Source organism: Mastigoproctus giganteus, chromosome 8, assembly GCF_048544385.1.
Source record: "Mastigoproctus giganteus isolate SK-2022 chromosome 8, ASM4854438v1, whole genome shotgun sequence".
Lineage (NCBI taxonomy): Eukaryota > Metazoa > Arthropoda > Arachnida > Uropygi > Thelyphonidae > Mastigoproctus > Mastigoproctus giganteus.
The window spans coordinates 9,231,714-9,303,802 of NC_143582.1; positions in this window are offsets into that span (position 1 = coordinate 9,231,714).

A 72,089-nucleotide genomic window follows, 5' to 3' on the forward strand; every position below is an offset into this window, starting at 1 on the left:
TTAAAAATCAAGAATTTATAGTCTGTGTAAGGATTCGGGATGTGGTTATTATCAGTGGGATTTCTTGCTGCTTTATCTGCACTCCCATTTCCTGGTATTCCAATGTGCCCCGGGAATCCAACAAAATGTGACAGTCTGGCGATTGTTATGATATTGAGATATTTGAGTTCTTATTTGATTTATAAATGGATGTGGAGAGCGGGAATTGCTATGGTGGGCTGCCGCTACACACAAAGAATCTGTATAGATTAGTCTTCGGAGTGAAATCATAAGCAAGTAAGGTCAAACCCATCTTAATGGCATAGAGTTCTGCAGTGAAAACTTTGCATTTTGTGGTAATGAAACAAACTGTTGATGTTGGTAGCACCGCAGCAGCTCCCACTTTTGGAGCCGTCAGTATGAATTTGAAGGTGTCTGCGTTTGCTAAAGAGTGAGCTGCATGTAGTTTCTGAATGGTTTGATTGTTCAGAAAGTGTTTCCCCCAACGTCGGAAGTAGTCATCACATGAAGGTATACACACTTTCCATGGAGGTCGTACAATTTCTATCTTGATGTCAGTTATGGGCTTTAAAAGTTTTGCTAAGAAAGGAAAGTGCACCTTCCATTATATGGTTGCCTAATAAAAATAAATTGGTCAACTGCATATTCCACTGCTGAATCAGTTCTCTTAGACGGATTCCTGTAAGTTTGTTTTCAAGAGGCTTATTTCTGAAAAGGTTTACCCATTGTGGATCATAGAGGTATGATCAGATAGGATGAGATGGAAGGCTATATATATTTTAACCGCATAATTGATGAGCAGCATTTTTTCCTAAGGTGCAGTAGAGGTTCATTGACCTCTAGATATAAGCTTTGGACAGGCGAAGTCCTGAACGCCCCAAGAACAATCCTGAGCGCACTATGTTGTATTGTGTTGAGACAGGCTAACAGAGTCTTTTGGGCAGAGTCATAAACAGGGGCACCATAATCTAATCGAGGTCTGATTAAGGCCGGGTATAGGTGAAGTAGAGTACAGCGATCAGCTCCCCATGTCATAGATGAGATGACTTTAAGTATATTCAGCTTTTTCATACAGACAGTTCGTGTTTGTAATATGTTTCTGGAATTTCAGTTTAGTGTCAAGGGTCATGCCCAAGAATCGGTTATTGCTGGTAATTGGTATCGGTTGATTTCCCAGTGATAATTCAGGTTCTAGATGTAGTTGGCGTTTTTTAAAAAAGAAAATGGCTGCAGTTTTGGTTGCCGACATACGACAACCATTACGTGAAGTCCATGACATTATTTAATTTATTGCAAGCTGCAAATGTCGTTCAATGTAACGCATATTCTGCGAATAGCAAGATATTTCAAGATCATCAGCATAAAGATAGATTTCTGCGTTACACAAAATGTTCGCGCTAAATTGTTCATCCTAAGAGCAATGAATGTAGCTCTGAGTACCGATCCCTGTGGTACACCTTCTCTTGGGATAAGAGCTCGTGAAACAACATTACGATAACTCACTTAAAGTTCTATTTTTAAGGTAACTCTCTATGACCATTGGGAGACAGCCTCTGAGTCCTATGGCATACAGGTCTTGCAGAATACCATAGCGCCAGGTGGTCTCAAAGGCTTTTTTATCATCCAGACATATGGACATGTGTTTTTGTAAAGGGCGGCTCCCAGAACTTTTGTTCATCTCCGCCTCGTATCTCTGTGAAGATCAGTATCGCTACAAACGGGCCAGATGTGTGTGTGACGTAGGTTTGTGTGTTCTGTTATTTTGTTCTGGCCTCTTGGCTACCCAGAAGCATCAGTCACCTGGACAGATGATTCTGGGTACTCGTCCACACCACGGGGAGGTGGGCCAGTACCAATGGAGCACGTACTGTCTCGATACGAGACTCTGAACCACCTGATGTTGCCAAAAGGCGGGCCAGATTTCTCTGGGCGCCCACTCCAGAGAGGAAAAGAAATAATAATCATAATCAAAACATAGCGCCAGGTGGTAGTGGTATCAAAGGCTTTTTCAATATCCAGGCACAACATGACAAGATGTTCTTTTCGAATAAAAGCGTTCCGTATGTTACACTCAACTTTCACCAAAAGATCTAATGTCGGTTTTCGCGGAAGCCGTATTGATTAGAACTGATGACTAATTGGGATTCTATGTACCATACAAGTCTATTGTGTACCATTTTTTTCCAATGTCTTGTCCAAGTAGCTGGTAAGGGATATCGGTCTGTAGTTGCATGGATTCGTCTGACCTTTTCCAGGTTTTGGAAAAGCTAGCACTGTTGAATTACACCATGAGCGAGGATAGCAGCTTTCGGAGAAGACCCGATTCAGAAAAATAAATAGGGAACTTAATGCCTTTTTGTCTAGGTGTTGCAGCATGAGGTATAAAAGACCATCAGGTCCTGATGCCCCATTTGTTGATTTGATGAGAGCATCATGTAGCTCCAACATTGTAAAGGGTTTATCATAAGGGAGTGCTATTCTTGTGCTGAAATTTAATTTCCTTTGCTCAGTCCTTCTATTATGTTTCTGAAAAGATGGTTAATATGCAACTATATCTGAGATTTTTGGAACGTTTCCTGCCAGAGCATTAGATATTTCAACTGGAGATGATAAGTCTTGTCCCACCCATCTCAGTATTGGAGAGGATGCTGGGAGAAATATACCATTCAGTTTTTTTTATTTTATTCCAGGTGATTCTGTTGTTTGTGTTCTTCGTTATAGTAGAGGCAAACTAGATACAAGAATATTTTTTTGCCTTTTTCCTTACGAATCGCGCTTTTGCTTTCAGTTTTTTGAAATTTATAAGGTTCTCAGTAGTTGGGTGTTTACGAAACAGGTTCCATGCTCTGTTTATCTCTTTTTTGGCAGCTTGGCACGCATCACTCCACCAAAGATTGGTATGTTTAAACGAACCAGTACGGATTTTTTGTATGGCCTTATTTGCGGCATTTAGAATCTGAGATGTTATGTGTGGCATCATCGATGGATTGGAATTTGATAATTTCATCATTGAATGAGATACTTGAAACAAATAACTTCCAATCGGCCTTGGAAAATTGCCAATTTAAGCGAGAATTATTTGCCTGAGGGATTCTAGTTGTTTGGATTTCACAAATTATCGGATAATGGTCACTGTTTAGCGGATTGTCCAAAATTGTCCAGCGGATGAATGGATACAATGTTGCAGAGCAGATTGTTAAGTCTATAACTGTAGTTGTTCTAGTGGAGAGATGGATGAGTATCGGCACCAGTATTCAACAGTGTTAGATACGTTTGTCAAGCAACGATTCCAGAACTTTTCCTCGTCTGTCTGTATGTGGAGAGCTCCAGATTGGGTGGTGTGATTTAAAATCTCCAAATAAACAAAATAGAGGAAAGATCTGTAGCAGAAGTACTTCTAGGTCATTATAAGTATATTCTTTGTTTGGTGATAGGTAGATTGAAACGACTGTTAACATGATTCCTAAGGAGACACGTTCTGCTAGTGCTTCTAAGGAAGTTTGCAGAAGAATGTGTTTAGTGAGGACTCTAAGTTTTCTAGAATGGCCACACCTTCACGCACAGTGGTATTGTTATTTCTATTATGCTGATATACAGTATAGTTCTTGATTTTTGGAATTACTTGGGGTGGTAGATTAGTTTCTTGTAAACATATGCTCACCGGCCTATACTGTTGGATTAGGCCATGGATATCACCTATGTTGCTACGCAGACCTCTACAGTTCCACTGTATGATGTGATCCATTATTTGTTTTTAGCAGTTCTGTTTGATTCAGTCTACTTTTTAGGTACACTCTGTTTTTGTCTCTCCAATTTTATTCTTTCTTTTTTCGAGAAGATAGGACTCACTGTGTCCATGTCGTCTTCTGCGTACAGATCTAAGATTGGCTCATCCGGGTTGATATTTTCATTCGTATCCATATTTGTTACATTTTGCCGACTTTTCTGCATTAGGACTGCTGTGTTAGTTTTTATGCTTCTGAGGAAGACTGCAAAGCAGTTGGCGGTACTGTAATTGGTGTGTTGTTAGCACTATCTATCGCATCCTGTTCCTTAGTAGATTGCATTAGCATTAGCAAAGGCACATGATGCAAAAAAGCAAGCTTATATAGCATTAGTCAAAAAAACCCACTTCCACTTCACCCCTCAGATAGTTCGAAATACCTGTCCAGCTGAGCCTAAAATTTATTTAGGCAATCAACTTCTACAGCAAGGGATGGAAGTCTGTTCCACCAACCAACTACTAGCTGGCTAAAAGCAAATTTCCGCACATCTGTCCTACATCTGTCTTTCCTCAATTTCAATCCATGCTCTCTCAGGAGATTATTCTGAGCAAGAGGAAGAATCCCATCAGCATTGGGTGTGTTCAAACCATTCAAGGCTTTATCAATCAGATCACCTCGCAGGTGCCTAGTCTCCAGGCACTGTAATTTGCAAAACTTAAGCCTTTCTTCGTAAGAGCAACCCTTTGTTCCATTCACTAATCTTGTTGCCCTTCTCTCTACTCGTTCCAGCAGCTCTACATCTTGAAATGAGGCCTCCAGCTATGTACACAGTACTCAAGGTGTGGCCTGACCATTGCCTTATACAAGGGAATAATAACCTCCTTCTCCCTGCTAGAAAAATTCCTGCATGTCATTCACAAGAGACCATGAGCTAGTCTTGCTTCTCTGCCTCTTGTTAAGTCACATTCCGCTCTACTTTATATCTTGGGATCTTTTTTCTTGTTTTCCGCAGTTCACAGGACTTTGAATAAGCGGGGTATTGGCCTTGACAGTTTCACAATGTGGTGTTTCAGCATCACATTCCGTTTGTGCGTGGGATTTTGAACCATAGTTAGGGCACACTGTATCCCCTCGACAGACGGTCTGAGAGGTACCAACGTTTGACACTTATGACACCTGATGGGATTAGGAATGTAGGGTCTTATACGACAATTGGGATAGCCGGCTTTAACACTCAATTGTAAATTTGGTGTGCCAAACGTAAGGATGATGTTCCACGTGGGAACAAGCTGACCATGCAAGCCTATGTGATATCTAAAAGACTTACGCATAGAGTTTATAGCAAAGCCAAATCCATAAAAAATAACACATAACTTAATGTTTTGATACTTAATTACGGTAATTATACTCCCAGTCAAAGTTGCTATGCGCTGCATTTTAGGCACTATTTTCAAAAACATGTTAATTCAACATATCATTGGAATTACTAATCAGTTAATTACAAGTAACTTACAAAACAAATATATACAAAATAAACCCAAAATATACTCAAATTGTGTACCATTAGAAAAAGCGATGACAAACATAACAACAAAATCAATTCTTCTACAAACAGATGAAAACACAGCCAAACAGTTCGTCCTAGTCACCAGACTGCAAGTCAAGTTTGGTTCGGGGCAGAGACGTGAATATTTGCTGTCACCTGAGTCTGCAGAAGTCTTCTCATAAACGCTTCTTTTGCAAAAGTCTGCAATGCTCGCAGATTATCAACATCCTGCTCTAACACTGATTCTTGACCAGTGGAAAGATGAGCCGCTGTCCTTAAAATCCGTATAGTTAGGACACGAATCGAGTACATGTTGCCAATCTTCAACCTCTCCACACTGATATAAATCTGTTGTTGACAAACCAATTTTATATAATTTCATGTTAATTGATCCGCGAGTAGTTAGTAAGTTTGAAGCAAACATCCATACTGAACCAGACATTCAACTTTTTGTTCATCAATGTATAGGCCTCGGGGAAGAATTTTCTCATAACACAGCCAACTGATGAAGTGTTCCCTTTATATTTCCAAAGGATTAGAAGAAAATCTTTATTGTACAGTAAAGATACAATAATGTGCCCGCCACAGCCAGGAGGCCAGTATAAAAATTTGTGCAGTATAAAAGATTACATAACAATTAAAAACGTAGCATTAGCCATTCAATAGATATGAGTATGTACATAGTTGTGAGGCAGACAGTGCACCAAGGTATGTACACGTTCATATGTACAAAGCACATATTTAAGCATATTCACACAAGTCAGAATATTTCACAGTGCCAAATTATTGTTCGGTATTGCATTTTCTTGTGAAGACAGTTCGTCGATTTGCCTGCGACGTGCCGTTATGCGCCTCATAGGAGATAGCAGATGGAGATATCAGTATGAGTCGACATCAGGGGCCAAACAAAAGGGGAACAAGTTCGGCCAACGAGCGCCTGTAATTGCGATCAGAAGCGAATTTCTGCAGGTCAACTCCGATCATTAGCAGGGCTTGTGCTATCGGAAGTACTTGTCCAGGTAGGAATCTGTCATTGATCTTCAGCCTGTTCCGTTGTAGCTGAAGAAGAGGGGTGGCTCGTAAGGACGGAAGTGGAACATGCCACTGGCATATATCCCAGAAGTCAGGGGAATTGATTTTTCCAACCAGCATTTTGACTGTGGTCGCAGTTCTCCTCATGCTGATAATTTGAGGCAGCCGCTGGATTTGGAGTTGGTCGGCCATGCTGGTGGTCCTCTGCTGAGGGGGGAGTCGATGCTTGTGGGTTGCCCACTTCAATATCCAGTATTCACTGGCGAAGATGGGCTTCATGAGAGAAGGTACTGCAGATGCCCATATTTCAGAGGCATACAGAAAGGTAGGATACACAATGGTTTCCAGATATCTGATTGTGGTTCTAGCGTCTGTGTTATGAAGAAGATGTTGACGGGCAATCCACCGCATTCGGTTGATCTTGCGTAGAACACATTCGATGTGACAGTTGAACCTAAGGTTTGGGTCGAAGGTTACACCGAGATCTTTGTGTTTAGTAACACTTGGAATAACTGCGCCCTGCAGTGAGGGTTGTATGGATGTGGGACACTTCTTCAGAGAAAAAACCATAATAACGGATTTTTGGGGGTTCAGTTTGAGACCGAAATGGTTGAGATGGCTAGAGAAAGCTGTGATTTTATTACAGATTTCCGATGTGATCACTCCCCTGTCAGCTGATGGTGGTATTTGCGTTAGGAACTTTATATCGTCGGCGTAGGTAATGACATCATCTCTGTTACATACAAACGGAATAAGGAGGGCGGTAAAAAGTAACCCCGATAAAACGCCACCTTGCGGCACACCAGCATTGATGGATCGGGTATAGCAGAGGTTACGATGAGTGAGGTACACTGTTCTGTTCCGGAGGAGCGAGTGCAGAAAAGCGAAAACGTCACCTTTGATCCGAAAGAAATTGGTTAGGAGATTCAGAAGGGCTGAGATGTTGAGGCTATCAAAAGCAGCTTCAATATCGGCATAAACAACCGCCATTTCTGATTTGGCCTCAAATGCATTTAAAATTTCCGTTTGGACTGCCAGAAGGTTGGAGACAGTTGATCTATTAGGGAGAACATAATGGAGTTGTTTTGATGATTGTGGAAGAAGATGGCGTGTTATATGCGGAAGAAGGACTTTTTCCAGTAGCTTTAGGAGCGTGGATGCAGTGGAAATCGGTCTGTAGTGCTTCGGCTGGCTTGGTAGTTGAACTTTAGGTAGTGGGGCAAGACTGTATTTGCTCCAGGATGCAGGAAACACTCTATGAGAGAGGATGGAGTTGAACAAGTAGAGCAGAGGATCAAGGATGTATGGACTGAGGCACTTTACGATGAAATGTGGGACATTATCGATGCCAGCGGTGCATGACGGACGCAGCGAGTTGATGGCTTGACGAAGCTGCTGTCGATCGATTTGAATGGAAAACAGCTCATCATCTGGACTTGAAATGGGGTCTGGTTGGTAATCATATGGTTGTGTGATGTTGTCTTGGAATCTGGCTACATAGTTGATCCATTCAACTGGATTGAAATTGGAATCTGGTTCAGAGTTACGGGTATATGGCACTTTGCCTTTGGATAAGGTCTTGTCAGTGTATTCTTTAATGGCTTGCGATTTCAGTCTGTTAAACAGTGCTCTAGCTTTGGAGTACTGAGTTCGGTCATATGCTGTACCAGACTGTTTCCATTGTTTATGGAGGGACTGTTTGCACTTGAAACTGTAATTTAGCTCCGAAGACCACCAAGCATTAGTTCTAGCGGAGATACTGACCTGTTTAGCTGCTGAGAACATAGTAACAGTGTGCAACCATCTAGTTAATATGTCTAGAGCCAGTTCCGGATCTCCTGATTCGAGAACTTCCCAGGGAATTAATCTTGTTGCATAAAGGCATCTGTTCGGTTGTAGGAAGGTGGGAGAGATGATGATCTTCCTTTTGACGTAGTGGGAGACATTAAAGTTGGGCGTTGGGAGCTGCAATAGGACTACGATGGGTTCATGATCTGATTCAAAGTGAATTTCGGGTTTAATGTCGACGCTACATGAACCAGACGATAATATGAGATCCAGGCGATGAAGACCTCTAGTTGGGCCTTCGTTTATGATCCTGAGGCCACTAGGTGCAATCTTAGCCATAAGTGACTCATGAAGATGTTGGAGATTTGGTGGTAAGTTGAAATCTCCACAGATGAGGTGGATAGCAGATGTGTGAAGCGTATTTATTAGCCAGGATGCAATATCATTGATTGTCTGAGCATCGGGGGTTGGGGGTGTATATATTGCACCGAGATCTAATAAGCAAGAGTTGATCTTGACCGTTACTATCAATGATTCGAATAGATTGGATTTGCTGGAGACTACATGTACGAACTCAAGTCTACTGGCATTTATGATAACAGCAACGCCCCCACCGCAGGTATGAGAGCGGGAGGTGAAGAAAGATTTGTAACCAGCAGCTTGGGCGGAGGCAATTGATTCTTGGTATGAGCTGAGGGTGGATTTCATTGTAGCTGTGGTATTGCAGAGATTGATCAGAGGTTTTGTCATTGGGGTATGTATAGGGCTCATCATCATGTGACCCTGATTCCTGGTTTTGGGGCTTCTGAGAATAGGAATGCCTATCAAACCGTCACGCTTGGGAGCAGTCTTGGTGGGATAGCGCATTAGCCATGACTAGGCGTGGGGTGATATTGGATTTAGGTTCATAGTATGGCCTGAGTAGTGATCCAGACGGCCAGAGAGCAGTCGCTGATATGGAGCTGAAATTCTGTGCATCGCACTCAACTTTGAACGATGTATGCAGGGGTGTTTTCTTAAGAAGTGTGACGGACACAGTAAAGTGCAGCTCATGCATTATGTATGACTCGATATCATCGGGAGTTGTATTTGGGGCCAGTCGGGAAACGAATAGACTTCGTCGAAGACGGACAGTTGGTGGATTCATCGCCTGCAGCCTGGAGGTGGCCGAGGTGCCCATTTTAAATGATCGCCTTCTTTTTAGTACATTTGGGGTTCCCATTTTACCCTCTTCAGGATGGCGAGGCTTACTGCAGTAACTCTGGGCCACAAGTGTACGAGGAGGTGCAGCTACAACTTCCGCCCGGGATGGTTGTAATGTTAGCAGTGGGGGGCCGCAATTGTGGATTTCGGGTTTCTTCGGCATTGTAGGTTGATACACTCGGCTTGAGTACGAGTAAGGCTCGACGATAGTTTCAGGATTGGGTTTCCATTGCAATGTAGTAGATGGCTTCTGTGATTTGTGGAGTGGGACACTAAGTGGTTTATCTGGATTAGCTGATTCTTCCGTAGGATTGGCAGGGTTTCTGGTCTGGTTTTCCTGGCAAGGAAGTTCTTTGGCTATCTGGATCTCGGGGCAATTTAGTGTTTGGCCTGAATTCAGTGCATTAGTGCTGTAGGATAAGTTATTGTGATCCTGATTAGTAGCGCAGGTCTGAGTCGTAGCGCATTTAATAGCTGGACCACCTTCATTACATGTACACAAACTTGGATCTTGAGAAAAGTTATCAGCTATGGCGGATACGTAGTTATTAGTAGTGCAGAGCATACGGTGTTTGATATCTTCAAGTATTGATGTTATAATAATTTCAAGTGATTTACGGTTCTTGAAGAGGCACGTGGAGTGGCTAGGAAACAAAGATTCAGCAAGCGAAAAATCAGTTTGTGTAGACACATTAGTAAACATGATAGAAGGTGGCGAGTTCCTTCTTTGGGGATCTGCATGCATTGTTGGCTGTGCATGCGGGATATTGGCGAAGTCTTCTGTTTGAGTTGCTACAGTGGCGACACTGCGATGGTGGGACTTATCCTTTGCATCTGTTATGTTAGAGAAGCTAGAGTCTTTATCATCAGGGTCAACCGAACAGGTTGCGGCGTTAGTGATATCACACTGGGAAATAAGCCGTTCCACGGATCCGGCCCTTATATCTGGGAAGCAGTCAGTTGGATGAAATGTATCAGCAGCTGAGGTGCTGGAAGTTGGTGATGTATCATTATCATCTGCTAATGGAACTGCGATCGCTTCACCAACTTGATTATCTGTGCAACTGGTAAACTGCACGCAGGACCTAAATTTTTTCGGCTGGTTGTTCTTGCAAGGAACGCAAGTGAAATTCTTGCGACGCGGGGCATTTAATTTATGTAGGGATTTTAGGCCCGAACATGATTCGCAAAGCAAGGCGAAACATAATTTACACGAGACCACTTCACTGACTTCTTTGTTGCAGCGGTTGCAAACGACAGTAGTCGTCTTTAGTTGATTTTTGGTGTTCCTGGTCGGCATTGCAGAATGACGGAAAGCGACAGTAATGATTTTAGTCGTTACCCTACCAGGGCGGAAAAACGAAGGCAAAGCAGAACACTTTTGACAATTGCTCTAAAGGGATTAGGCGGTGTTTGTGATTATTAGTTCATTCCAATTTTTTTACGTTAATGTTTGACATCCGAGTCTAATTGTGATTCCAAAGAGTTCTGAGTAAATTTTACGTTTTAGTCTGTAACCCAATTGTCTACAAATCACGTGTAGATGACTTTCATCAACCGGTGAAATACCACCACTTTGCTTATTGGAGGCTTGAAGAGGTGAAACCCATGTTTAGTCTCTAGAGCAAAGTTTCCGGCATCCTCCTCCCCCCCATGCTTCTCCTTCAACCCATGCACGGTACTAAGTACTATAGGTTTTGATACCTTTCGTGTTTGGGGTTTTCATAAAAAAAAAAAAAAAAGAAGAGGCAGAAATCCCTCCAAGACCTGAAAGTGCGGCTGTTGATACTGTGTGGCAGGTTTTCAGAACACTTAGTATCATAAATCTCTAAAGTGTCATCAATGTAGCTTAAAACTAAAATTTGGCACTTAACAACAGTAAACTTTACTTTGTTCAATTTTTTTTTTTTTTTTTTTTAACTTAATATACATGTTTTATTTCAAAATTTGTTCTGTGAGCCTCTGGTCCTCTGGCTGTGATGGGATTATTGCAATCACTTTGCATATATAGTTGCAATGAAGATGTTCTCTCTGTCTCTCTATTAACCATTTTGTCTGGCATAGAAAATATTGACACAACTTAATGAAGTGTGGATTTAAACGAAGAATTAATGTATAACAAACGTAGAGGTGCGTTCCGAAACTTACTTTGACTTTATCTTTTTTATTATTTTTAGGGATCCTGTAAAGATGGAAAAGTAAGGCATCTTCGGTAAGTAGAACGCAATTGCTGAATAAACCATATCCAGCCTCATTTCAATACCATTATCCCATATACATAGAAGTAATTTTTCATTACGCGCCCCTTCCGCCTCCCTCCAATAGGGACTTCGTGGACATCGTCAGCCGCTTCCTCCACCATATAGCCAGCACTCATGGGTAGCACAGTTGGTTAAAGCTCTGCCTTCCCCACACCGGGTAGAAAAGACTCGAATTCGTGTTTCGGCAATGACGGGAGGAATTTTTCTGGGCCTTTTGCACAATGTGGTTGAGTTAGTCAGTCTCAGGCAAGAATCGCATGGTTCTTTTTTTCTACCGGAAACTTGGGTTTTACACCCAGAAAACAGAAAATTGCTCTCAGAACACACGCCATTTACAGAAAATATACTCATAGGAATGTGGCCCTAGTTGCTGATTGTCCAAAAACCTTATAACAACAACAAAAACTACCATATAGGCAGATGTGGGGAAACAAAGATGGCGCCTGAGGTTTCCCTCATCTGCGCCATTTATATGCTGTGAAGAAAGTGTTGAATGTGTAGTATTGTATTGGGTTCTATTGTGTGTCCTGGAATTTGCCCACAGGGTCCATGGTGAGACCCCACTTTGCCCGCAGGCACCGCTAGGTGGTATCCAGGCTGCCATGTTCTCTGTTTGCCTGAGCTTCCTGAGTGGAAACCAAGCAGAAAAAATAATAATAAAATAAATTTTAAAAAAATTAAAAATAAAATAAAAATAAGAAAGAAGAAGAATGTGGATGGAAGGGGAAGGGGAAGGGGGTACAGTGTACAAAGGAAGCATAGTGGCGTAGTATTTATGGTTGTTTTCAACAGTTGCACTGTATGTACTCTGTGATGGAATGCAGGACCACTGCAAAAGCCAGAAAAGGGTGCAGTGTTTAGTTTATGCAGTATTGCGTTTTGTTCTGTTGTTGTCTCTGGCTGCTTGGCTGCAGGGCCCCTAGTGAGACTTACGTTGTCTGCCACCACCACCACCACTGGGAGGTGAGCCAAACTGCCCATCATACACTTGTTGGACTTTGCCACGGTCGCTTGATCTGTATGGACGGAGACAAAGTAAAATAAAAAAAAAGGGAACAGTGGGGAAGATAGTACAAGTGGTGGGCTAAAAGTAGGCAAAAGGAGAAGGATGAGGAAAGAAGGCAACCTCCAGCGGAAAAGAAGAGGTGGGAAGGGAGCCGTAGGAACCACTCGTGTCTGGGAGCCAACCGAAGTCCAGGGAAGGGAAGACCGCTTGGCTTGCAGAACATGGAAGATCTGAGAAGGTACAATGGGTAAGTGTAAAGTGTGTTCGTTGTCAGAGGCACCAGGGGTTTCCCAACCCCCATCTCCGTGTTGTGTACTCTGTTTGTGTAGCGCGGAACTCTGTGTAGTCCAGAAATTTAAAAAGTGTGTGGGGAGTAGAAAGAAGTGTAGTGTTGTATACTGTTGTTCTTCTGACCATTTAGCCGTTGGGCCCCTATAGGGACCCAGCGTTACCACAGTTTCCCACGAGAAGGAAAGCCAGGTTCCCAGTAGATTTATAAGCACTCTGGAAGGCCCTGCCACCTAATTTCTGAAGATTTCATTGGTAAGGGTCTATGTGGAAAAAAAATTAGGGGGTAAGACGCTACAATTTGAAAGACCGAGAGAGTGTTGTAAAGGCAATTTGAATTTAGGCGTTGTTAAATTTTGACCTTCTGTGGGGCATGCGCTGATGGTTTAGGCAGAGTGGGGAAAAGAGAACTATGAAGACAATAGAGAAGCCGTCCCCAAGGAGTTCAGAGTTCACTTGGCCGGCCCATGCTTCACCAGGAGGAGAAATAGGAGATGGCAGGGTAGGGGAGGAGATAAAGCTATCTCCTCCCCACCTGCCAGGGGAAAGGGATTGAAAGTGGACCGAGTGAGCGAACCCAGTTCAGCTTGCCAGATAGCAGTATGTCATAGTCGGTAGGTTTAACAATTCTTCTCGTCGTTGTTTAAGTTCTTTTCTGGTGACTTTTCTATTTATTCTGTCCATTCAGGTGCTAAAATGGTCCTTGGCTGTTAGGTTGTTAATTCTGCTGGATGTGTTGGCCAATTAAAATGGTGCTAATACTCTGGTGGGTAGTAGCACACATCAGGCAAAATGGGTACAATGGATAATGGCAGGGTGGCATAGTGAAGGTGCCACCTGTGGCACCTTCACTATGGTAAGGTGGCACCTGTTGTTTCCCGCATCTGTACCATCAGTACTCTTGTGATTAATACAGAACCACACAATTTCATTGAGAAGAGGTACCCTGAGTTGCTCGTTAGTGGCTTCCTGTGCGAAGCAATCTGAAAGAATACATACGTGTAATGGAACCCAACACTAAACTACACTTGTGTTGAAAGTGTAGTTTACTGTGGGTTCTCTTGTTTGTACTGGCTTCTTGGACTCAGGCCCCTAGTGGGACTCCACATTGCTCTCCACCACCACTTCGAGGTGAGACAGGCTGTCCACAGTACTGTGGCTGCTCTCCACCAGGGACTGACTGAGGATTACGAAAGGATTACGAAAAAAAAAAACCCATGCGTGAGTGGGACAGCTTAAAGATGGGAGTTTAAGGGGGCGTAGCACCCATCAGGCAAAAGGAAGAATGGGAGTGGAAATAAAAGTGACTGCGCTAGGGTGCACGGGTGTGATCGCCATTTGGAGCCACATTCCACTTGTCAGTCCGGTGATTGTTAGTTAAGTTTGTTCATAAAGTTCGGTCTAGTGGTATTCAGTCCAATGCAGTGAAGATTGTCTTGTTCGGTGCCCACATTACCTATATCCCTGTGGATACGTTCTTAGGCAGAGAGGTCGCAGTAGGTAAAATCTGCGGAATGCTCTTCGAACCATGTTCTGGTCGCCAGGGCTCTGTAGGGAAAAATACTGTCCTGCTAGAAGAGTTCATTGTCCTGTGGGTGCATGATAACTATGCAGGGAAGCAGAGGGTCTGCAATGATCGACACATAACCTGGACCATTCAGATATGCGTCTAGACGTACCAGAGGTTTCAAGGTGTGCCAGTTGAACACGTCACTGACCATTTCCAACCGTACCCTTGCCTGAACATTTCCTTGTTGATATGACGGGTGCATAGCTTCGTGCGGTTTCCGGCAGACGTGCACCCTCCCGTCAGCTAGAAATAACTGGAAATGGAGTCATCGGACCAGGAGACCCGTCTCCAGTCATCCAAGGTCCACTGCCGATGTTCTTTAGTCAAGTTGAAACATAGATTCCTGTGCCGTGGTGTTAGTAATCGCACTCTACTAGTGAGTCGGCGGCTCCCATTACTTATTGTGTGTAATGATCGCTTGATGGCCTTTATGGGGACCATCAGGCGATCATTAACCGTAATGTTCTTTGTGGGGACGTTTCTGCCACTTCCCTCGTTGAAGTCGGCTGTGATTTGTGCCACTGTCGCTCACCGGTTGGCTGAAACAATGCGAGACAGTCGTCGACGGCCACGTTCACCTACCACCTCTTTCCACCCACAGCACTGTCCACGATGATATGTCATTCTGGAAATGGCGTATTCCAGATATACCCTTGATACTGTCGGATGGGGGCAGTGCAAATTCTGTACCAAAACGCGATAGCGTGACCCATGCGTCGAACACCCACTATCATCCCTTATTCAAAGTCGGTTAACTCACGATGTATCCCTACTGACATCGAATTACAGTATACATGAATCCAATGTATCTATATTCCTTCAAAGGGGTGGGTTCGTCCGCTGGTGAGACAGCGTCGCGTTTCCCAAAGATCAGGTATCCCATGAATTCTGACTTTTCAGTTTTCATTTGTTTGTTTTTAGCAACAACTTGAAAATAATTCTGATTATTCCTTCCTTCATTCATTCCGAATTAGTGATGTTCTACTGTATATGGACTCAGTATATACTAATATATCAATCATTATGAATACAAAACCAATTATTGCAGGTGTTCTCGTTTGTCTATACTACTGTTCGTTGGCCATGTTGACCACACCATTTACAGAAGCCTGGCGAAGTACGAGGTGAGAGCAACGTTTAATATTAAATTAAAATATTCGGAGTCTGTGAATTTTTTAAATTACTATGTCGTATATAAATAAATATTTACTCAGCTTTTTCATTTACCTTGTTGAATATCACACAATTTCAACGGCACAACCATCTGTCTTGATCTGTTTCTCACAAAAGCTGTTTCAAACTAGAAGTTAAATGTTAGTAGTCCTGTGGTTATCTCACATCACAACTTTTGATGATGGTCTGTTCTCGAATTCATCCTGTTTATAATGGCAATTCTTAGCGTCCTATTTTTTGGCAATAGGAGAATGCGAAATGGGATGATCTATGAGACTTATTTTCTTCTTTTCCTTCGCTGAGTTACAATTTTAAATCTTCAGATCCAATGCCCAGGTCCTGTCAGTGATATTATTCTAGTAGTCGAGAAATCTTTTATTCCCCATTTCACTTTAAAACCTAGTCATTTATCTAAACCAATAATTGCCCTAAGTGTTCAAGATAAGAATTTTGTATGTCCGAATTGCCCTTTATCCAAATTTCCAGCTTCATTTACTGGCTACAATAAAGTTTGTATACCATTTGTAAAATAGTTATTAATTAATCCAGACTTAATTTTCGCAGTGGCTAAGAGTACAAAACCTTTATCTTGTCGAAATGCTAGTCTAGCATTCTGCTCTATTGGAAAGAATAGTGGCAAGAAACCAGATAGCCATTGGCGCAACTTGTCTTCATCTATAGTTTTCCACCTCTGTTCAAACCGAATGGCTCAATACAACCTCATCTAAAGTTAAAGCCAATTACTGGCGTCTCAAATTTCTTCCAAGTATTGTATTAGTGATCTTGGCAAGTTCATCCTAACATAATACCTCCTATGGTCTTCCAACAGAAGGTTGTTAGTGAAATCTGGACCAATCTTTAAACCAAGCTAGCTCAAGGTCCTGCCCATATTTCTCCACTTGTTTTCTGTGCTCCCTTTCTATATCGCCTTTCTATAATTTCTAATTCCGCCAGTGTTTTTCCTACTGTTTGAAATTTGTTCATATCCAACCAGACCCTTAAAACTGTGATGGTCTTTCCCATCCAATTATCATCATATTACACTTACCTTTTACTCATTCCAAATTATTGGAGAAATCGCTCAAACATCAGCTTTTAAACTATCTTGAAAAATTCCTTACTGCCAATGATGGTCAATACCAATTCCATAAATGCTTATCCACTGGAGTTATATTAGCTTTTAATACCCATCTTTGGACAAATTCGATGGAAACGTTTGGTAAAATTCAAGTAGCTACTTCTCACATTTCTAAGGTTCTTGATTTTATTAAGTAAAACTTGCAGTAAATAAGCTTCCATTTTATGAATTGCCGACAGAATTTTGTAATTGATTTTCTACTTTTCTCTGTGATTGCTCCCTCTGAGAGAGGGTAGATGATTCTCTCTCTTATAAGTACATAATTAATGTTGGCGTTTTCCAGGATTCAATTATTTTCCCTCTTCTTTCCTCTTGTTTATTAATAGTGCTCTTACACTAACTGAAAACTCTCTCCGTAGGTTTGGTGATAATAGCATGTTGCACTCCACATACTGCTTTGAGAAAACATACCTGCAAAACCGCTTCAACTCACGAATTACTAAAATGCTAAATTCCATGTAATTCTCCAATGGAACAAAGAAATATTAATATGCAAGATCTTACACTCACCAGTTAAGACTAACAGTCCAGTTAAGATGGTGCCCTCTGGATGATTTATATGTATTTGTTTATATCCCATTATAAAGAATTTGTGAAACCTCACTTGGCTTACTGAATCCTACGATGGAGACAGCACGAAAAAAGAAATATCGAATTTTTGAATGGATTAACTGTCTCTGGAAACGAATCTAGTGTGATCAGCAAAATCAGCCCACATGAGAAAACAACCACTTCGAACTTGCGATCTAAAAAGGTTTGGTATAATACAACTGCCTCAGAGGGGAGATGATTTTGATCCATTTGCCTATGAGAGCAAGGTGTCAGAAACTTGACTTAAAGTGAATTCAAAAATCAACTCACAATTCAATAGTAAATTCAAGTTACAGGAAAGGAAGAGAGATTTAGACTGGAAAGTAAGAAATTTTCTTTCAATCAGAAAGTTGTTAATTACTGGAATAAGTTGCCTTCGTGGGTGGTTTAGATTGATTCAGGAAATTCAAACATAAGTTTCATACGGGAAATTCAGCTTAGATCGGAGCCCTTGCAAGAAGTGAAACATAAGTAGCTTTGCTTTTATTTCTTATTGGCCGGTGTACCAAAAACCTGTGACCACACCTTCCACGGCATGGCTCCTACTGATAACACATTTTCTTCTTCTGCATGATAACTCACTGCCGTTTTAACCAATTCTTCAAATCTTTGTGATCGTCTTAGGGCCCAGATAAAGTGGAAACTTCTGGTAGAGCAAAGAGTTTTGAAGAATAGTCACCTGTATCCACTAGTTAATTTTCCCTTTCGTATGGTATTCTTACCTGAAAGGTAAGTACTAAGAGGTATAGTCAATGCAACAGAGAGAAAAGTGAAATTATGTGCTCAGGTCAATGAATTATTCTTCAAAACTATCATCATCATACCGACGAAATCTTTATGAAATTTGGGACTTCAAAATGAATTTCCACATTTTACTCGTGGGATTTTTGGTAAACCTTGCCATTCTAATTTCTGGAGGACCAGCGAACTAGCTTTGGTATATTGAAAGCGCTATGAATTATTTAAGCCAAATGGACACAAAATAGATAGCTAATTTGTTTTGTGGCAGGCTCGAATATGTCACCTTGCATTCCTGAGTGGCTGGCCATCTCGAAAGCACAGTAAGCATTACGTTTATTTTTGCATTAAAGTTACAAAAATATAATAAATCACCATGCTGTAAATAAATAAGTACCCAATTCGTAACTTGCGGATAAAGCTCTGGTACTTCCGGATATATCTACACTGCCCTACCATTAATTTCCAGACACCTACCTCTAGAGAAAAAAAAGAGCTTTTATTGTGTCATTTAATATTTTGTCTTTTACTTTTATGACGGTCTTCAATCTTCGCGGCATTCTCTAAACTATCTTTTTATAAATGTAGGTGATATGTCCCTCCCCTCAACTTGTAGCGCAGCCACCAGTTCGACGTTGTTCTTTGGGCGATCTCGACGTGCACGTACCCGACGATCCAATACATCCCAAAGATGATCGATAGGGTTCAGATCAGGATTCCAACTTTCAGATCAGGATTCCAACTTTCAGATCAGGATTCCAACTTTCAGATCAGGATTCCAACTTTCAGATCAGGATTCCAACTTTTCCAACTTTCAGATCAGGACAATTCAACTTTTCTATACCAATGTCCGCAAACCATTCTGTTACCACCCGAACATTGTGCCATGGCGCGTTGTCTTGCTGTTACAGGTAAGGGCTCTCCCCGAGATGTTACCATAATTTTGGAAATACATAACTGTCCAGTATGTCCTGTGTATTACACAGCATTCATGGTTTTGTCGATTATGATTAATGGGCCCAAGCCAAACCATGAAAATCAGCCCTATACAATGACACTACCTCCACCAAACTAAATCGTTGGGAAGACACAATCAAGAAGGAACTGTTCCCCCTGGCATTCGTCATGCCCAGGAAGGGCCATCAGATTGGTAGAGTGAGAACCTCGACTCCTCTGTCCATAGGACTATTTTCCACTGCTGTATAGTCCAGGATTCGCGCTCTTTATACTATGCTAAATGGTGTCTAGCATTTATTGAGGTGACCAATGGCTTGTGAATAGCTGCACGACCATTGTAACGCATGTGCTTCGTATTGTACTAGCGCATATTTACAGCAGTTTCTGTGACGTGTTGCACGCATAGAACCCGTTTCCCCGTCCGTGGAGGGTTGTCCGGATATTAATGGTAGAGCAGTATATTTCTTTTCAATTTATTGCCCTCCTCAACATGAATTGGATGGAATTATTTCTTTTCTTGACCATGCTTTCAGAATCTTGTGCCCTGCAATTTTTTGTAGCTTTTGATTTTAATGCCAACTGCGTGACTGGTTTTATTTTTCTTTCCAACCCTCGTGGTGGTTTCTTAAAGATTTTATCCTACAGCGCCGACTTAATATTCTCAACAAACGTGATCTACTTAATACTTATTCGTCTTCTTCTGTTGGTCAGTCCAATATTGATTTATCGGTCTGCGATTCCTCTGTTTTGAACAAAATCTCTTCTTGGAAGTTTGTGTTGATCAGCCTTCTGATCATCGCGCAATTTTCTTTTAGATTCAACCTGTTCCTTTCATTTCTTCCTGGTATTCTTCAACCGCCTGTCGTTTCTCCTTGCGAAATACTATTTGGCAGAAATTCTCTAATATTTTGATTTCAGAGTTTTCTTGTTTTTCTGAAGTTTCTGAAAATATGCCTCCAGCTGACTCAACTACTCTTGTTTAAAATGCTCTCCTTAAAGCTGTTACTCACTGTACTAAAAGGAAATCTTAAAAACATGTTATAACTCCTCGGCGGAACAGAGAATTGAAAACCTTGCGTCGTGATGTTTTCCGTGCCCGAAAAAATTATCAACGGCATAGACGTTGTTGACCAACTGATGATGTCGACCAACTCCAGGTAATCTATCTTAGGAAAAAAACATCAATCTCAAACTCATTACTAAATCTAAATTTGACACTTAGAAGACATTTGTTGATCATAACGGTAATCAAGCTCCCTGGAACATAGTTTACTAAATTGCTAGCAACAAGCTACACGCACCTGTTATCGATAACGCTGTCATAAGTAATCACACTGAATCTCTTTCTTGGCAAGATATCGTAAATTCTATTCCGGATGCTCTCATCTCACAATATGATATTCAATACGATATTCGATTCACTTAAGCTTAATAACTTTACGTCCTGGATTGCTGCTTCTTTTACCCCTGTTGAATTACACTGTGCGGCTACTTCATTAGGTACACCACTGCTGTGCACACAAATTATTTGAGCCAAAACTTTGCAAGTCACATGACCACAGTTATGAATATAAATGCAGCAGAACAACCTTTCTAGTATCAGTTAAACGTTCAAACCGTAGCAAGAATGGGGAAAATGAGTGATCTCACGGTCTTAGAACGTGTCGTGGTAGTAGGGACAACAGGCTGGACAAACGGCATTCTCAGTCTCTGAAACGGCAGTTCACAACTTTTCACGCAGCACAGTTTCTAGGGTGTATCGAGAATGGTGCAACGAACAAAAAACATCCTCTCAACTGCACTCCTGTGGAAGAAAATCGCTTGTTGAAGAGAGACCAGAGGAGGATGGCTAGAATTGAGCAAGCAAAGAGACGGTCCACAGTGTCGCACATCACGTCAGAATACAACCTTGGTGCGCAAAACAAAATATGCAACGGACCACTAGCCGCACTTTGTCGCAAATGGGCTACAACAGCCGACGGCTACATCCCGTACCTTTGTTATCAATAAAGAACAAGGGAGCACGCCTCCTGTGGGCACAGCAACACCAGCACTGGACTATGGAGTATTGGAAAGCAGTTGCTTGGTCTGACGAGTCGACGTTCCTCGTGCATCATGTTGATGGAAGGCCCAGAATTTGGCGAAAACAACATGTATCCATGGTCCCGTCATGTCTGACGACTACTGTGCAAGGTGGTAGGGACAGTGTCATGGTGTAGGGAATGTTTTCTTGGCACACGTTGGGTCCATTGATACCCATAGATTCACGTCGGAATGCCACATCGTACCTAAACATCGTTGCTGATCAAGTGCATCCGTTCATGTTGACAGTTTATCCTCAGTAAAATGGTTACGTCCAGCAGGATAATGCGCCGATGCACAAAGCCCGAATAACTATGGAATGGTCCCAGGTACATGACAATGAATTCTCTTTGCTGCAGTGCCCCGCTCAGTCGATGGATCTCAATCCTATTCAACATCTTTGGGATGAGCTGGAAAGGACTGTTCGCTGCTGGCCTACTACACCTCCCTCGAATCTCAAGGAACTGCATAACACTCATGTCTGCATAGCACTCCATTCCTGCACAAGATATTCAGCATCTTGTTCAATCCATGTCAGGAAGAATTCAGGCTGTTTTGAAGGCTAAAGGAGGCTCACTACGCGACTAGCTTTGTGTACCTAATTAAGTGGCAGACCAGTCAATCTTCTGCCATCGCCAGGATTAAATCTAATCGATATCCTCGCAAAGATCTTATCGAAGGGTAGTTTTGGATAAAACTTCACACCTGCTGTCCAAATGGTTCTTCAAGATTTATAGAATCACAGACTACAATGGTCTGTTTTCCCAAATTCCTGGAAATCAGCCATCTTGAATTGTGCTGAAACCTGGCAAGTATCGGAATCAACTCCGGTCTTACGGAATTATCGCTTTGTTATCTACTTTTGGTGAGATCCTAGACCATGTGATCTCATAGAAAATCATGGTTTTGCTGCAGGAAACAGAGAACTATTTACACATGTGTGAAAAATTTAAGGACCAGTCAGGTTTTCACCGGTAGCTTCTCATAGGAGTGGCCTGGATATGGGAATAGCATACTAAAGGAACCTCGTGAGGTAAAGAAATGAAGGAAACAATTTGTTATCCGTCCATTTGTTATCTACTTTTGGTGAGATCCTAGACCATGTGATCTCATAGAAAATCATGGTTTTGCTGCAGGAAACAGAGAACTATTTACACATGTGTGAAAAATTTAAGGACCAGTCAGGTTTTCACCGGTAGCTTCTCATAGGAGTGGCCTGGATATGGGAATAGCATACTAAAGGAACCTCGTGAGGTAAAGAAATGAAGGAAACAACACCGACACACCAACGGAAACAAAACGGAATAGAGGGACTTTATTCAAAAATGTGCAACATAGCACTGGCTGCCATGATACAGATGCATCACTACCAAAGATGGAACATAGGGAAGAGTGGTCTTCAGTAGGAGATATGGCCATCCCCAATGTCGATGAAGGCTTTGCACCGCCTGACCATACTTAAAACAATGTTGTTGATAAGTTCTTGCAGTAACATCGTCCATTCCTCTCTCAGTGCCATCTTCAGCTGGTGAGCATTTTGTGGTGGGTGTGGACGTGCCGCTAGGCGTCTCCCCAGAGCGTTCCATATCTGTACGATGGGATTTATATCGGTGGAACGGGCAGGCCAATCCACAAGAACAATGTCCTCACTTTCCAAAAGCATATCGCAGTTGCAGTGCGATGGGTTGTGGCGTTATCATCCATAAACATGAACTCAGGTCCAATGGCACCTCGGAACAGACGCACATGGGAAGGATTACCTCAGTACAGTAGCGTGCACCGGTTACAGTACTGCCTTCCAGTATCTGGAGATGTGTACGTCCATCCAAGATAACGCCTCCCCATACGATAACCCCTTGACCGCCATATCGATTCCTTTCAATGATGTTTGCGGGATGATACCGTATGCTAACCTCTCGCCAGATTAGCTGACGTCCAGAATCGCTGCTAAGACTGAATCTGCTCTCATTAGTAAAGAGTAGAATTGTAACCTTTAGAAATAGTGTTGGTCCTTCAATTTTGCACACCAGTGTACTTTACACTTCATACTTATGCTGTAAATAATATATAAAAAACCAACATTATTAAATTTCAATTAACCCCTATTTTTAGGATTTCGATGTATTTAGCATCATTGGAGGGTCCATGGGAATGTATCTCGGAATGTCACTGGCTGCCATATATGATATCATCGAGATCGTCATCTTACTTCCAGTGTACGTATTTAAACGCTTCTTTCTCAGAATGAAGTCTTTGCGTCGTGAAAAAGTGTTCCCAAGAGACCCCCTTTCATGGTACTACTAAGTAAAGAGAGGGAATTCATTTTGAATCATACTTAAACCTGCTACGCAGCGTAAGGTCCTAATGGAAAACAAAGTTTTCCTTTTATTTCCACGAGTACTTCAACATGCAGTTGAAACTAAGTTCCACTAAGTTTATATTGGAAGCATTCCATGAAACTCCAGAATGAACAGTAATTATAGGTTTATTAGTACATGGCACATCAGAAACTAAGATCTATAAACTTGCAGTAACAGCTTTTGTCAATGTTGTAGACATGTGCGCGGACAAGGAATTTGGTGTAAAAAGAGACGGGTTCAAAAAAAGATTTGTATTAACCCAGAATTAGTTAGGATAAAAAGATGAATATTTTTGATACCTTGAATTTTCTCTTTCAACCACACAAATTTGGTTTTCGAACTGACAATTCCCTGTTTTTTTCAGCATTAAATGAAGTGCCACAATTGATAAAGTGGAATACAGATCAATAATCGCGTTACCCCTTCTGCAAGGGAAAGAACCCAAAACAAGCCCCATAAAAGGTCGCTGTTTATAGTAGTAGTAGTAGTAGTAGTGGCATGTGATGCAAGAAAGCAAATGTATGAGCTTATGCAGCATCAGCCAAAAAAAAAAAATAATAATAAAAAAAAATAATCACACCATTCCCTCCAAATGCCTGTCCAGTTCCTCCTTAAATTTATTCACCGTGTCAACTTCCACAACGGCAGATGGCAGTTTGTTCCAGCAAATAACCACCCGCTGGCTAAAGGCAAATTTCCGCACATCTAATCTACATCTGTCTTTTCTTAATTTGAATTTATGCCCCCTTAGGTTCGTAATCTGAACAAGTGGAAGGATCCCATCAGTGTACCTCAATAATATCCTGAACCCATTCAAGGCCTTATACACCTCAATCAGATCACCGCGCAGGTGCCTAGTCTCCAGCCACTGCAATTTGCAGAATTTAAGCCTCTCTTGATAAGAGGATAACTTCATTCCACTCACCAATCTTGTTGCCCTTCTCTGCACACGCTCAAGCAAATCTACATCCTTTCTAAAATGAGGCCTCCAGACCTGTACGCAGTACTCAAGGCGTGGCCTGACCATTGCCTTATACAGAGGGATAATCACCTCCTTTTCCCTGCTAGCAAAATTCCTATATATCATTGACAAAACCCCATGACCTGCCCTGGCAGCCTGTCTGCATTGCTCAGAAAACTTCATATCTGCCTGCACAATTATGGAGAAGACTGACAGGTTACAGTGTTATTGCACATTGGTATAAACAATTCAAATGTGGAAGGACCTAAATGCATGATGAGGAAATCCCAGGACGCAGAGCCATTTCTGAAACAGAGGAGGGTATTTCAAAAATTGAAGCACTTTTCCTGGAAGACTGCCGTATTAGCTTCGAAGAATTCGCTGCAGAGCTCCAAATTACCGTATTGTCTGTGCAACATCATCCATCAACAGTCGCATATGAGTAAACTACCTGCTAGAGCGTTACTCAGAATTTCAGACCCCTTAACAGAAGAAGGAAAAGGGCACACTGTGCAATTTTTCGATTTTCTAGGAAAGGCAAGAGCAGTTATTTTCATAGCTAGTCACCACTGACGAAATTTGGATCCATCACTATGAACCCGAAACTAAATAAATGTTAAAAGAATGGAATCATGCAGAATCATCTCCTCCAAAATGGTACAGATGCAGCCGAGTTCTATGAAGGTAATGCTTCCAGTGTTTTGGGATCAGCATGATGCAATACCTTCAAAAGGGCTGTATTTTGATGACGAAGTATTATTCCAACCTTTTCCTCTCTACGTGCGACTACAAAAGAAAAAAATATCACTCAATCTTGTCAATCAATTTGACCTGGAGAGTATGCGCAAGGCACATAGTGTTGATTTTTTCGCAGCGTGGTCTTTAACAGGAGGGACTGCTTTCACACCGATGGAATGCACCAAAATAGAAAGTGTGAAAGAATATTTGCTGATGCTATCGAGGCATTGGTAAATGGGTCCGAAAATTGATAGCTTGGGTGATATACACAGTACTGCCATAAATACTGTCACAATAGTAAGACCGTCAAATTAGAAAATATCACAGAGTTGTGGGTTTTTCATCATTTTTAGTACTAGTGTATGGTGTTTTCTTTAACGGGTATCATCAACTAGTAAAGGAAGCCAGTGAAAATGGAATGGGGAGATAAAAAAAAAACAGAACTACTGTCATAGGTCTCCATAAGCCAGGACATGAGGCACCTACAATTTTAAAACTTCTGAAACCACTTGGAATAAGCGGAAGATTTGTCTACAGGGCAATTTCTAGGTACAATCAACAACCGAGAATTGAAGACAGGCCCCGGTCCGGAGGCCCCAGTAGCTATCAAGGTGAAGGAGAACAAACTTCGTTGGAATCCCCTACGAAAACAATAAATCATGTTCAGAAAAATGGAAATATCACAAAGATCGAAGTCACGCATAATCAAAAGTGATCTAGAGATGAGTGCCTACCGCAGGAGATCAGGATATTTCCTAACTCCAGTAACTCCAGGTCTGATGGAACGGGGGCAAAAAATATCAGAGGCACTGCAGCGTCGGTACGCGAATGGTAAGTATTGACAGATACTCTTCACAGATGAAAGGATTTTTACTATCGGAGAGAGTTACAACCGTCAAGTTGACAAGATCTATGCCCATAGCTCTGCAGAGGCATGTCAGACCGTTAAACGAGTTAGAAGAGATTATCAACCAGCATCAGTGATGGTTTAGTTGGGAGTCTCCTACGAAGGTGTAAATGACGCATTTTTGTGTTCAGGGGTGAAAACCAGTGTGAGGGTGTACCTCAATAATATTCTGGAGCCGATTGTTAGACCGGTCAATCAGACTCCCTTCAATCGTCAGCACTAGATATTCCAACAGGACTCAGCGCCCGCCCACAAGACAAACATCACCCAAAACATGGCTGACAGAGAATGTCCCTGAGTTCATGAAGCATGAGGAATGGCCTCCTGCCAGCCCAGATCTTAATCCGCTTGATTACTGTTTGTGGGTTATTTTGGAAGGGATGGTCTGTGGTAAAAAATAAGCCACCTTGGAGTGCCTGAAGAGATCACTGGAGTATGCTGTGGGCAATTTCCCACAGGATGATGTGCGCCCTTTTATTGATGAATGGCCGGAACGTTTGAGGTCTCGTGTAAAAAAAAAAACAAAGGGGGCACATTTTGAATGAGTGTTGTGTTGCTTAATTTGTTGGGTGTTCAAGAATAAACCCACAAAGTTTTGAGTTACTGTATCTTTTATTTGTGGCTACATGCAGTATCACATGTGGCAGTATTTATGGCAGCACTGTGTACAGACTAAATGATTAAGAATAGAAGCAGACAGTGCCTATTAATAAAGCAAGTAATATAGCTTCTTCATTAATATAGTAAATAAAATTGACGAATTTGAAGTGCTGGCAAGTCATCAAAGGGGGACATTATTGGGATATCAAAGACGTGGTGTCACTCAGATATCACGGATGCAGAATTTGAACATAGGGAATACAATGTACACATAAAGGACATACAGGATATGAGTATGGGCGCTATGCTTTTACTTAAAATGCACATAAAATCTAATGAAGTGTGCCCAGTTGACAATGGTGGACAGTACAATGTTAAATCAGTTTCGTGTGAGTTTTAATCAGTTTGCACTGAAAAAGCAAAAAAGTGTATTGATTTGGGATTTGCTTAAAGACATAACTACCATCAACAATAAATGGAAGGGTTTTTGCTTTGGTAAAGGTGACTACAGTTGTGTTAGACAGACTTCAAAATCTTTACAGTGAGACCAACTGATGAAGTTACCATCAGCGAATTCTAAATGGGAATCATTCATGGAATTATTCATAGAAGCTACTAGGCTTTTCATACAAATGCTCTTCAAAGTGCAGGAGAAATAGATGTCAGATGGACTGATGAGACTTATGGAAGGGAAAAAAATGCCTTGGATTCCTATAAATTATTAGGCTACAGAGAAGAACATGATAGATATAAACTAGTCTGTAATGAGTTTACAAAGACGGTTAAGGATGGGGTTGGCGAAATATGCAAAACTAAGCAAAGGTTTCTTCACTTTGATGATCCTGCTCAGGTAGTTGACAAACTGAGTGAGTATTTTGTGTCTCCATTCATAATGAAGTCTTTAGGAAAATGGACACAGGAGTTTATCAAACTCTGATAGCGAGCTAAATGATTTTGTAATAACTAAGGCGAGAGTGAAAGAAAAATAATTGAAATTAAACATGAGAAAAGCACCTGGAGTTGATGGGAGGTATCCAATAATATTAAGTGAGGTGGCAAAGGAATTAAGCTACACCTTATCTATAATTTGGAGAGCATCTTCGGACTCAGGGGGAAGTCACCGCAGACTGAAGATGCAACAATGTATCCCAAATTCTCAAAGAGTTATCAAAGGATGATACGAGAAATTACAGACCTGTTAGTTCAAATCCTGTGTCACAGAAAATAATGTAGTCAAAGAAGTAATTCAGAATAATCTAGACAAGGCTGCAGTTATAATTCAGACATAGCGTGTGTTTGTTAAGGGGAATCTTGTCTATCCAGTTTGATTGGATACTACGATGTGGTCACAAAAGAACTTGATGCAAAAAATAATTCTATCATACATTTTGATTTCTGGAAAGCTTTAGATAAAAAGTAAAGTAAAGTGCAGCCATTATCAACCCACTGCAGGGTGGAAGCCTCCTCAACAATTCATGCTGAGGGAAATGGACCATAATCTGCCACGCTGGTCCAGTGCGGGTTGGCAGATCGACCGCATTCAGCAGCTTGAACCCCGGTCTACTCAAAGAGCGTGTGCTACTAAAATCCCGCTCCTGCCCACTCGGTTACGGATAGTGTTGTACATAAAAGACTGCTGTGCAAATTGGCGCTGTGTGGCATTAAGGACAAGTTGCAACAATGGATAAAAGGATGGTTAAGTGGGAGAAGACAGAGTGGTAATCAATGGACGCTGCCCATCGTGGACTAATGTTATTAATGGAGTACCCTAGGGTTCGGTGTTGGGTCTATTGATGTTTTTTTTTTTTTTTATTAATGATATGAATTAAGGCAAATCAGTATTAATGTCGAAGGTGATACACATGTTGGCAGGATGGTTAATGAAAGAATGATGCTATGTTCCTGCGCAGGGTCTAAAAAAGTTAGACAGAAGGACTTAAAATGGAAGTTGAAATTTAACATTTAAAAATGGAAAAAAAATGCATATGGGTAGGAGTAACCCTCGAGTAACGAACGAACTGTGTGGTACTACACTCAGGGAAGTGGAAATGAAAAATAAATGGGGGTAATTGTGCAGTCGGATATGAAGTTCTTTGAGTTATGCAGACAGGCTGCCAGGACCACTCCTGTTTTTTTTTTTTAATGATATACAAGAATTTTACTAGCAGGGATAAGAAGGTGATTATCCCATTGTAAAATCAATGATCAGGCCACATCTTTTGAGCACTATATATCGGTCTGGAGACCATATTTTAAGAAAGATGTAGAGCTGCTTGAACGAGTACAGAGAAAGGCAATGAGATTGGTGAGGAAACGAAAGCTGCTCCTCTTACCAAAAAGAGGCAACCGATTTGCGAATTGCAACGTTTGGAGACTAGGCTTCTGCCAGGTGATTTGAATGAGGTGTTTAAGGCTTTGAATGGATTGAGGAAACCCAATGCTGATGTGATTGTTCTCCTTGCTCAGACTAGACACATATGAGGGACACAAATTCAATTTGAGGAAGGATTGTTGCACAAGAAATGTGAAGAATTTTGCCTTCAGCTAGGGCTTGTTTGATTTCTTGAACAAACTTCCATCTATTGTTTTAGAAGTTGATAGCTTAAAAAAATTCAAGGAAGAACTAGAAAAACTATTTGAGGGGATGAATAAATGAAATTGGCGTTGTCGTTTTTTTTTTTGGCTGATGCTTTATAAGCTTGCTTTCTTGCATCATTTGCCACTACTAAATGCTAATATGGGAAACGCTGCCAAAAGGTTTGCGCATGCTCAACCATAATGCCCCTGTGCATTCTTAGCATGCTGCAGTGAGTGGTGTTCACAAATGGCTTTGCAATATTGCTGCATCCTGATTATTTGTCCACCTCGCAGCCTTGGATTTCTTTCTCTTTCTCTTCCCTGAAGTTCTTTTTTCATGGAAAACATTTTTCTGGTGGTGCTGTTGATGATGACATGATTTCTGCTGTCATCATTGTTTGAAGAACAGTAAGAGGTATTCTACCAAATCGCCCTGCGAAAGTGCATTGAGAAGTGGCAAAATGTGTAATTTTTTTTTTCTTATTAATATGTTGAAAAACTGCAATACATGGTAATTGATTCATCGTTCTGTCGCAACTACTTCTGGCTGAATACGTTTTTGAATCCATGTCGCATGTAGTTCACGAAAATCTGTAGGCATGTTTCTCACCATATATTCATTAATAAAATCAATATATCGAACCCTTTTTGCAGAATCGATCGCCTCTTTTGTGTAAATACTTTTTTAGATGATTAAATGTCACTAGACAATCCGGACAACCTGCAGTGTCAGAGGCTTCGCTGATGCTTCACTGCAGCATCATACTACCGGAGGCGCCCTACCCTCAACACTGTGTTCACTATGCTCAGTCTATTGGACAATGTACGGTACCTAAATCGATTAAAACTACCGTGAAACCCCAAATTCACAGCTGACGTGTAAATGTAAATTATATTTAATTCTCCGAGAGATACCAAACGAGAACGTGTAAATTCAAGTGATCGACCATTTTGAGAAATACTGCTCCATGATACAGATCTAGCTCAGTCCAGTTCAAGAGTTTTCCACAACTGCTCCACCAGCGTTATTGTGGAACTACTCAACTTTACTACCTGAAAATCTCAGCTATAATGTCGCAGTTAGGGAAAAGGAAGTTGGCCCTGCAAAATTTCAACACCAACTAAAGCAACGGGTATTTTGGTAATAATACTTAAAAACAGCTTTTAATGTAAACCAGTTTTGTTTACAAAGCTTGATGGCTGAGTACGTAATTTGAAGCGAATAACATTCTGTTGATGAATTAACCACCTAGAACGCCAAATAAATTCAATGCATGCTCTTCAACGGAAAGACATATCAACATCTTAATTAAAATTGTTTTCTTGAAGGAACAGTGAAATTTTTGTGGATATTTTTTTGAAAAAACGAAACGAAAGAATTATTTCATAACTGCCAGTAAGTTGGAAGATCAAAGTATTTTGGTGACTTCATCAAGTGTGGTCATCACGTTTTTCTGCTGGATTGATCAAAGGTTTGGTCATTAAATGTTTCTGGTGAATTCATGAAAGGTTTGGTCATCAAGTATTTTGGGAATTACACATGCAAGGGAACCACGTGATGCGTTAAACGTTTTTCAATAAGGATCAAATTTAAATTCTCAACGTCAGTTTCTCTTAGTTTCAAGGCTCATTTGCTAAATTGTTTATACATACACTGCATGCATTGCACTTTATTATTTAATGACATCAGCACAAAAAAAAATATATAAAATGTATGGTGGGAGCACTGTGACTTGAAATTAAAATATTATAGTTTATTTTTTGTTTTCCAGCCATTTCTTTAGTTAACTAACCGCAATTTAAACCAAAAACAGTTGCATTTGACTAGTGGAATCCAGTTCCGGGTAAGAAAGAAAAAGGCGGCCATCTTTACGAATTACGAATCAGGAGAATAATCTCCCCCATAAACATAGGTCATAGAAAAACTAATTGGAGCGTAGCGTACGATTAAAAGTTGGTTTCAGAGAAACATGGAAAATGTTAACAGGGTAGCCGCTAATTAATAATTTGTTTAAATAACACATAAGAGTAATTATTTTTTACTTTGCTGTTTAAATTGTTTCACTACCTGTACCTCACAATGTAAAATTTACTCAACCAAAAGAGTTTACTTCTTTTCTGTATCTTAATAAAATTTAAATACAGTGTCTGTGGCAATACATAAGTCAATGTAATGTAACTCTAATTTATTTACAGTTATTTTAACGTATACTCAACGTGTCTTCTTTGCTTTATTTATTTTTTCTACATCTGATGTTTGTAGGTTTTGTTGAAAATAATTGTTTTCAAATATAAAAATGACAAATAGTAATTCTTATTGAAAATATATTTCATTCTTATTTTTGGTATTTCACCAATGTCTGTGAAACATATCTATTCATGTATTACGTATTCGTAAAAAAAGAAGGAAATCCATAATAAAATACATAATATAAAAGAAATATTTTGAAAAATTAAAATATAATTATTATACACTGAAATATTTATAAACAGTGCAGTGCTTTCTGCCATACCCTAAAGGGAATTTAAATTTAAAAAAATAATTACACAAAAATTATGTGTCAGTTGGATACAAATTTGTTAGATTCTGCTAACAGATGGTGAAAAGGGACATTGAAGTTTTCAAAGAGTTGGGTAATGTTAAACTGACAAAAGCAGAAAATATTGGAATATGTTGTGGTCTCAGAGACCACAGTGAATTAGTTAAGGATTAAACAGAATAGGCAAACAATAATCATTCATTATTTACATCTCTCCTATGTAAACATATATTTCAAAATTCTCTGCAGGTCCTATCGTTGCAGTTTTAAGTGGAGGACAGTTGTAATTTTCCAGTCGGTGTGGACAGATATCAATCAACCAATTTATTAACAAGGCACACTTGCAAAACAATTATAGTGACACATAGTATCAATAGTAACAGTGCCAGAACAGGTTTGTTTCGAGTAAATGGCATGCCAAGTGTTCCCCGAGCAAGAAAAGAATAATCATAATCACTAAAGAGAAACTTATATGAGTGAAACATTGATGCTCACGGAGCCACAATGGAAGAATTTCGTAATTTCGAAAAATGGCTTGCAAGAAGCATTTAATGCGTGGGTAAAAATGGTGGCCAAAGTGTGCAAAGTTCAAGGGAGAGCATTTCTAGAAGGGGAAATCCACATAAGATTCAGATGATGACAATTAAGATAAGATCTTGCACCAGTCTCCGAATAAAATTATCATCCCTCTGTAAATATCATAATAAAACAATTCCATACGCGAAACGACAGCGTCAATGTTTATGGAGTTGATACTTGGATTCAGACACAGAGTGAAGGGCACATCAATTAAATGAAGCCTGTTAAGTGGAGAAACTAGTAGTAATACATAAAATAGTACATAAAAATAGTACATAAACATATGCACTATTTTACGTTAATTTTAATTTCAAATAATCGACTTTGACTTTACAGGAATTCACAATTAATTTCACGAAATCTGCTTTTGCTTTTACTTTCCAGGCATTCCCAATTTATTCCATTGCAATTACACCTGACAACTCTGCACTACTACCCAATATACTGATCATATACATTTGTCTATATTTCATTACGTTTGCTGGGTATTTCTGCCAGTAGTACGGGAAACCAATTGAGCGAAAATAAAACAAACCATACACAGACTAAAACAAGAGGGGGAAGGGAGGAAAGATAAGTAAAGGGTATTGCAGAAGGAAACGAAGAAAATATTGTTTTTCACCTATTTCCATACAACTATGGAGAAACATAAGGTTTTCTCAGTATGCAACGACCAAGTTGAAGACGTCCTCAATTGTTGCTCTTCCAATGCAGTACTTTGGCCTTCTATAATAAGATCAATTATTACAAAAAAATTGTCACAGGCTAAGGCACGCTTTAGATACATTATTTGCAAGCTTGCGGAAGATACCACAATCAGAATCTTATTTTTATTATAATGGCCTTTTCAAGTCTGTCTTCATGGTTTATCATCAACTCCACAGTTTATACGGCGGAGTTAAGATGACGTCGCTATCATAAATCACTTACTACCATTTACAACTCGGATTCCTTTTTCACATAGATGTGGGTTCTGGTGGTTCTGTAATGATGTAGGCTGTTTTTTTCTTGGCAAAAACTTGGTGTACTCCTTCCACTGGAAGGCTCGGATGAGGCCAGTTTCTATATGCCCATCCACTCTGACCAACCCAGGTACGCGAAATTCCAGTTAGTTTCCCTTTGCTCTTCACGCACTTACAGCAGTCTCTGGCTACCCGCTGTAACCGAGAAGGGTTTTCAACTAATCGAAAGCGATGAAAATCGTTAGTAAATGCATTATAATCAGACAGTGACGCAGTGTCTGAAAACCAGCCATTCCCTACAAATTAACGCAATATAAATTTGCTGGGTCAAAACGATGGAAGAAGCTCCACACATCTTCGATTATCCCCAAATAACCAAAAGAGTGTTCGGCGACCCATTAGTTTATGACGTTACAGCAAAATCACATCGATTCTATGAATTTGTGCAAATGAAGGAAACATTCAAATTTCTCCAGTCCTCGAACAATGCAAATATTAATTTCGGGAAACTAAAGTCATCTAACATACGTCCCGCGCCACTCCACTCCAAATCGTATGTTGGAATCTGCGACTAAAATCTGATAATGATATTGCCCTATTAATTCTATCAGTAATAGAGTTTTAGGAGCAGGAACGACTATGACCATATTGCCGCGTACATACTGTCTCTAAACTGCGTATATTCTATGGTCGATTATTTGTTTTGCTGGAAAAAAAAAACCCGAGTTTCAGAGACAAATTTAAATCTTTGTGGGTAGAATAACAGTTTAGAAACTTAAAAAAAGTAAGATGTATTTTTGCCTTCCTCTGCCATATAAAATATGACTGATTGTAAATGGTTCAGCCAGATTACTAAAAGAGGTACCACAAAAAGTGTTAATCTAGAACATAGGACATTCAATATAAACGCGATAAAGAGTTAAAATGATTTCTCAATTATCACACATAGGTGGGTCATCCGCCCTCAAAAAATATGATTGTGTCAGTTGACTGCTGTAACCTATGAAGAGCCGAGTCCTCTCTCCGGACCCTGCGTAACGCTGCCATTGCTTTTGTGACCTGACCATTCCGAGACCCTTACCCTCGGGAGTATAATTCTGTGAGTATTATTGCATGCATTAAGATCCTAATGTTTGCCAATGAAGAGAAACTATATTCACGTATCAACAGTCAAGATGATGCAGTTAACGTTCAGGCTGCTCTCAACTCTTTTGCTGTTTGGGTTGCTTTGAATGGTTTGGAGGTTAATCCTAGGAAATGCAGCTCTATTTCCTTTGCAGCTTCGAAGAAAACTAAGGCTTTAGTTAATCAATATTACATCAAGCAGATGCCGATTTCTGGAGTTGGCGAAGCTAAAGATCTGGGATTTACTTTTACCGATTCATGTGGGTTTGATAAACATTTTAGAAATATATTAAACCAAGCGAAAAAACAAATTGGCTTCTTTAAACGGCAGACGTACAGATTTCAAGATCCTTAGTTCTCTGTGCTCCTATTCAAGACAACTGTACCCCCTATACTGGAGTTTTCTCCTCCTATATGGCACCCACACTAAGCATACTTGATACAGCAAATAGAATCGCTCCAGATGAAATTTATGCACTATCTTTCCAGACGCAACGCCATGTTTTACCACAGAATCTTCTACTGGAATCTCTGTTCCTACTTCAAGCTTCAATCTCTGGAAACTCGGCGAACCGTTCTTGATTTAAAACTGTTCTACCATATCTTCGCTGGTTCAACCTACCTGCCGGATCTTCTATGCCATATTGACCTTCACGCTCCAGAGGTGGCTACTATACAGAAGACTACATTCCACATTGGTAATTCTAGATTAGAGATATCCAGGAACTCTTTGTTCAAAAGAACATTGGCACTCATCAACAAGTTTGGCTTGGATATGTCTTTGAACAAGAAACAGTTTCACAGAACTATTTGGAGTAGGGTGTGGGGTTCTTTTTTTCCTTATTTTTTTATTTATTATCTGCTCCTATTTAACTTGACAATATTTTAGTTTTAATTTTATCTATCCCTTTTTTTTTTTGGTTAGTTCCTCTTTAAAATAAACTCCCCACTGCGCATCTGACTATTACCTTCCCAGAATATTTCAGGTTCAAGGGGTAACGCTCTTGGTATAAATATATAATTTTATTTCCTTTTTTCTTGACTGAGTGTTCAGAATAACAAAAACACACTAATTATTGAATAATATTGTTTATTTACATATTTACATAAATACATCAAAACCAAAATGATTAAACTCAAACACATGACAAGATAATCTAATCTCATCTATATATATATATATATATATATCCATTATTTTAAATTAAATAAAACATAAGCCAGTAGTATGGCAAAAACTGTAGAGCGAAAATTAACATAAAAATAACCCAAATAAACAATCGAACGAAAAGAAAGAATAGATATAAACAGTAGCCCAGAAACCCTAATATAATTTCGATCTTTAAATCCAATTAACAAAAACTATACAATTTTTAGGATAATGCCAATTAATTATTAATTTAGCGGTACCCCCCCGAGAGGTACCAGTTCCGAAAGACGTGAAATATCACCCAAAGAGGGTTAAAGGAACTACCAAACGAATAACAAAATCAAAATAAACTAAAATAAAATAGACTGACCATCATGCCCCATATCGACAGAGGACCACGAGGCCAATAATGGTCATGGAATCGCTGCATTTCAATCGTCCATACAAAACATCGCAAAGGCGGAAATATCGAAGAACCAAACCACCCTTCCATTCTAATTGAATGCTTAATTATTTTAATTTTTTATTATAATTTAATTTTCGTCAACATTTAATATAATTCAATAGTAATGGGTCGATATGCTAATTTAGCAACGCCTGTGCTGCCATCTATTTCCTTTTTTTCTTCAATATAAGCTTACAGTATGTCAGTGGTGTGGCTCTGCTTTAGAGTGCTGTCTGTTCTATAGTTTATTTTCGCTGCATAAGGACCACCGCCATGCAAATCCTCTGCATTGGTTGATCTATCGGAGAATGGAAGGGTGGTTTGGTTCTTCGATATTTCCGCCTTTGCGATGTTTTGTATGGACGATTGAAATGCAGCGATTCCATGACCATTATTGGCCTCGTGGTCCTCTGTCGATATGGGGCATGATGGTCAGTCTATTTTATTTTAGTTTATTTTGATTTTGTTATTCGTTTGGTAGTTCCTTTAACCCTCTTTGGGTGATATTTCACGTCTTTCGGAACTGGTACCTCTCGGGGGGGTACCGCTAAATTAATAATTAATTGGCATTATCCTAAAAATTGTATAGTTTTTGTTAATTGGATTTAAAGATCGAAATTATATTAGGGTTTCTGGGCTACTGTTTATATCTATTCTTTCTTTTCGTTCGATTGTTTATTTGGGTTATTTTTATGTTAATTTTCGCTCTACAGTTTTTGCCATACTACTGGCTTATGTTTTATTTAATTTAAAATAATGGATGTATTTCAGCTTCATATGGAGGAATTGCACGTCGCTGCCTCTAATGAATGCTTAATTATTTATTCATTTTACTATAATTTAACTTTATTTAATATAATTCAATGATAGTATATATATATATATATATATCATAATCAAAATTCCCCTTTCAAGAATTGATAATGTTTCTTCCTCCTTACTTTCAAAAATCTCTTAACATACTCTTTCCATTAAAAAATCAATTTCTTACTCCAAAATTAGATTAAACTTCTATACTCTTAATTTCTAGATAAATTGTTACCCCCTTTTCTAACAGATTATTATTTCAACCTTCTTCATTACAGGTAATCTTGCCACTACCAATTTCTACAAATAACTACTTGAACATTTGATGGCTACCGTCGTTGTTATTATTCCCTCTAATTGTTTCCAAAATTTAATACTTATTCATTTACTCATTAAATTGATTATTAACAGCTATCGATCACCTCTAATTCCCATCCAAAATATAATTAATCGTTGCCTATCAAACAATTATAAACAAGGCATCAATTACTTCGAATAAACAAAAGACTGCTATATACTTATTAACATGCCCGGGTTATTGTCCTTCAGCACACATCCTACAATAACCTACCCTTACAACTGAGTAATTCTTATACATATCTCACAGTGTTCGGTTAAACGTTCTACCAATTCGGCTACCGGGTATCTACAGTCTTTTGTGTAATGGTGAGAATACTTAAAGAAACTAATCACTTACTTAGATATCTTGAGTAATAACTAAGTAAGTTATTACTCAAGATAACTAAGTATCTTGAGTAATACTTAGTTACTCAATTTTTTTTTTTTTTTTTTTTACTCGCGCTCTGTTCTGACACCTGGGATTTGGGCTGTCACCGGTGCCAGCATTTCCAGAGAGCAAGAATGGGGAAAAGGAGTGATCTAAAAGGGCTTCGAACGTGGCATGGTAGTAGGTGAAAGACGTGCTGGACAAAGCATGTCTGAAACTGCAGTTCTAAATTTTTCACGCACAACAGTTTCAAGGATGTATCGAGAATGGTGCAACGAACAGAAAATATCCTCTCAAATGCACTCTTGGGGAAGAAATTCGCTTGTTGATGAGAGAGGTCAGAGGAGGACGGCTAGAATTGTGCAAGCAAACAGACGGGCCACAATGTCGCACATCACGTCAAAATACAACCTTGGTGCGCAGAACAAAATATCGCAACGGGCCACTAGTTGCACTTTGTCGCCAATGGGCTACAACAGCCGACGGCCACATCGTGTGCCTTTGTTATCAATGAAGAACAAGAGAGCACGTCTCCTGTGGGCACAGCAACACAAGCACTGGACTATCGAGGATTGGAAAACAGTTGCCTGGTCTGATGAGTGGAAGTTCCTGGTGCCTCATATTGATGGAAGGCTCAGTATTTGGCGAAAACAACATGAATCCATGGACCCGTCATATGTAATGACTACTGTGCAAGTTGGTGGGGGTAGTGTTACGGTGTGGGAAATGTTTTCTTGCCACACGTTGGGCTCATTGATACCCATAGATTCACGTCTGAATGCTACATCGGACCTAAACATCGTTGCTGACCAAGTCCATCTGTTCATGTTGACAGTTTATCCTCAGTGAGATGGTTATTTCCAGCAGGATAATGCGCCGGTGCACAAAGCCTAAATCACAGTGGAATGGTTCCAGGAACATGACAATGACTTTTCTTTGCAGCAGTGGCCTACTCAGTCCCCATCAGTACGGATCTCAATCCTATTAAAAATCTTTGGGATAAGCTGGAAAGGGCTGTTGGCTGCAGGCCTACACCTCCGTCGAATCTCAAGAATCTGCGTGACACACTCATTCCTACACAACGTTTTCAAAATCTTGTTCAAGCCATGCCTAAACGAATTCAGGCTGTTTTGAAGGTACACGCTACTAGGTAGGTGTACCTAATAAATTGGCAGCACAGTGTATATGGGTATATATAAGAGATTACGGTTGGCCCTAATATAAAAATTTGAATTTGAATTCAGTTCTTAACCGCATTTTTAAACAGTAGACAGATTATAAAATGACGGGACACGGGTCACTTAATACTCAGTTGTTTGCTCTCGGATTGTCGGATACTGATTTATGTTTTTGTGGTGCTCAGGAAAGTTGGGACCATAAACTTTATGAATGTGCTATTTACGAGAACTTAAGGATTCAGATTCGAGGAATAACGAAAGATCTAATACGAGGCCAGGCCAGTAAGGACTAATTTTACCTGATAAAAAGAATTGTGGACTTTTTCAAGAATTGTCAAAAGACGTGTTCAGACGTATAAAATCTTTAATGCCAATTTTTCGTACTTAAGTGTTTGGGTTTATTATGGTGAAATCTAGATCATCAGAGACTGTGGTTGAGGTGTTCTGTTGAGAGTTTATTTTATTTTATTTTATTTTTTTTTTATTTATTATTATTTTTATTAATTTTATTTTATTATTTGTTTATTTTATTTTATTTTATTTTTTATTTATTTTAATTATTTTATTTATTTATTAATTTTATTATTATATATATATATTTTTTGTCTCCTCTGAGACCATGAGTGTTCCCTCTACTGGACTTGGCCCACCTTCCTGTGGTGTGGATGAGTACTCAGAAGCATCTTTCCAGGTGATTGCTGTTTCAGGGTACGGAAGAGGCCAGTACCGCACATATACAACAACACAACACACACTGATTACAGAAACATGACATTACAACACCGCTGGAGTATTTTACAGAGAGTCTGTTAAATTGAAATGGACAAGAGACGGATTTGAACGGATGTTCTAGGTGCCGCCCTTACATACACACATGTCCAGTTCTTAATCAGAGTCTGCACTCGTAGCAAGTGGTATTGGCAGCGTCCTTCCCCACACCGGGTGGAAAAGGCCAGGGTTCGAATACCGTCGATGACGCGAGGAACTGTAATGGGCTTTTTTTCACTCCTTGGCAAAGTTCTCAAGCGTAAACAGCAAGGTTCCCCCCGGAAAAACTGAGGTTTTTCGTCCTGCAAAGCAGGCAAATCGAGCAGAGAACGCATGCAATTTACAAACATAATACATATGGGCAGTTTAAAGTTACTTTCCAAGTGACCCTAATATAATCGTTTTACTAGTAGTAGTTCTTAACCAGTATCAGTCTTGATTTAGGGCTCGTTGCTAGGAAGGAGAAAGACGTCATTATATTATTCCTCTTTACACGGTGATAGTGCATGTTAGGCATATTGTCAGGTGTGAAGAACGCACCCTGAAAGACTTAGAACCTTTGTAGTTGTTTCATAGAAACGCAAACAGATTGGTGATGTGCAAGGAGATCTTCCTAGAATAGGGAAAATATTAGCAAAACGCCTTCTCCAACTGCTAATGCACCTCCACCCCCTTTGAACTCCTCTCTGAATCAGGCGCTACAGAAAGATAAACAGTCTCAATCACAGTTGAACATCGACGATTATTGGTACAAGGACAAAACGACGTAAGAGCACGATAAAATGCCCTGTTTTTCAAAATAAATGATACCACAATATCTGATCCATTCGATATCTACAATGTATTTGCAGATTGCGTTAAGGTAATGTACTCGAAACATAATCCTTCCCTAGTCACACACAACTATGCCTCCAAAGCTGTTGGCTTATTTCACACCATAACTATTGCATAGTCTAAGTTGAAAACTGCAGTCCAGTCACTTTCAAAGGACCACGGACGTTGTCCGAATGGCATCCATACTCTTTGGAAAAAGGTTATAAATGCAGTTACTGCTCATCTAGTTAATTTTTTTAATCTTTTCTTTCGAACTGGTACATATTCGGCCTGGTTCAAACAAACCCTCAGAGTACCTATCCATAAGCGTGACTCGAAATCTCTTCCAGAAAATTATACGCGAATCGCACTGCTGAATTCAATTCAACAGTGAAACTCCTTGAATCTGTGATAGTTAAAAGATTGGCCTCTTACATCAATAGTTTATTTTCTCCATTACTACAGAGTGTTTGACCTGGGGGAGGTCCGTGTCTACTAATTTGTACCAGTTTTGACCAAACTTGACGATGATCTCCAGTTGATATTATCAGCACTGATCTGACTCGTACCTTCAACTCGATCTGTCATAAAAGCCTAGGAGTTACACTCAAACTCTGAGGAATAAATTAACCACTGCTTAGCTGGCTTCAGTGCTATATTGACGATCGCAATATCAAGTTTCTGTCTTTTTCCAACATTCTGTTTTTTAAACGAAGCATGTTCCACAGGGCTCCGCCCTTGGCCCATTATTATTATATATATATATATATATATATATATATATATATATATATATATATCAGTGATATAGCCACACATTTTAAGCCAGCGCCTATTGAACTATTGTCTTACACAGATGAAATTAAGCTGAGTGAGTCGATCTCAGACGAGGAGAGCACTGCTTTTTCTCCCAGAAATTCCGATGTTTCGACCTCAGAACTCAAGCAATTTACAGGGGATATTTTTTCAGGGGATATTCATGTGTTGTTTTGGTTGACCCCAGGGTTTCCCCATTAGCCGCTATTGTACTCCTTCTGTTGAGACTCACGCCAGAACCAGCCATTTGTATGTAGTGTGTTGGGTGTGTAAATGTTATGATCTGTTCTCTTGTTATGTAATCGTCCGGTACCTGGCTCTTAGCAGGTGGGAAGCAGCAACACCTGGTCACAGCGTTCGACCCCGCATCCCCGCCACGTGGAGGCGGCCAGGATCTACTACCTTCATGCTAGTCTATACCGGAACAAAGTTCCAGGATAGACAAAGTTATTCAAGGTATTTAAGGTATTCTTGTATTGATTGCAGCCTCCAGGGTTTCCCCTATATACCGCTGTAGCATCTGTAGGTTATTTATAGCCGACAAGTGTGTGTAGATGTGTGTGTGTGTAAGTATAAGTGTGTTGTGATGGTTGTTGTTTGCCGGCCCTGCAGACTTTGCAGCCGGGAGGCAGGGAGAGAAACTCGCCTGCATCCCGACTCCTGTCCCTAGCCACTTGCAGGCGCTCCAGGAGCTAACTTAAACATAAGGTGGGATGCCAACCAGTGGGATTCCAAGTTAAAGATTGGAAAGGAAGGAAGTGGGAAGAAAGAAAGAAGAGGGAGAGAAAAATCTCTCTCAGAAGAAAATAGAATAGAATACTAGCTGGAAGTTAAAAGGTAAGAAGTTATGATTTAAGAAAAAGAATCCCCCAGCCAGAAAAGGAGCCAAAGCTATCCGAGCCAGGGGAAAGAGAAAGTCTCAAGGAAAAGAAAATTAAACTAAATATTATACAAGTGACTATTAAATAGTCACTGGAGAAATTAGCTTAAGATAAAATATGTAAATTAACACCATATTTCTAGTAAAAACTATCTACTAAAAGCCACTCTGATAACAAGTAAAGAAATTAAATATTATAACGCTTTCAAGCAAAGAAAAGACCCACAAATTGGAGCCAAGAATTAAAAACCAATTTAACTAATTATTTACATAATTTACAAATTACAAAATTAAATTTCATAACAGTGACAAGCAAAGGAAATTATCCACAATTAAAACTCAAAATACTAATTATTTACATAGTCTACAATTACAAAGAACAAATTAGGGTGCCAACAAAATTTATGTACAGTTGGTAACCAAATAATCAAAAACTCTCAAGAGAAACCACTCAGAGAGCAAATTTAAAATATGACAGCACTCAAACAGACACCCCACAACCGGGGCCAAGCATTAAATCCAATATTAAAATATTACTTAATTTAAACAAAACTAAAAGACAGAGTTTAAATTATTAAATGATTATTGATCAGGATGGTTTCGCGAAAGGATTTCTCATTTTCGGAATACAGAGTTTGCAAAGTTTGAGAAGGCTGAAAGGGATTTAGCCAAATCAACTAAACACGGAAAATCATCTAAGTCAAAGACATTAGTACAGAGTGAGTTGATTTCTCAGATCTACATATTATTTGCAATCTAGGACTAAGTGTTCCACCGTCTCCTCGGCGCCACAATGACAAAGAGGAGAGGGGACCAGTCCAAATTTCAATAAGTGTGAGTTTAAGCCGTGACCACTAATCAGAAATGTAGAATATAAACCCAGCTGAAACCAATTTAGATTTAACAAAGACATTGGGGATAAAAGTATGGTGATTCTTCCAAGAGTTGAGAAATCCCAAGAACGTTGCCATTCCTCCAAGGCTAAACCTAAAAGACGAGCAGAATCTAGATTAGAAGGAATGCCATGGTTATTTATGAAAACTGCTGCCGAAGCAGGAGTAAGAGATTTCCTGGGAAAAGCCAGAAAAATCAGGATTACATGCAAGTATACAGGGAGTCTACCATTGATAACCAGCAGAGCATCAGTAGAAACCGTTCTACAGGGCCTACTCATCGCCAGAAGAGAAGACCTCTGTACCTGCAAGAGGTGCCATTGAATGAGAGAAATTTGGGCTCTGGAACCCCACGCCCCAGCACCATAGCACACAATGGGGATAAAAATACATTTATAATAAAGGCCTAAAGTAGCAGATTTGAGGTTCCAAAGAGTTAGAGCAATGTGTATCAACCAGCCTGTAAGAGAGTTGATTTTCCTTCGGAGATATTTGCAGTGAGGAAGGAATGACAGACGATCATCAATCACCACCCCAAGGTATTTGTATTCACTAACTAAATTAACAGCCTGGTCAAAAATCTTAACCACAGGAGGACGATGACGATTCATTAGGCCTTTTAAGAGAATTTGGTTAGTCTTATGGACCGAAATAGAAAGCTTATGAAGAGAGAACCTCATGTGTAGTTCATCCAAGATGTGGTTGGCTTTATTTTCGAGCTCCAGACGAGAGTTCCCATGGACAAGCAAGGCAAGATCGTCAGCATAAGCTATGTTGATAATGTCGTCATGTGGGACATTTAGCAATCCATCAAGGACCAGGTTCTAGCAAACTGGGCCAAGAACGGATCCCTCAGGACAACCCCTAGATACCGGCCTCGAGACCGAGCAAAAGCCCGAAGAGACCACAAGGTTTCTATTATTGAAATAACTGGAGATGAGAATAAAGATAGGACAGGAGACCTCAGCCCTTCGAAACCTCTCCAGGACACTTTGGCACCACAGGGTGTCAAAGGCCCCTTTGAAGTCTACGAAGAGACCAAGAATGTATTTAAAAGGAGATGTTCTAACAGAACTCAAAAGAAGATTGATGGCATCAGTAGTTGACTTGCCTCACATGAAACCAAACTGAGAGGAAGAAGAATGGTTTTTAGAATCATAATAGACTTTGAAGCGAGAAACGAGAAGTTTTTCTAAGATTTTTCGAAGAAATGGAAGGAGCGAGATAGGTCGATAAGAAGAAGGTGAGTCAACAGATTTATCCGGACTATTCAAAACAATTTTCAGATTAGCAGTCTTCCAGCGCTCAGGAAAGACACCATGAGAAAGGCAGGAATTCATTAAGATAGAGATAAGAGTAGGCCTAATTTTTCAGACACGTTTGATAACAGAAACTTCCATATTGTCTAAGCCTGGGCATTTACCAATAGAGAGAGAATTAACAGCCATCTCAATTTCAGCATTAGTAAAAGGGGCCTCGAATCGGGAACCCGCAAAAGAGAGAGATGTTGTAACCTGAAAAGTGTTTGATCGTTACTCTCAGGAACAGAGATGTCCCGGAGAATAAGTTCATCTAAGATGGCTTCCATTGAAGCTGACCATGTAAGGGTTTCAGAAGAATTTGGAAGGGTAATGGAATTTTGTGGAGTGTGTGGATGAAGTTTTGAGGCGATAACCTTATATGGCAAGCCCCAAGGATCAATTTTCATGTTTTTCTCAACAAGACGAGCCCAAGCCAGGGCCTTTTCCTTCCTAATGTTATTAAAATGATTTCTGCTAGCTGCCTTATATAATTCAGAAAGCCTAGTAATTTCATAGGCACATTATAGCCCTACCAGCTCATGTGCCGTTAAGCCTCCATGACAACAACAACAACAACAATTAATAATTTCAATAGGAGATCTGTTATTTCTCTTAGCACTGTTCAAAATTCACCAGGCAGGCCGAAGGTCACCCCTAAGGGCGGTAAGACCATTAGTCCACCAGGGAACAGAATTAAGTTTAGTTTCTTTTTAATGAAACTAAGGTCAGAAGCTTCAGTAGTGATTTCAGTAATTTTCTCCTCCAAAGATTTGATTCAAGGGAAGAAAGATCAGAAATGAGATCGTCCGGAGCTAGACCAAGAAGTTGGAGTCAAAAACAGCCCAATCAGTACCTTTGGTTTTGTACCTGGGCACATCAAAGTTGTTACGAGGAGAAGGCCTAACAGTGGTGACCAGGTCAAAAGAGATGGGATGATGATCACTGCCATACCATGAAGGCTGAACCATCCAGTTGTTAATACCAAAGTTGAAAGAACGATTTGAAAGAGTATTATCTACAAACCATTGACCGAGAGAATTTGAAAAAGAAGAAGGCTGACAACGAACGTTGTGAACAATGAGATTTTTAGCCAAAATAAAATCCACAAGGAGAACACCCTTGGGGCAGGAAGTAGGACTACCCCAAAGAGGTGACGAGGCATTTGAACCTGTGAGAATTAAAATTGGAAGGCCAGAAAGTCTATTAAAAAGATTCTCCAGAAAATTTAAAAATGGCTCAATAGGCTGAGAATACTGCGAGCATCTCATGTAAAGAGAAACAGCAAAGAGTTTACCAAAGGAACCCTCAAGACAGGCACTAGGCAGCAAATTTAGAACAGAGACCAGTAATCTTTGTTATCGTGATAAGTGGGTCTACAATAACCAGGGTTGACCAAACCCTGGTCACCGGATTACCAGCTACCCCGGAAGTATCTGGAAGAGAATGTACAATCTGAGATTGAAAGGGCAAGCCCTTGACTACACGTTTATAAGAATAAGGCTCCTGAAGAGCCAAGACCAAGAGTTTGTGCAAGGATATCAAGATAGAAATATCGTTAATAACAGCTAAACTGCGCTGACAGTTCTATTGTAGAAATTTTACAAAAATATTTACATTTATATTATGACTATTATACATAATTGGTCCTAAATTTTACCTGCTCCTGGGCCCTGAGATATTCGTGACAGGAAATGTCCTTATACGAATGGTCAGCGTTTCTTTTACATAATTTACAATTGGCATGTACTACAGGGGAGGATTTCTTAGGGCAATCAGCAATTTGATGGCCCTGGCAACCACAGTGCCCGCAGGTATGTTCAGAGACCTACAATTCTCAGAGGAATGGCCATAGCCGAGGCACTTAAAGCGTCTTGAGGATATGATAAAGTGTTTGATACCCTGTACAGACCAGCCAATATATAACCTATTGTTATTTTGTAACAAAATATTTCTAATGTGTCCGGTTACCTCGATAACCCAATGTTGACAGCCCTTTTGTCTAGCATTCATCTTAAACCTGATTTTAATGAGTTTCTTAATGTCCACCAAAGAATAGTCTGAATCAAGATAGTTTTTTCAAACAGGTCTTGTAAAAAGTCTTTTTCACTAATTTACTTACTGATATCATAAATAACCACCATAGGGTTTAATTTTTTCGGAGTATCCAAAGAGAGTTTAAGGTCCTTAAACTTTGGACAAGATTTCAAAGAATCCAGGTCAGCGTTTGAGGCAGTTTCAATAACAATGCCGCAGTCCCTGACTTTTCAGACCGCCTTAACCTTGATTTTCCTAAATTCCTCCTTAAACTGGGAGGTAACCTTCTTTTTAACCTCCTCACTGGTTTTAAAGTGTGAGGATTCAGAAGCTCTAACCAAGATAACATGCTGTGGTTGAGGAGTAATCTGAGAAGGTTGTGTTGGAGCACTAGAAGCCATCTTAGCATATGAAGCAGTAGACACTGGAGGCATAGGTGGAACAACTGCAGAAACATTGGCAGGTTGAGCAAGTTTTATTTCACAGAGATTTAGGAACTTATATTCAAGCACGTTGAAGATTTAATTACCTCATTATATGCAGAGGCAGAGATGTTTGAGTCCGAAACCCAAGATCTCAGTCAGTCTATTCCTAAGGCCAAAAACCTCAGTTCTACAAACCTTTAAAGATAAGGCAGGAGATGAGGAAGAAGGATCCCTCAGGTGTTTCAAGTCTGGAAATTTATTTCTAAGATCATTAACCAACACTCTGGGATTCATATCTGGATTCAGTTCAATTGGGCCAATGGAGAGTTCATGAGGAGGAGATGAGGATGAGGCAGAGTCAATGTCAGGTTAACTTGAAGAATAATTACCTTAACACAGTCCAAGGCAATCAAATAGAGATATGTGATATATAAAAGTTCACACACCACAGTTGAGCAAGTTCCTCATCATAGAGAATAGGGTATTGTGCAATTCAGAAAATTACCGCCAGGAGGCGCCACAAAAATTCCTAAAAATAAGTAATTTAATTCTGTGCTAGCTCACCAAGTTTGAGCTAGATCCACCACATAGGAGCGGATATGTTAACGATTTAAACTTGAAATTTCTAAGCCCAAACCAGCCCAAAATGAAAATTGAAGGACAGTTTGAGAATAAAACAGAAAACAGGCTGTATTTTCGACCCTAACGCACCAAACCTCACCAAAGTTTCCGGAGGGGGTCCTTAGGGCGGTAGGAGAACCAGTACCAAGCACCAAAAAAAATAGGAACACTAGTATTGAAAATATGGCCATTATTATTACCATTATATATATATATATACAATGTCAACCATTACAATATGGTAACCATGGTAACTAGAGAAATCATATACAGTATATAAAAACAATTCAATATTCTCTACACAGTGCGTCCAATAATCTGTACCAAAGATACACTAACAGTTAATCTCAGAGAGAGCAGACAATGTCTGCCTCAAAGCCAAGCATAGAAACCAATGTTCACTATGAGTGTCACACAAAATGGAGACCCCCAATGGAAGCAGCCATGAAAAACAAAATGGTAGCCTTCAATTTATACCGAGTCCACCAAAATTTCCCTCCTTTAAGCCTGATTGGCTGTCACTTTGGGGAAGAAGACATGACTACCCAATGCATTTTAAAGTTAAATATGAACACAAAAGTTTAATAATTACTGTAGTCACTGCCCAACAGTTAAAAGGCAACTATATATACATATTCAGAAACCCCAGGTTAAAAGCTACAATGCCCAAAGTACTGGGAAGCAATCAAAGCCCTTAGACACCCCTTCCCAGGAGGTCAAAGGCCACAACACAAAAAATTATCCGTCAACGAAGGAAACAACGTTAATTGGCATCCATTTTCCTATGTTAAAGAATGGCAGATTATTATTCTGAATGCAAAAATACGTTTTTGATAAGCATGGAGCAAATCCTTCGTTGCCAGAAGAAATAAAGTTATCCACACGCTCACCAGAATCCCTTCATTCTGAGACAAATAAGCTTTAAAGGGGGGTGGCTTGAAATCACAATAATAAAGATATAATCCAGAGACTAAGAAAAACACGTCTACACAGAGCAAAGTACATCCAACTAGTAGTCAGACAAAGTTATGAGAAAAGGAAAATGGGCATAGCTGGAAAAGTTAAGCGTGGTGCGGAAGGAACGAAGTCTAGCGGGGGTCAGGGAAGGGACCAGCTGTAATAAAGGGAAGTTAAGAGAAATTGAGTAAAGATAAAAGAGAAAAAAGAAAAGGAGGAGGTGGAGGCAATTTTCAGCCTTTTTACAATCCACATGTGGTGCAATCCTATCCTAATTTAGGATTAGCAATTCCTAACCTGTGAACAGGATTAAGAGATGTCGATGCACATCCTCAATAGATCCTTCAGCTTGAAGGGTAGCTCTTCCGACGTTGAAGGTTTCTTTGGCACTCGTATCATTTGACAGGAGATCCTCTTGGAGCACTGCGCGGGTAGCACAGTGGTATCGTCACCGCCCTCCGCACACAGGGTGGATAAGTCCCGGGTTCAAATCCCGTCGATGTCGCGAGGAACCTTAATGGGTTTTTCACTCCATGGCTGAGTTAGTCGGTCTCAGGCGTAAATAACAAGGTTTTCCTCCAGGAAACGGGGGGGTTTTTGTCCAGCACAACAGACAAGTCGACCATAGAACAAAAGCAATTAACAGACAATAAGACACACAGAGCAGCATATGAATTTAATTATTCGGGTGGCCTAATGTAATAACAGTTAGATAAAAGAATTAATTTAAACTCTTATTTAGGGTCACTCTGTAATTTCTTATATATATCCATCTGTGTTGTGTCTGCAAATTGCGTGTGTTCTCTGGTCTATTTTCCTGTTTGCTGAACGAAAAACCCTCAGTTTCTGGGGAGAAAACCTTGCTAACTACGCCTGAGACCAACTAACTCAGCCGCGGAGTGAAAAAAGCCCATTAAAGTTCCTGGCGTGATCAGAACCCGAACCTTTTCCACCCAGTGTGGGGAGGACGGTGACGATACCAATGTGCTACCCATACAGTGCTCCAAGATGCTCCAAGAGGATCTCCTATCAAACAATGGGAGTGCCAAAGGAAGACACTAGCGGTATCTTTCTTATTGTGTGTTTCTTGTTCGTTTTTGCGGTCTCCAGGGTTCCCCCATACGTCGCTGTATCATCTGTATCAGGCTAATTCCCAAGCACTCTGTGTAAGTGTAATATACGTTTGCCAGTGTTATGTTTGTTTTGTGCCGGCATCTGGCGACTTCGCAGCCAGGGGACAGCAAACAGTTGGTCGGCTACCCCCTCCTGCCAACCTCAGCCACCTGGAGGCGCGCCAGGAACTATCCAGGACGGGTTTCGCACCGGACTTTCCAGAAAATTCTAGTGAAGTCCAAAATAAACATTGAACAGAGGAGGAAATAGCTGGTGAAGAGAGTGGTAAAATGGAGAGGGGGAAAGTAGACTGAAAGGTAGGGGAAGAAAGAAAGAGACATCCCCAATGAAAGTAGAAGTTCCAAGGTCAATGAAGGAAAGTAAAAGCAAAGAAAGTCTGGACAGTGGTGTCCATTAATCCCACCTCCGAAGGGGTCAATAAAAGTGTACCGAGGTCAGCTGGTCTCTAAGAGGGTTGTCTATCTTCCCGCTCTGAGCCGAACATCAGAACCAGAAATGTCCCAACCCAGCTGGATTGCTGGATAAGCAGGAGAGTTCCCATCTCTGGAGGTACAGGTCACCAATTGACAAGTCCGGGTGAACTGAAGTGGATCAAAATTTCAGTCTAGAGAGCAGTCAGTTCGGGTGTGTGATTATAGATGGTGACGTCTCAGGTCAGTATATTTTTGGATCAATGTTTGTAGTGGAGTCTAACGGTTGGTAAGCACAGTTAATATGGTCTGCGAAGGCTGTTTATGTGCGTATCGAAGTTTGTCGGATATAATCCTGTTCAGGTGGGTCTCTTCGGATAGTGTTTGTCACATCTGTGTGCAGAAAGCAGGTACATCTTCTGTAAAGACAGAATATCCAGGGGAATTCATTGAGGGTTATGTGGTGTTGTTCAGCATCAGAGGACTTCTTCTTCTTTTAAAGACTGTTGGCATAGAGTGAGAAATCATTGTAGTTGCTTTCCCTGGAGGGTCCTTCTTAAAGTGAATAAACTTCAATCAGTAACTGAAGTGGTCACCGAAGATTAACATAGGGTGGACATTCTAGTAGTATGTGCCGTTTCCTGGGAACCACATGTGCAATAGGAGGTTTGAGAGAGGTGAAAGCCATGCAGCTTGTTATTCAGGCTGCCGTGTCTAGTGAGGATATACGTAGCATACAGTCCTGGGTTGAACCAGGGGAAGAACTATTTATTAAACTCCCTGACTGAAGGGATGAAGTGGAATGTGTTTCTACCAAGTAGGCTGTTGTTCCAGTTCTTCTGCTAAATTTGAACAAACTGGGCACGGATCCTGCTCATTTCAGTTGCCTGTGCGACAGTCAGATCCAAAGAGACACCATTTATTTCTGCTGGATTTCCAATTCTCAGGTGAAATTTGAGATATGAATGCATGATCTCTAGGTGGGTGGGCAATTTTCCATAAATAGCTTGCAGTGCCGGGGTGGAGACATTGCTGCAGGCTCTGGACACTGTTAGGAGGATTATCCTTTGTGCTTGTGTTAACTTTTTCTAAATAGACTTGTTCTCAATGCAGTGCCCCCATGCGCCAACATCAATGGTCAGAATAGGCAGGAATAGAGGTTCGTAGTAGATCCGGAGAGAACGGGGTTTAAGACTCCAGTTCCTCCGTGTGAGTCTAGCCATCTTCCCGGTTATGTTCTTGATATTTTTGCGGTATGAAAGAGTTGTTGTCATTTAGTTCTACTCCTAGTCTATGCGTGTAGCGCAGTGATACCGTCACCGTCCTTCCCATACTGGGTGTAAAAGCCCACGAGGTAGAGAGAATAGGAGAAACAGTACCATATTCAACAGTCACGGGGTTGAACTCGGGCACTCAAAGCACCTATACCCGCAAACGTGACCACTCGGCTACGTTGGCCTCCAAGTACTATTCCTAGTCTGTGCAGGTTGCACAGTGGTATCGTTACACCAGGTGGAAAAGGCCCGGGTTCGAATCCCGTCGATGACGCGAGGAACTTTAGTGGGTTTTTTCACTCTGTGGCTGAGTTAGTCGGTCTTCGGCGTAGATAGCAAGGTTTTCCCCCCAAAAAATTGGAGTTTCCGTCCAGTAAAACAGACAAATCGACTATAGAACCCAGGCAATTAACAGACATAAGATTCACAGCACGGCGGATGAATGTAATTATTAGGGTGGCCTAAATATAATAGTTATAATGCTACTCCTAGGTATTTGTATATTCCTCTGTACTGTATTTGATCTGGGTATGTCTGTACTTTACTGTCAATGGTCGCCTCGTGTTCATTTTACCCTTGATGAGCATTTATCGGGTCTTGGTGGTGGAGACTGTTAGTTTATTTACTTCACACCACTCTGAAAGATCATCCAAGATGCTGTTGGTAACAGTCTCAAGTTGAAATCTAGAGTTTCCCTACACTACAATGGCAAAATCATCAGCGTAAGCCAGCTTGACAGTGTTGATGTGGATTATTTTCAGCCATTTATCAAAAATAGCAATCCAGCAGAGAGATCCCTAGGATATAGCCCCAAGGGCATACTCTGGTAATGGGCCTGTTTAGCTGGGAATGGTTGGTTCTGATAATGAGGCTTCTGTTGTCAAGGTAACTGGACATGAGTAGGTACGAATTTGGACACCTCAGCCTCCCTGAACCTCTCTGGGACACTTTTCCAAAAAATAGTGTTAAAGGCCCCTTTTAAATCCACAAAGAGGCCGAGGGAATATTTCATATCTGAATTTCTTTCAGTAAGGAGAGCATGAATTGCATCCTCCACAAAGTTACCCTTTTTGAAGCCAAATTGCTAGAAGTATGGCAAATCCTTTTCCTGGTAGTTTGCAGAGAATCTCTGAGCCAATAATTTTTCTAATATTTTGGTGGGAACAGAGAGCAGGCGAGGTCTAATCACAGCGCTTAGCAGACCATGTGCACTCTGCCACGTTGCAGTTTCTCCTGGATAGAAACGGAATCTTTTAAGGTGATAATACGCCGTGTCATCGAAAACCCGCAATGTGCACAAGTGATTAAAAGAATATAGAAAGATATCACCAACCCCTCTCGATTTGTGTTCAAATTCGCTTGATCGTAATAAATTTGAACACCAATTGGACGTTTGAAATGGGAAATTGGCGTATGAACATGTAACAGTCATCTGTCTCGAAGGTGTGAAAAGCCTTGCAGACAGCTTGACTGCGGATCCTATGGACGCCTTCAGATATATAGTTGAATCACATCTGGTGGAGGCGAGTAGTGGCTGTTATCCGTACAAACTATGCCTAACATGGTATTTGATAGGTAGTCATAATTCTGGTATTTGACAGGAAGTCATAATTCTGTATTCAATCAGTTAGTATATATATATATAACAGTAATAAAAAGAAAGTTAATAATTATAAAGACTGTAACTAATATTTATGGGTCAATGTAGTTGCAGAGCAATCATATATTACAACCATAATGTGTATAGAATATTGAAAATATAATAGAAAATGATAGAAAAGGTAAATCAATCAAATAATACCATTCGGGAATTTAAGAAAACGCAAAGGATTTTAAAAAAATATAAATATCCCTTTTTACACACAATCCAGATGACTTCAACTGGGGGCCAACCACCAAGACTGAAGGCGGAAAACCACAAGAAGTTCTCTGTTTTTGTAATGATCAATATATGCTAAGTAATTTAAATGTAAACCAAATATAGTAATTAAAAATGGTTAAGAAATTTTAGAAAATTTTAGAATAGAAACTAAGAAAATATAAGTAAATTATAAATGTAAGCATATATTAATCATCGTTGACCCGACAGAGAACGTAATTTAATGATTAAAATAAGATTAAATATATAATACATACTACATATGTACCGTATCCAGGACATAATGAAGTAACAATAATAGTCGTCAGGATCAAAATAATATGTGGTGCCCCCTATGTGATGGATATGTTAAAAATAAATAAAAATAAATAATTAATTAATTAACCAATCAAATTTAAGTTAACGCAAAGAGAAACATGCAGATAGTAAGAAGAAAAACTAAAGGAGTAGGAATAATAGAACCTGAACTTCATAAAGGGGAAAAATAGTTTCTCCTAAGTACTCGGATTGCCCTAATAATTTAGGAGAAATAAAATTAAAGAATGTAGGACAGCTTAAAGACAATACAAGATATAAGTTGTGGCTCGGGTATGTCCGGGATCTCAAACCCGTTGCTATAGTAGGACCCTGAGCGGAATTTGCATGTTACCTCAGCGTGAACTTAAGTAAACTTAAATGAATTTAACTATGTATAAAAAAAAAAAAAAATGATAAACTATAATTTGCAAGCCGGTGGGTACAAGTTTTCTACGCCGTAATACTCCAAGAAAGCAAAGTGTATCCTATGTACATATATAGTAAAAAAAAGTAAAGTGCAGCCATTATCAACCCACCCACTGCAGGGTGGAAGCCTCCTCAACAATTCATGCTGATATGACAATTATATTGAACCATCAATGGTAATCAATGGGTGCTGCTCTTCTTGGACTTATATTATTAGTCCCACAGGTTCGGTGTTAGGTCCACTGTTGTTTTGTGTATTTATCAATGATATTGATGAAGGTATATCAGGCTTAATGTCGAAGTTTGCAGATGATACAAAGGTTGGCAGGGTTGTTAATGACAGTAATGGCAGTGTGCTACTGCAACAGGATCTAGATAATTTGGGCAGATGGGCTAAGAAGTGGCAACTGAAGTTTAACCTTGACAAATGCAAAGTACTACATATGGGTAGAAGTAACCCCAGAGAAACGTACCAACTGTGTGGTACTACACTTAAGGTGGTAGAAAATGAAAAAGACCTGGGAGTAATTGTGCAGTCAGATATGAAGTTCTCTGAGCAATGCAGACAGGCTGCCAGGGCAGGTCATGGGGTTTTGTCAATGATATATAGGAATTTGGCTAGCAGGGAAAAGGAGGTGATTATCCCTCTGTATAAGGCAATGGTCAGGCCACGCCTTGAGTACTGCGTACAGGTCTGGAGGCCTCATTTTAGGAAGGATGTAGATTTACTTGAGCGTGTACAGAGAAGGGCAACAAGATTGGTGAGGGGAATGAAGGGATCCTCTTATCAAGAGCGGCTTAAGTTCTGCAAATTGCAGTGGCTGGAGACTAGCCACCTGCGCGGTGATCTGATTGAGGTATATAAGGCCTTGAATGGGTTGAGCACGCTGAATTCTGATGGGATCCTTCCACTTGTTCAGATTACGAACCTAAGAGGGCATAAATTCAAATTAAGAAAAGACAGATGTAGAATAGATGTGCGGAAATTTACCTTTAGCCAGCGGGTGGTTAATTGCTGGAACAAACTTCCATCTGGTGTTGTGGAAGTTGATAGGTTGAATAAATTTAAGGAGGAACTGGACAGGCATTTGGAGGGAATGGTGTGATTTTTTTTTTGGCTGATGCTGCATAAGCTCATACATTTGCTTTCTTGCATCACATGCCACTACTACTACTGCTACTACTACTACTAACCAATGGGTTCAGAAAACAAATTTTTGAAATTAATTATGCTTATCGCTTTCCTGAAGTGGTATTTCAGGCAAGCGATAGGAAAATTATTATTAATCAACTTGTGCAATGTTATTATGTTTGCTGAACAGTTTTTATTGTTATTGCAAATGTAAGCAATCCTCAGACATTGGGATAAAATGATATTAGCATGCACTGATTTCAATATATTAGATCTCCAGTTTGTAAGATAGATTACATTGAAATTAAATGCGTCTCTTTTATTATATACGTTTACATCTGTATTATTATGGAATATTTCTATAAGATCCAGGTAATTTGCTATAGTATCAGAACTATTAGTTTTTTCTAATACAGGTTCTTCTGGATATAATTTACTGTAATCTTGAACAAAATGTGGACAATTAAACACACACAGATCATCTACGTATCTCAATATAAGTAGGTTATCTTGGAATGCTCTTTCTGTATAATACAGATAAAGGTTTGCGATTATGCCTAATGCTGGACTTCCCATAGGGGTGCCATTCACTTGTAAGTATAACGATGTTCCGTCATATACATAATTATTAAAGATGCATAAATTTATTAGAGAATCCCAATAGGTTAAATCAACCTTTATAGCATTTTTATTTTCCAAATATAGTTTCTGGAGAACGACTTTTAAATTATCAAGATCAATAAACTAGTGAATAAACTGTTAAAGTCAAATGTTTGTATTTGTTGAATATTGTTATTTTTTATTGCATTTATAATCGGTAAGTTATTATTTATTATAATAGTTTTATTTATGTTATTTACTATTATTTTAAGTAACTTTTCTAACGTTTTTTTTCTGGAATTTTAGCATAACTACCTCTACATGATGTTATGAATCTAAATGCAATAGGTGATTTATGAAATTGGGTATGCCATATATAAACGGATATTTTAGTTTATTATCCTTTAATTTTTTATGCAATGCAATTAAATTTTTTATTATTACATTAGAGGACTATCTGACTATCTGCATGTTTCACTTTGCGTTAACTTAAATTTGATTGTTTGGTTAATTAATTAATTATTTATTTTTATTTATATTTACCATTTCCATCACATAGGGGGCACCACATATTATTTTGACCCTGACGACTATTATTGTTATTTCATTATGTCCTGGATACGGTACATATGTAGTATGTATTATATATTTAATCTTATTTTAATCATTAAATTACGTTCTCTGTCGGGTCAACGATGATTAATATATGCTTACATTTATAATCTATTTATAATTTACTTATATTTTCTTTATTTTGGTTCTAAATTTTCTAAAATTTCTTAAACATTTTTAATTACTATATTTGGTTTATATTTGGTTTACATTTAAATTAATTAGCATATATTGATCATTACAAAAACAGAGAACTTCTTGTCGTTTTTTGCCTTCAATCTGGATGGTTGGCCCCAGTTGAAGTCATCTGGATTGTGGTTAAAAAGCGATATATATATTTTTTGCGCACCGAAAAACGTCCAAAAATCAATACAATTTGATTACATACTTTATTCTTCCGAATCGAATTTTACAAAAACGTACTTCAGAATGTTTTCTGTTGCGTGGTACCAAGTAAACAAAATAATCGTTAAAATTGATCTTATTCAGTTCTGTATTCAGTTTTTTTTTCACTCTGAAACGAGTGTTTACCAGAGTTCCAGTGCAATAATTAAAACATTGCATTCAAACCTACTGGAATTCTATGATTGCGTGCTTATAGAGAATTGTTACGAACCATTACAAACACAAGAAGTCTTTGTGGAATACTATATTTAGTGACTAATTTGGTACGATTCATTATGGACGTCAGCGCTGTTTGCCTTACTCCAACAGTGTTCACATGTGACTCTTCCTGACAGCATTTTTTCAGAAACGATCAATATAAAGAAAAAAAAATAATCATTTTCATTGCGCTAGGGAAACTTAATATGAACATTGAAACGCATGGTATAAATTCTGAATATAAATGTTTATTTATACCAATCGTAACTTATGCACATGAAATATGGGACACCATGATGAAAACAGCCATGTTAGAAAGAGTCTCATGCCTGCAATGTCACATTGAAAGTAGTACTAGAGAGCCACTTGATTTTATTATTATAAAAAAAAGGTCTACCGTTTGCAACCAGCAATAATATATCAGGTCATCTTGCCCAATACTGGATAAAACTTATAATAGATCAGATATGAAATTAGAGAAAATTATGTTCCAAAATCAGAAATGGCAGGATCATTGGGATGGCTCCATTTTGGGTCTGATCACAAATGCCTTTTTGCCTGGTGTGCGAGTGATGAAAGATTTGAGGGGGGGGGGGGGTTGTTCAGACTAGAATTATTTTCAAATGTGTTTAAAACTGGACTTGTTATGAGAAAAAGGCTTGTTGAAATAGGTATCCATATTAAGTTTGTGGTGAAATTGAGGATTCATGTCATATATTATATTAAGGAGATGGGTAAGATGTGATTTAAGGGATGTTTTAATTCAAAAAATGGATAGTGACTCATTTGAGTATTCGAACAGTCACTCAGATATAAATAGGTATCTAGCGTACCTGTAACTTCACAGATGCTGTTTATTTGTAAATGAAGGGAGCGTTCACAGGCTTATAAATATGTTGTGATTTGGAGTTTTCGAGTTTTGATGATGTTTATGATATTGACTTTTATTAGGGAGTGTCAGGTTTATTTATTCGTTGAATATTATATATTGTATATTTTGATTTAATTGAAGTTTTATTCATTTATGGATAGCAAATACAGAGTTAAATTAATCTAAATTTTCTGTTTATATCCCGGCAGACAACCAAGTCAGTAAAGTTTACCATAAATCGTCAATACAAATATTTATCGTGGTCCACTCAAGTAACGCTTGCTATGCACTCTCGCTCCTGACCACTGGGCTACGTCAGGCCACTTGGGGTTTTTATCAGTTTATTGGTTTTAAATGATGCATTGCACTGGGGTGCGTGTGTTCTCTGGTCACTATAAACTATATTAGGAAAGGGATACCTATTACATTCCTAAATATTACCGTCGATCCATTTGTAGACCCAAAGAAAGAAAAAGAGAAAGGCTGGAATCTTCTCACTAACTGTTGCTAATCCATGTGGTCCTTGTCTGCTAAAGTTATTGTTACCAAGTCGTTTATAACTGGAATTTCATTTCCTGTTCCAACATTATACAGAAATGGTTCTTCTCCAGTCTCTGCACATCATACTTAATAACAAGTCACGGATCATTAAATGCAAAGCTTCTACAATTTAATCTCACCTCTACAGATTATTTTGCTTATGCGGTGGCATCGAGGACTGGCAAAACGTGATTTACTCTTTTCCAATTTATCAAGACCTTCGGCAACGAATCTCAACTACATCTCGTCATTTTTCTCCTGGAAATGAACGTGATTTAATGGCAAATAAGGAAACTTTTGAAATCTTCCACTAATTTGCAAAAGAAATCTTTAACAGACGCCGCTAGCTAACCGGCTTCTTACTACCAGGATATCTACATCATAAATCAATAGTGATTTCTTATTATATAGTTTCTTGCCTCCGAACGGAACTTATTGGTAACGTTGTGTTTTTACCTTACTTAGTAAAGAACCTGCCATCGTTGACTATATATGTTTTTCCTTTATTCATGCGATTCTGGCATCAATCCGAGTGAGTCTTCTGTTTTTCTATATATTACCCTGGCCTTATATTTTATTATACAGTATATCACCTACCTTAAATTTTATTACAGAACAAAGGCTACCGACTTTACCATTTGATTTCTCCAATGGCTGGAGTGCTGATTGCAACCCCCTAACTAGGGGGCTGCAATCTAGTGTGACGACTTTCTCATGACGACTGCTGAATTCATTATTCCTGGTGGCTTTTCTTTTTTTCGTCAATTCAACTCTGTTTGTTTGTATTTATAACTTTTATTATTATCATTATTTTCTCTCTTGTTTTATTTTATTTTTCAATCTTTTTTCGGAGGGGGATTGCTGGTAGCATCGGTTTGGGTACCCAGTGGTACAGAATCCGTTGGCATCCACTGGAACTGATTTTTCCTCCAATGAATGCTGAATTCTTGCCTCGTCATTTTCGCTTCACAGTATGTGTATTGTTATAGCCCGCCTCCTCGAGGCGTGGACGAGTACCAGGGAGCAGCGATCCTGGTGATCGCTGCTTTCTTGTATCTAAGTGGCCAGACACAACTAAACAACTGAACAAGATACACACTTCGTTGATATAACACTACTTTATTTTACTCATATCGAAGAGACCCAACTTCTCAAAAAAAAAGTGACCTTAAACCCACCTAATTTGCCTATGGCTTATGAAACACGACACTTAATTCTTTTGTTCGTTTTGGAGGGGGAGTTTCTGTTTACAGAGCGAAATTTTTTTCGTGGCGCGGAGCATGAGAAAAACGTTGACTATGTCACACCGTCGCCCGTACAGTTACATCGAAAAGGGAAGTTTGTTTGTTTATTTAGTTTTTAGGAGCATTAGCAACTAAGGCCATATTGCTCCGGGATGTGCGGTGGTCGTTCTCTGACCTTTCCGCATCATCCGTATTTGGTGGTAACGGGCTCGAACCCCGGTCTAATCAAGAAGCGTGTGCTACGCACTGCTGCTCCTTCCCACCTGGCTACGGCGGCGCCCAAAAAGGAAAGGGAAGGAAGGCAAAGAAACAAGACACCACAAGCTACTGTTAGTTGACATAAGAAGAAATAAAGCGAAACAGTAGCAACAACTGTTTTTAAAAGGCGAACAGATCGTATTTCCTTTCTTCACTGCATTTAGCAGTCTCCCTCCGTGTGGGCAGAGATCCCAAAATAGAGAGCCGGAATATAAATGGAATTTGTTTGTCGGAATGCTGCCCACCAATTTTCAACTCTTTTAGTGACCTTCTAATGTAGGTTGTGTTCAAATAATCCACTTTGACAAAATTCGAAATTGCTACATCAGTTAGGAGCACAAACCGGTTCCCCCAACCTAACGAATTACTTTAGGTACAATAAAGGATGACTACTGCTGATTTTACTGACAGGAAGGAAGTGTCCTCAATAAAACATCTGTGGTCACTCAAAGGAAGCAATTTGTATTCAAGCTATACAGCGATTTTTGAAATGATTAATGCAGTTCTCTCGATAATATTTCCAGAGGGAGTTTTGCAAAATATTGTTCCTGAAAACAATTACAAAAAAGCAAAGTGGTTTTTTTTTGTAAAATGCGCATTGTGGTGATCAGTTTTACGACAGTTTTTTTTTTTCCCTTCCGTTTCCAGTATGGCTTCCAATAGATGAATTTCCTTGATATTTTGTTAGTAGATACAATACATACTGAAGAAAAGAAAGAAGTTATTTTTGTTCTTCAAAACCATTCGTTGCAATTCTTTCGTACAACAGTTATGAAAAGCAGTAAAGCAACTGTTGTGAGAGAGCCATGCAAAATAGTGTTCGCAAGTAATGATGCTCAACTGTTTGTTTTCCATGAAAGTTGTTTACAGTTTTATTTTCTGCTTAGATCACCTTGGTAACGCTAATGATGTAAGCTTGATCAGTCAATGATTCGTTTTAGCCAGAGGCGTCCAGCTGATGCACGAATTTTTTAGGCAAATGCTGTAACGCGTTTTATTTTCAAAGCTTGGATCTTGTTTTGCCGACATCAAAATTTAATAAATTGAAATGTGATCGTACATTTTTGCTGTTTTAGAGTGAATTAATAGTTTTTGCTGAGCGCTAAAGGTAGAAAATCAAAGAATATACTTCTGTTTATGTATATTGAGAGTTTCAATTTTGTAAATTGATTATAAATTATGGAAATTATTAGTTTCTCTCGGTGGGGGCGATTTTCAAGTGAGATTGAAAATTAGGGTTAAAAAGAAGGGAACCGGACTGGGATTAAATGAAGGCTCTAGTCGCTAAGAATGAACTTGGTATCGAGGTTTTGCGTGAAGGTATTTGAATTTCTCATTTTTTTCAGATATTGATCTGCTATAATAACATCAATGTTGCTTTATGGGCTAGGAAGTCTTCACCTCATGCGTGACAAGCACTGAAAATGTCATACTGGGGTTGGCTTCGTCAATCTACGAAGATTATTTTAAGTACAAAACAAACAAAATATATAATCAATGATTTTTATGCGTGCCATGAAGACTAATTTCCTCAGATACGAAATATTGATGTTAGTTTCTCTAATAAGAGTAAAATCTCCTCCCACCACGAATAACGATTGGTTTTGGAGATATTCGAATTTGAGTACTTTATTTCAGTTCTCTGCGATACTAACAGAATCAAGATGGTGGTGGAGGGTCGTCAGAGGAAAAATATATCCGTTTCAGATTACGGACACCAGTTGTTATCTGAGTCTCAAATTGTTGCAGTTCCACAAATAATTAAAACTAGAAATCCTATAAGAAAAGTCCTTAAATTGTTAGTTCTCATTGCAAGCCTCGTTGGCTTTGCTTACCAGACATCAAATTTCATCATTTTCTACCGGACCTACCCGACAGTGGTGGACATCCACACAGGACTACCTGAAGAGCTGGACTTACCAGCCATCACAGTCTGCAACGCCAATCCGTAAGTACTTAAACGCTTTACGATTCAAGCAATTAAGATGGATTTCCAGAATACATAAACAGTAATCAGAGATATTTTTCAAATCACTAACCCACGATAGGGGTATAATTAAAATGTAATTCCTCGTCTCACACCAGCTGTTCATCATACATAACCTACTGAATTAATAACTCGCACAGACCCTACACACCATCGAACTTCTAACATCTGTTCGTTTAAATTATTAGACTGCTAAAGCACTATCTCAATTTTCAAATTTACTTCGTTAAAAAAGTAGGAGATAATTATTTACTTTCAGGCTGCAAAGGTAGAAATTATGAACAGTCAGAGAGTTAACAGATTTAAGACAAGTTGACTTTAATATTGCTCAAGTACGTTCCAAGCAATTGCAGTGGCTGCTTAAAGCATTTTACTAATGTTCATTAATTTCGGGTTCGTTATTACCTTAGTGCGGACCCGAGTCGAGACGTTGTAATTTGTAGTCGGAAAGGGCAAGTTAATGAAAACTGGCTCATGATCAGATTGAAGGCCGTTTTTCCTTGTTAAATCAAGTTTACACTCGCTTGATGATAGCACCAGATCAAGAGGGTTGTCACCCCTCGTCGGGAGATTATTAATTAGATGGATTTTTAACGGATGAAGGTTATTTAGAATTGTGGACTGAATTTGCACAAGTTGAGGGGATAAGTTAAAATCTCCACAGTTTACATGCCTTACCGAAGGACAAAGCCCATGAATGAACCAATCAGTTATCTCATGGATGGTTTCAGCATCGGATCCTGCGTGGGGAGGGTGCAGATAATTGCAATATATCGATGCGAATTGGTATGGCGCAATTAGCCTTTCGAACTTAGTACAGCAGAATGGCTTTTGTAATTCTTAGTTACAAGCACGTGTGGTGTTTTATACAAGAGTTCCACTCCACCCCTTGTTTTGCCATGTCGGGAGCAAAGAAACACATTATAACCAGCCGATACTGCAAATGGAAAATCCTCTTCATTACACTCAAGCCAAATTTCTGTCATGCAAAGCACATCATAATTGTGTGAGAGTAAAAGAAAAGCTCCTCTGCAGTTTCGAGCTTATTGCCGATGTTACGGGTATTCTGGTAGAAGATAGCCAGGCTTTTATTTCTGGGGATTTTTCTTAGTACCTTCTTCCTCTGTTTCAGTCTATTGTGGAGATTAGAGATATCCTCAGATATCCTCACTAGAATATTTAGATATCAGATATCAGATTTCAGATATCCTCACTGGAATTTTTGTGTATTGTCTTTCATCCAGGATACCTGTCGTGAGTCAGCTAGTACGGTTATATGGACCCTTAATGTGACTGTGCAGTGTTTGTCTATCATGCTGAAGTTTTAGGACAAATGATTGAAAATAGGCCTTGACGAGGAGCCCTCGAGGCCAGGCGGAAGGATGAATCAAGATTTTGTATTGGGTTATGTTGCAATCTAATCTGAAAGATGAATAGGACGGCCATTTTGTGGGAAATTGGTATACATAAACAGCGTGTGCGCAGTAGCACAGTGGTAACGTCGCTGTTTTCCACACACCGGGTGGAGAAGGTTCGAATCTCATAAATGACGCGAGAAACCTTTTGGGATTTTTTCACTCAGTGGCTGTGGTAGTCGGTCTCAGGGGTAGATACAAGGTTTTTCCCCCCGGAAGCTCGAGTTTGTCTTCCGGAAAATCGACCAGAGAACATCGGCAATTTACACACCCAATATACATGGGTACATGAAATAACTTTCCGGGTGACCCTAATGAAATAGTTCGGTTTTTATACATCAATATATAGGTTCAGATTATGTTTTATGCCATTTTTAATCTGCTTTGAGGTTGTGTGTGGATCCAATCGTGAAGTGAACAAGCTTCTATGAGTGGGTTGTTTGTCTACATGAGCTGCTATCGTGCTAGACTGGAGCCAGGTAGCTGGAGCTGTCCCAGTTATATGTGATCGTCTCGACCTCTTATTTATTCATGTAGCGGTACTGTTCTTGCCTCTTAGGTTTTGTAATTTCCCTTAGTTTGGAAATTATAAAACTTTGGATACGTGAGGGGGCGACCTAGCGACAAACTTAGCCGAAGAGTGAGGACTAGAGTCAGTATGACGATGAGTTTCTGTATGGATTCCCTAATAGTTTTTAATAACATAATTGGATCCATCCGAGGCTTGTTCCGTTGTGCAATATGACGATGCGTACGTGTTAGCCCTGCTGCAGAAAGATCTCGGGGATTTTAACTCATAACGTTACTTTTATCAATTAGTTCTTCATAGGTTTCTTTCTGGTTCCACGTTGGGTTCTTTGCCAGTGCGGAAGTTCAATGGTGGTAAGGTACACATCACCTTCCTTAAGTGTCATCCCGTCGCTATGATTGACTGGAGTTATTATTGGGCTGCCGCTGTAATTGGGTGGTGACGTTTTGTTCATTTCATTGGTTCGCAGAGAAGAGGCAAACGAAAGCTGGCTACATGCTGGCTAGGCGTCAAAGGAATACACTTCATGGTCATGCTCTTCAGTTCTTCAAGTCGGTTTTTCAGTTAAGGTACTTCTTGCAGAATCCATATAGGTTTTGTGTCTGTAGTAACTGGTTAGCTGTGAAGAAGTCAATGGCGAATTCAGAAATTCTTTCCATTTTGCTTAACATTATCCTTCCATTATCTGTTTGTAGGGCTGTGACAGTTTTCGTGTGCTCAGTGATGAGGTCTCTAAGGCTTCTAGATATTAAATCATTGATGATAACTTGGTCTGTATTGCTTATCGGGCTTTCGAGCTTAATGGTGTGTGTGCTTGATTCATTTGACACAATTTCCGTTCAATTTTCGTTAGTAACAGAGTCATGAGGAGTATCAGCAGGCGGAATGACGTCAGTGATGGGCATTTATCGAGTTCAGTGACTAGTAATCTGTAGTCTACCTTCCCTGGATTTACAGATTCATTATATGCATTGATTACGCTCTTTCTGCAAAGATCGCATGTCCACATTTTTCGCCATTCTATATCCAATTTCCATAACACTTGAGGGTGCACGACTTACCAAAACTCCTCTTGCACAGAAGACAGCTAACAAATATAGCTGATTCAACTTACAAATTGCTCAAATGCTTGTACTGTTCGTCATTTTTATGTTAAGTGTTCTGTTTCCAAAGCTTTATGTTCGATTTCCACGAAGAGAGCATGATCGAAGATAAGGCTAAACCAAGGGAGCGTTTCGTTAAGTAAGCTGGAGTCAAAGATTAACTTTACTGCCTTTTAGAAGGTTAACTCTGGGAATTAGTGTATCAGTCACAACTTAGAGGTTGTCATTACACGAAATCATTAATTGTCACTTCGATTGATGGCACTGAAAGCTGTCTTTCGGTTTTCATCCTCATTTCCACTGCTAATTTCCTGCACTCCTTTCAGAATTACTCTCGCTCTGCCTTTCTTAAAAGAAAACAGATATTTTCTCTGAATTATAAATCTATTTTGCATTTATCGATCAAAACCTATACTTAACTTTCTTAAAATCATTCATAACTCCCAAATACTCTCAGAACTTCACTAAGCTTCTTCTTCCCTGTATTTTTTTTTAAATTATTAATTTTAAGAAAAATACGTACTTGTTGTTATCAGCCTGATAGCACAAATTGTATAAGCTGCACTTTATCTCAACTGTTTACTCCATATTCTTTTACGTTGCAATTCGACATTTCGTAAATATATTCATATTTTGTAAAGAGTGATTAAGTTTATATTTAAAAAGCACATTTTTGTTTTCTTTATATTTTGTGGTAAAATATGCTCTTCAGTGTTTATTTGATTCCAATCAAAATCTCATGTGCAATAAAATAACTGATGTCATTATCTTTTAAAATTATTGTTTTGAACACATGTTCATCTCTTGGATTGATTGGATATTAATTGTTGGACTGGACATTTATTAAATTAAATGGTTAAGTTTAATGTCCGGTTTAGTCCTCCTTTCTTGTTGTCCACTCGCCTTACTCACCCCCCCCCCCCATTTTTTTTTCTGCTTTTTTCCTTGTTCCGGGCCACTAAAGGCGCAGATTTTCCTGGCATTTGTTCGTACAGCACTACCTCCAGCGGGTAGGGAATATATTGCCTTTCCTGGGCAATCAGTGATTGTAGCGACCCGGTTCTTCGTGGGTAGAGGCTTTTCTGGTGATCGCTGCCCCTCGGTGGCTAGCAGTCCAAACAACATAACACTACGTAAGTCGCTGGCACTCTAAACAACATAACACTACATAATCACACAAACCACACTATACACCTACCTGCACTGTGGTCTAAATCTACAGAGTCTGTATCACCACAGAGAAACACTGCGGAGTTGGATTAACGTTCCTGGTACTGCCATTCATCAGACACAATATACTACTTGCCTTTTTCATCTAACCCATCTCTTCTACATCACGGTCAAATGGGGGCTCGTCCCTTCACAGTAGTACATTCTTGTTCGCTTCTTTCTAACAGCGACAAGTACTAGCTTTCCAATTGATCAATTCCTTCTGGAAGCGAAATGGCCGATGTCTAACGTAATAATTTAACCCAACACCATTTGCACAAATACATCTTATGCTCCTCACAAACCAAGCTACCAGTTTCCATTTTAATGCTACAATACTACTTGCATCTCAATTAGACATTTTCAGTGAATTGATTCTCTAAGCAATTTGAGAGCAGTGCAATGCTATGCAGCATCCACATTAACTTCAAGATTTTTAAATCGGCAAGAAGAACACCATTATAATCCATTAAAACTGTCACCGCTACTTTCTGCTGGCCGTATGGCTTTAAATTTATATTTTTGGGATGAACCAGGAGAGTTCCAATGTATTGACAAATCTATGGATTTTGGGCTGCAAGTGATAGACCCACGACGGATCACTTCTAGCATTCCTGCATTTTGCTGATGTTGTGGACGTGGAAAATTGTGGACATTTCAAGTCAGTTTCTTTATATGGTTTGTTGTGATGTATTTCTGTTCTTTTAAGTCTTCTTCTATTTCTTATTTTCTGATTTGGAAGAGATGCGAAACTGAATGATTCTGCTTGTGACTCAGAATCATACTGTGTCTGCAAAATTTCACCTAATTATGGGGTGGAATTTTGTAGACAACATTCAATTAAGCATTTCCTTCGCCTTTCTCAATTTTGCGGGATTTTTCTTAATTTTTATGTTCGCTTCAGCGATCATGGGAGGCCAGACATGCAGATCTGACGCGACCTCGTTGCAGGTACCAGTATCCGAAAGCTTTCTAGTAGTTAATGTCTAGTACTCAACACTTCAACAGAACATACACATATGCACAAACGTAACACAGTACTTGCGTACCGGTCATTGCATTGATAAGATTTCTTTTCACGGAGGATCACCGCGAAATAAACTTCAAAGATGAACTGCATAAATGCATACTCATAAATACAAGCATGTATTAAGGAAGGCAGAAGAAATTTAAGATGATTATCAAATTGAAATTTCATGATACAGTCCTCAGTAAAGTTCAAATTTTTATTTGATTAAAGTGAAACTAATACTCCCGGCTTCATAAGTGGACTTTATATCATAAACTAAGAACATCATCAGAAATGGATAAGTTCACGCTTCTCAAGAGAAGAGAGCGATTTTTCAGGAGTGAGCAGAAGAGTGAATTTGATAATTGAGGTTAATTATGAGGTGTAATTGGACTTAAGAGGAATTCCTTTGGATTAGCTAAATCTAAACAACACATATTGCGCAAACACAATTTCGGCGACGTCCGGACGGCCTGTGACAGCCAAATCCTCTGCTTGCACCTTCACGATGGTGGGACTGTTAGTAATCCTAGGTATAACCCCGATGCACGCTGTGAGTGACCGACCACTAAGGTGTAAACCAAGGTAAGCAGGGATCAAGGTGTGGCGCCCACGCCACATGAAGGAATGCCGGTCCTCTGTGTTACCAGGCAATACTAGGTAGTAGATCACTCTAACCAACCGATGCAATACCACCCCTTTCCTTGAAGTTGTGGAACCCATGTTTAGTTTCCAGAGCTAAATTACGGTCAACCCTTCCCCACCTCTTCCATCATACAGTATGACTGATTACTTTTAAGGTTATGACCGCCATCATGGCGAGATCCAATCTTCCTTATATTTCGAGGGTACTGCTCTAAAACGGTGTTCGCAGCCCGGCCGCTACTTAGTACACCGGAACAAACCTATTTGTAACTCTTTAGGAGGCTTCAGGATCAGCTAGTATATAATCTTGCTACCTCCACTCTGCCAGATAATGACTGGAGGGAGTCCGAGTAGTGTGTATCATTTCTTTCGCCTCAAAGGTGGTACTTCTGCATATGTCCATTCCGATATTCCCTGTCAGAGACTTGGTAATTTGGAATCTCCTCTTTTCGAACTTCAATTGATTAAAATCTCCCTACTTCATTGTGTCAAATTCACCTGTTGTCTCTACCGTTCCCCCAACTCTTCTAATTACTTGGAGCTCTTTGACTTCCTCTCTTTGCAACTTGACTTTCTCCAGTCCAACTCTCATAACAGTGAGGTAATTTTTCTTGGTGATTTTAATGTTCACAACTCCAGCTGGTTTCCGTTTTCTAGTCACACCGACCCAGCTGTTCGAGTTGCTCAGGCTTTTGCAATTACTAATGACCTTGCACAGATTCTTCATTTACCTACAAGAATACCGGACAATCCTAACCATACAGCCTACACGGTTGTCCTTTTTCTCATAAACAACCCTTCTAATTACACGGTCGAAGTTAGTGGTCCTTTAGGCACCTCAGATCACAACTTGGTGATTATCTCTTCTCCAATGGAGCCTTTATCTCATGGCTATTCCCAAACTCGTGTGGGTTGGCATTACAAGAATGCAAATTGGATGAACTGAGAGATTTATTTCTCCTTTTTCTTGGTCGGACTACTATTTCAAAACTTCTGATGTGAACATTTGCTCAGATGGTGTTATTGAATTATTTCTTGTATGAACTGAATCCTTTATCCCACAGTCCACAATAAAATGTCTTCCTTTATCTAAACCTTGGTTTTCCAATAAATGTGTTAAAGCCGTTCAGGAGAAGAATGTTGCATATCGTAATTGGCTTGTTTCCAATTCTTCAGTTTCATTTTCTGCCTACACTAAAGCTCGGAACAATTGTAGAGTAGTTATTAATCAGTCCAAACTAGATTTTAAACAGCCTAAGAGTAGAAAACTTGCTTCTTGCCTAATGCATTCTGGCATCCCTAATGAATGCTTGCTTCTTGCACCGAGCATTCTGGTCTCTTGTCAAAGCTATTGGCCGCAACATTTGCCCATCTCTGATCCTACCTCTGTCAAAACCGGGTGGTTCTGTTGTCACTTCGGCCAAGGATAAAGCTTACCTACTAGCATCACATTTTTCTTCCAACTCATGTATTAATGATCTTGGTAAAACACCTCCCACCATTCCCAACACGCTCCATTTGATGCCTGCTGTGGTCTTCCGTCAAAAGGATGTCGGAACGAATTTGACAAATCTTGATGCTAAGAAAGCACCAGGTCCTGGTGGTATTTCTCTACTTGTTCTTCAAACATGTGCTTCTAAGCTTACTCCTGTTCTTTGTCCGCCTTTTTTTCTCTTTCTTATTCCAAAGGTGTTTTTCCTTCTGCTTGTAAATTTGCTCATATCCAGCCAGTTCCTAAAATGGGTGTCAAATCCCTTCCATCCAGTTATCGTCACATTGCAATTACTTCTACTCTTTCTAAAGTAATGGAGAAATCAAGTAACTGCCAACTCTTAAACTACCTAGAAACCTTCCGTCTGATCAACGATCACCAGTATGGATTCCGTCAGTGTCGATCCACTGGTGATATTCTGGCTTATGTTTCCGATTTATGGACTAATTCAATGGAAATGTTTGGCGAACACAAGCAGTTGTTCTAGATATCTCAAAGGCTTTCGATCGTGTTTGGCATAAAGGTCTTCTACGCAAGCTTCCATCTATGGTTTGCCAACTGTTTTTTTTTTTAGTTGGTTATCCAGTTTTCTCTCTGTTCGCTCACTGATGGCTCTCTGTCTTCTAACATTTCAACTAATTCCGTTGTCCCGAAGGTTTAGTTGTGTCCCCTACTCTTTTTCTCTTGTATATTAATGACTTTCTTCCATTGACTGGAAATCCTATCCATAGTTTTCCCGATGATAGCACATTGCATTCTACTTTCCATTTTGAGAAACCTTGCCCTGCTCAATCAGATTCAACTTCTCGAATATCCGCTACCAATTCCTTAAATGCCTATCTCCAGTGGGGCAAATACAACTTAGTAGATTTTAATCCTTCTAAAACTCAGTCATGTCTTCTATCTCGCAAAAAGGATTCTTCTGCTCCTATTCTTATCTTTGGTGACCCTCCGATTTCTAGGCAAGTTGATATATGTCTTTTGGGGATTATCCTGACTTCTAATCTCTCTTGGAACAAGCACATTACAAATATTTCTTCCTTTGCGTCTAAAAAACGTGGTTTTCTCTTTTGCTCTCGGCGTTACTTTTCTTCCAAACAGCTGTTCACTCTGTACAAATCGCAAAACCGCCCCACAATCTGGGTTGGTGCCCCCAAAACCTCTCTCAGGAATTTGAATGGAATCTAGAAGCCTCTCTCAGGATGCTAGATTCCATTCAGAAGAGGGCAGGGCAGTTAGGTTAATTAATGACTCATCTCTAACAGAGTCTCTCCACTCGCTGTCTCATAGAAGTACTATTTTTGCTTCATGTCTCTTCTACAGATGTTTCCATGGGCACTGTTCTTCTGAATTGGCTTCTATAATTCCCGCTCCCTTTTTCAAAACAGTCCGAACACGTATCCCACCAGTCAACATCCATTTACCCTGTCCAACTTCAAACTCTTCCTCGTTTATTCATTCATCTGCCGTGTTCTGGAACAACCTTCCTTCGTATGTATTTCCTGAAAATTACTGTCTACAGAAGTTCAAGTCTAATATCAATAAATATCTTCTCTCGTCTTCTCAACATCCAACCCAAGTATGGTACTAAGTACTATAGTTCTAATACCTCTTGGGATAGGGGTTTCATAAAAAAACCTAATTTGGATAGCTACACTGCTCGACAAAATTAACAGAACAAAATGCTATTCATGAATATTTATTGTGAACAGTATCTTCGAAGAGAATATTTGATATAATACGCATTCTGAGATGCAAATTCAAATTGTCCAATAGAAATCGATCGACCAACTTACAGAACCGTAAATTGTTCAATCATATAAAAAGAAGGTTTGCGACCAGATCACTTTATTCCCATTTTTTGGCTTGCTCAGTGGGATAACAGCATCTCCAGTGCTCAGGTTGGCAAGTCATCATCCTTTAGATGATCCTTTGAGTTGGTGAAATGAAGTCGTGTATTCGTGTGGAGGTTGATATATAAGCTGGGATGTTTGTGACTGCTGGCGAAATTTTAACATGGGTTACAGAGTTGATTCAGGCAAAAGGCAGAGGATTGTGATTAATTGTTATTATTTTTATTGCTATAACGTCAGAAGTGGGAACTCGTCCTTCTTTGGCTACAATCGATTTATAATTTCATAAGCGGCTTCGACGATGGAATAGAGGTCGTGATGTCGAAATTTTCGGATGATATATATATTGGGAGATTTGTTAATGATATGCCAAGTTGCTCATTATAAAGCATGATTTTAAAATGATCAGAAAAGTGGCAGTTATGGTTTTGTAGGGGGGGAATGAAGATTTTTTTAAATTCTTTTATACTCTTTATATATATATATAATCTATCCCTGGCTATTTCTTTCCCCCTTTACCTTGGAACCACAAGACTCTTTTTTATTTCTTTATTCCTTTAAACAGGGGGGTCCTCACTTCCCTTACACGGCCCAAATGCTACCTGCTGTATAATATATTACTTCCATTAATTTTATCCTGTTTGTTCATCAGAAGATCCAAGTACTGAAGACTTTATTTTATTATTTTTCTCTTCATAGCAGCTTCCCTTGTTTAGATAGTTCTTATTACTTACTATAGCTCTGAGGTGTCAGTCCATTAAGACGAAACAAGGGGTATTAACATAACAAGGATTCATTTACCATTTGTACAACAATTATTTACACATTCTAAATTATTCATGATTATCATAATCTCTCAACACAGTAATTATTATTATACATAAAATGGTGTCCTCCCTTAATCACCCTTCTTAAACAATTCATAAACTTCCACTATGTTTTCAATACAAAATCTTAAATATTCTATCCTATACACTTTTATATGGTCATATATATATATATATATATATATATATATATATATCCTTTCCAATGTATACTGAATAACTCCAATAATTTTTCACTCTCTCTTTCATACTCTAAGGAGAAAATTTCTACTGAATAAATTCACTCCGTTAACAGCAATTACACAATTCATTATATCAACTCCTTTATCTTTAACACATTTCTTTACGTTTCTTACCAATACCTCTAATAACTGATGAGCAACACTCACTCACTCACTCTCTCTCTCTCTCTCTCTCTCTCTCTCTCTCTCTCTCTATATATATATATATATATATATATATATATATATATATATAT